General features: G+C 58.5%; 4 protein-coding genes across 5 annotated transcripts in view; 3 read left to right on the top strand and 1 right to left on the bottom strand.

Moving 5' to 3' along the window:
* Positions 1 to 1,634: 1,634 nt before the first annotated feature.
* FBXO47 (F-box protein 47) lies at positions 1,635 to 11,829 on the top strand (the record flags this gene model as incomplete). Its single annotated transcript, XM_084275361.1, has 10 exons — positions 1,635 to 1,818; positions 2,225 to 2,395; positions 5,169 to 5,245; positions 5,767 to 5,844; positions 6,955 to 7,063; positions 8,398 to 8,574; positions 9,140 to 9,286; positions 9,863 to 10,005; positions 10,376 to 10,535; positions 11,711 to 11,829. The coding sequence occupies 10 exons, from the start codon at positions 1,635 to 1,637 to the stop codon at positions 11,827 to 11,829; spliced, it is 1,365 nt and encodes a 454-aa protein (XP_084131487.1).
* A 6,949-nt stretch (positions 11,830 to 18,778) lies between these two features.
* LASP1 (LIM and SH3 protein 1) lies at positions 18,779 to 45,510 on the bottom strand. 2 transcript variants are annotated; one of them, XM_084275685.1, is made up of 7 exons: positions 45,411 to 45,510; positions 40,606 to 40,700; positions 29,671 to 29,755; positions 22,955 to 23,062; positions 21,512 to 21,668; positions 21,269 to 21,366; positions 18,779 to 20,590 (listed from the first exon to the last, which is right to left on the bottom strand). In XM_084275685.1, the coding sequence occupies exons 1-7, from the start codon at positions 45,477 to 45,479 to the stop codon at positions 20,417 to 20,419; spliced, it is 786 nt and encodes a 261-aa protein (XP_084131811.1). In that variant the 5' UTR covers positions 45,480 to 45,510; the 3' UTR covers positions 18,779 to 20,416. The 2 variants fall into 2 exon arrangements, with proteins under 2 accessions (XP_084131811.1, XP_084131812.1); XM_084275686.1 differs by having other exon boundaries at positions 18,779 to 20,530.
* Positions 45,511 to 48,634: 3,124 nt separating this feature from the next.
* RPL23 (ribosomal protein L23) lies at positions 48,635 to 52,163 on the top strand. The gene is made up of 5 exons (XM_084275690.1): positions 48,635 to 48,688; positions 48,929 to 49,012; positions 50,290 to 50,418; positions 51,192 to 51,305; positions 52,042 to 52,163. Exons 1-5 carry the CDS (start codon positions 48,676 to 48,678, stop codon positions 52,122 to 52,124), a joined length of 423 nt encoding a protein of 140 aa, XP_084131816.1. The 5' UTR covers positions 48,635 to 48,675; the 3' UTR covers positions 52,125 to 52,163.
* A 7,168-nt stretch (positions 52,164 to 59,331) lies between these two features.
* The window catches only part of CWC25 (CWC25 spliceosome associated protein homolog), a gene marked incomplete at its 5' end in the record, with an annotated part of 6,976 nt that continues 5,109 nt past the window's right edge, over positions 59,332 to 61,198 (top strand). The window contains 3 exons of the mRNA XM_084275681.1: positions 59,332 to 59,366; positions 60,053 to 60,289; positions 61,028 to 61,097. Coding sequence (XP_084131807.1) covers positions 59,332 to 59,366; positions 60,053 to 60,289; positions 61,028 to 61,097 — 342 coding nt within the window. The remainder of the gene's footprint in view (positions 59,367 to 60,052; positions 60,290 to 61,027; positions 61,098 to 61,198) is intronic.

Below are 61,198 nucleotides of genomic sequence, written 5' to 3'. Positions count from 1 at the left end.
ACTTTATTTCTAAAGTATGAATCAGAAATAGTTATCAGGTTTAGCCTGTCTTTGAACCAAGTTTAGTGGTGCCCTGTTTTCACGCAGGAGTGGAGCTGCTGAGTGCATTCTAGACAGGGATTTAAGGGTGTCCTGAATTCACAACTGTGTGTATGAAATTTCCACTGACTACAGACTTCGTTTCCTTTGCTTTTCTATATAACCCTATGTTTGTCTATAGGTGGTTTCTCGATTGTTCTTCAAGCTGTGACAGTAACTCCCTGTCTCATGCCTGAACCATGTAAAAGCCTAATAAACCACTAATTTTAGGAGCAGTTAGGCTTGCTCACGAGCCTCGTGAAAGTTTACACTCCAAGCTTCTTTGGCTAGCTAGAATTAGCCCATACCTAAAGTAAAATTGCTTCCGCTGAAGTATCACTTCCTTAGATGTACAATGCAAACTCTATCCAGCACGCAGGCCCCAGCCAGCCAAACCCCTGTGTAAGGCTCCTAATGAAACGCCCCACATTCCCTCAGTTGTCAGTACAAACAGAGCTGCCATTGTGGCTGTGGTGATTTTCCTCAGTGGCCCATTAGAGAGGTCTGGCTCGCTGGCTTTCGTAATAAATACGAAGGATGTTTGGGGCTTGTTTTCTGTAATTTTCGTAAATTTTTAATCTTTGAAACAATGAGCTCTATTCTCTGAGTGTGTTTCCCACTGATGGTAACTGGGATGTTGCGCTGCAGCTTGGAAGGCTTCCAGTTGTGTTACAACCAGTGCTGCCAGCTCTTGTAATTATACAGCAGCACTCATTCTCTTTGGCAGTTTCCCTGAAGCCTCAGCTGCTGGAATCATGAAACAGGGTGAAAAAAAAATCTCAGTTTAAGAAAAATATTTAAGAGGTAACGAGTCACTAACTCTCCCTGTTGCCTGACAACGTGAAGTGTACCTATTCTGGAGACTCAGAAACCAGAAGGCAAATCAAAAGAATGTATTTATTCATCTTTTAAAACTCATTACTTCTCAGATCCTCATCAATTGGGCAAAGCCTGGGCCACTGGGGTTGTTTTTTTTTTAAGACAGAGCTACTGAATTATCTATTTATATATCCCACATATGGCCACTATATTAAATTTAGCTTAAATGCCGCAGGAAAATACTTCTAATTTTTTTTTTAGTCATATGGAAGTGTGTTTAAGTAGTCTATCCCTCTAATTTCAATAGCATCCCCATCATTTTTTGTAATCTATTGCATATTTAGCATCAGAAGGTAGGAGAACATTAATTACTGGGTCTCATACCATCACATATACTTCCTTGAGTTTCCATTTGGATCTTCCTAACGTTCTGCTGTCCTACTCATACGGTGTCTCCCTGTGCTTTTTTCTTCTCCTCCTCTGTGATCAGCTGAACATACTGTTCTCCAGGATGTGGAATTAGGAAATTACTCTGTAAATTGCATGTCATTGCACTGAATCAAATCAAAAATGCATCCTATGTATACGACAAGGTTTTCTCACTCCATTGCTGTATCTGCAGCAGAGTGATTTCCTCTTAGCCTAGTTTTGAGTATACTCTTTTCCTCCCTCAGAAAACAGGACTTGGCTATTATTTTTTTTTTCCTCCAGGTTAAATTGATGGGAACAGCAGAACAATGCCATCCACTGCAGGGCCTGGCTACACCTTGATTCCCAACCACAAATACAGGCGCAGTAACCGTCGCTGCAGGCAGCAGCGCGGCAACACCCTGCACACCGATTCCCAATCCCTGTCAACGCTCGGGGATTTCAAAACCCTCCCATTAGAGATCTTTCAGATGGTCCTGCATTACCTCTCAGGTGAGGATGAATAAGGAAGGTGTAACTTCCAATACCTGAAAATTGCCACAAAATGTTTTCATTCAGAAAAAGCCATTGTTACCTAAAAAGGCTTCAGCTTTCAGCTGAAGTGATTTGATGTGACGACTTCTCTGAATCCTCAGCTTTTATGTATGAAATGACCAAAACTGAAACGATAATTGCAAACTGTCTGAAGCATTCTTTGCCTCTTATGTGTAAAAACTACTCCTTAGATCTCTCCATTTCTAATTACCACAGTCTGTTGGCAAAGGAGATAAAGAGTAATTAAATTTTGTTGTATTTGTCAATCTCATTTCTTGACCTATTTTTGAAGCAAGATAAAAGTTATTGACTAGTGATCAGCCCTTTTTCATGCAAGTATACTCACTGGGGTTTGCTTTTTCAGTGAAGGACATCAGCATGCTGAGCATGGTGTCGAAAACCATCAGCAACCGCCTTATTAATTACATCTCAACCCCATCAGGAAACCGAAGGCTCTTACTGCAGGACTTTCATAACCCTGAGCTACCTGGCGAGAGAGAAGGAGCCTCTCTTTTAGAGCACTACAAATCTCTAGGTGATCCTTTCATGCAAATGGTAACAATTAAGAAGAGAACCATGCTCAGTTAAAAGGTTTCTTCTGTTCTATCCATCGATCAGTGCGATGCTGAGGATACGGCCCAGATCATTTGCGCAGTGAAGTTCCTCCCCGTGCCAAATAGCCCACTCAGATCCCATTCACTGGCAGGGGGAGGAGGGAGGAATTACCTGAAACGATTCCAAACCCACTTAGTTATGGAAAAAATAATGTACATTCTGCCTCTTGTATGTTTGGGAGGGAGGGGTTTCTTATTACATGGCAAGCAGCACTTGGGCAGAGGATCAGTTCTCAGTAGTAGGTGTTTCCAAATTTAGGTTGTTTGGACACCACTGCTGGAAACTGGAGCAGAAACCAAGAGTCTCAGGCCCCGTGCTGGCTGGAGGAGCTTGGCTGTTGGGGCTGCCTTCATGTGTCACTGCGGAGCAGCTCACATTCCTCAGTCTGGGAAACGCAGCCGCAGGGCTTAAACCCAGCCTAGTTCTAAAGTGACCAACCACTGTTGCCATCAGAAAGCCTGCTCCCTAGTCTCCTTGAGATGCAGTGCAGATCACATTCTGCTGCTTAGAAGAGAAGTGTGCTCCTCACAAAAAATGGTATCACACTTGTCAGTGACTCGAATTCTCCCTGGCAGCTTTGTACCAGGCTGAAACAGGCATGAAGAACGTTTCCCTCTCACTCTGAGCTTAAGGGCAACGTGGAAACGTCTGTGCTTTTCCTGTCCTGACACACTGTGTGCTAACTAAACCCTTTCTGGGTGAAAAGATTCCCTTGTTCTTTCTCTCAGCAGCTCAGCACTCTTTTGGTGTACCAAAATAGCAACCTAATTGAAATAACACAGGTTTGACGGTGATGAGGAAAGCCTTAATTCAAAATTGTTTGCTTCTTAACTTTGCCACTAATTTTTAAACCCCTTTAATTCTAACTCATTAGGAAGTGTTCTATCAGAGAAGCCAATTAAATTAAAGCACAGCCTGATCCATATCTCTTTCTTGTCACCTTGCTGATAAAGAAAACAGTGTTTGTTTGACAGAGAAGTCGAATGATGCCATGGTTAGATGCAGAACTGTAAGGGTAGTTTGAATTTAGGGCGTTAAATAAAGGTATACACAAGGTAAAGGAATTAAAGTAGGGGCAAGATTAAAATAGGACTAAAGAGCTCCTATTGCAAGCAACCCATGTAGGTTTTGAGGTAGCTTAAAATAGTATTAGTGATTTATTTTTTAAAATGAAGCCTGAACCCCCACAATTCTTTAAAATTAATTAAAAATTAATGAAAACGGCTTTGGGCTTTGTAGTAGCCAGATACAAAATAGCAACTTGTTATTCCAAGGTAGGTGTGAGCCCATGGCTGTAGTAGACCCAGTAGTAAAACTGTGACACATGCAAAACATAAAGATGGTTGTCAAGATGTGTGTCATCCTGGGAAGGCTCAAGAGAACGTTTTTGTTAAGAGGCCAGTTGCAAAAATCAATATTTACTTTACAGCAGGAAGGACGGGGCTGGATGGGAAAAAATTCATCCCTGTTCAGAGAGCCTGACCAGGGTCTACGTACCACATCAATCTCACTTAAACTCAGAGGGCTCTGGCTCCACTCAAGGCCGGGGTAGAAGCTTCCAGTACTTGTAACAGGGTCAGGATTTCAATCGTTGTTTAAAATGGGCTTGAGTTACACACGATCACAGCACAGCCCTTCTGCAGAGAGGGGGGATTTTGCTGTACCAAACCTTCTGCTCAGCCCTAACACTGTTTTCCCCCAACGCTGATGGCTGTATTCTGATCTCCAGCTACCCTGCCTCAACAGTTCCAGCTGTTCTTTGGGGAGTTCTCTCCAAAGTCTAATCTGGTCAGTAGAAAATGGACTTGACTGAGCTTTGGACCGTGTCCTGGGTTGATGAATAAATTACAGCTGTCACACAGGAATGCTAACACACTTCTAAATAAGGAAAGAGTCAACTCAGAACCACAGTAAATGCATGAGCTACTTTCTGACATTGGGGAAGTTATGCATTTTTCTGGGAGACTGACAACACAGGAAAAAATGTCTCCTCCTTTCCCCCCTGAAAAAGCACATGCTTTTCTCTTTTAATTGAATAATTAACAAGCAAGATAGATATTTTTCAATCCAGTGAAAGGTTTTGAAGGGGAAGCTGGCAACCCATTTTCTACCAGTGTAGAAAAAAAATGCTGCTCAAACAGCTGTTCCATGCTATAATGAACTCCAGACACTGACATCCTAAACACATACCATTTCAGTCCTGTATGGGAAAATTATTTTACCTCTTAGCTATGTTTTACATTAAGGCAGTTGAGAATATTTTTCTTTTTAGGGCATGTGGCTATCTTGAAAAAATTCTGGAAGCTCAGCTTTCCATGATGTAAGGGGAAAACCAGCGTTCCCCAGGGTGTTGTTAAGAGAGGTGCGACGAGTAATGTTTATTTCCAGTATTTTTAACAGCTGTAATCCTAGAACAAATATAGTCATTTTAATAGGGCTCCAACTGTGACTAGCAGGGGCTTTAAAACAGCACAATAAACAAGTTACAGCATAGGAAGCCTACATACTCCTGGGACACATTTCTTTAGTAAAAGGTGTCCCTTCTCCAGAGCACAGTTTCTGTGCTGCTCTTTCTGCCTCACAGGAGCAGCTTGCCCTCAGCAACACACACATCCTTGAGATACAAAGCCTTAAGCTAATTCAGTATGTGCCACATCCATGTTCTCACAGTCCTGTGTTCCTTTTGTTCACAGGCTTGCTGCTTAAGAGATGCACCTTTCTACTGCCTACAAAGGACAGGCTGAAGTATGTACACAAGGTTCTCTCAGAAGTAAGTTGCCATCCCTATCACAGGTGTGTGGAACTGCCCCTTGTGTTTACGACACCATTTCAAGAAGGCAGATGGTTATCAGCATAATTAATGTATTGGTTTGAAATTGGGCTCTTTTTATTAATAACCATAATCAATAGGCCTAACCTGGCCTATGGAACACTGGGCTGCTCTACTAAGATTTTACATGCCAAAACCAGTGGTTGCCAACATTTCTGCAGCTTGTGGACAGCTGGAAGGTTTGCAGTGGAAGAGCACAGCTCCTCAGAGAAATTCCCATCCCTGGGAAGCAGGGCTGCTCATCCCACCTCCCTTCTGCACACCTCTTTGCCCACAGTTGTGAACGTAACACTCAGCCCTAACACAGGTACTGTAACTTGTTTCCTTACACAATAAGGGCAGGGAATCCTTCTGAGCCTCTCTAATCAGTACTGATGTACCCACATAGTGCAGGGAGTTTTCAATCACAGGAACAAGCTTACAGCCAGTTAAGAGAAATCACCAGTGTTTTTCACTTGCAGGTTTCCTGCTTCAAACTTATTGGGTGTCCAAGTCCTCTGCATTGCTCAGGCTTACAGTGCTATGGGGTGTTTTTACAGGTATGGCACCTTTACAGAGAGAAGGCAAGTATCACAAATATAAAAATATAAGAGACAATAAGGTATTTTTTCAGGATGAATCTGTGGGTTTGTAAGGTTTTTCTAGGATGGATTTTAGCCTTGGGGGGCAGCAGGGAAGGAATTTATTCACACACTTCTCATTTTCCTTTCTGGCTCTGAAAGTTGCTGATTGGACTCTTGAGAATTCCTTGGTCTGGATTTCACTACCAACCAGTCTGCATTTTGATTAGCAATTATTATCTAAGAAGAGAATGGGAGAATATGGGTGAAGGGGAGTATTTTATTAGAACTTCAAATTCACAAATCCAGAGCAGAGATGGTTTAGTTTAAAAGTAAAGGGCTACGCACATCATTCACCAGGATGTTTGTCAGCTTGTGGTAGCTAAAATCAACTTAAAAACAAATAAAAATCAGTGTCAGATAACTGAGTTCAGCAATCCACAGCTTATTTACTGTAATGACTGCTGTGACTGCCAGCATGCAGTGAGATGTTCAGGGCAGGACCTTTTTAACGCTCCCTGAGATGTTTGATTGGGAAGTGTTAGAATTGACATAATGCAGCCTTAAAAAAAAATACAGAAACAAATTCTCCCTGAGAATAACTGGCACTTTGAGCACTTTTTAAATTCATTTAAGTCCTAGAAACTTATGCATCCAGGTGCTGTATACATACACAGCATGAAGTCTTTGATAACACAAAAAGAGGAAGTTATTCTCTTGCCATGGTTCAGAGTTACAGGTAACTCTGTGCCAGCACATTGGCCTCTGTAGTGAACACCTTTGGGTGCCTTTCCACCTGAGGTTCAAAAATAAGAGCTCAGCCCTGAATGTGGAACACCCTCAGCAGCTTTTGATTCTGGGCTGTGTTAAGCTCAAGTACAACCTCTGCCATAATGTGCAGCCCCTCTGTGGGGGATAATAGTTTCCCTGTGCTCATCAGGGAGATGCTGTGCTGGCGTCACACCCCAGGTATGACACCTCCCCTCTCTGTTCTGACAGGCTACGTAACTAATGGGAGAAATGGCATTGTGACCTAAGTGTGTGGCTCAAATCTGTTCCTGTTCACCCCCTTTCTTTTGTAATCCTCAGATCCTGACAGCGGGCTGGGACGAACTGGAGTGTCACCGGGTCTTCAACTTCCTCTGTGAGTGGAGCAATTTACCCCGCAAAGTACAGACAGTTGTCAGCAGCAAACCTGGTAATCATCAAAGCAGACAAAAGTCCTACCAAATCAAAATGCACTCTCACAGAGAAGCCAGGAAATCGAGCTTGATTACCCCAAACAAAGTGCATCTAGAATTGAGGCTGTTTGGGCTCAGCTAAGCCTTGCAGCACCAACCCTGCCCTGTATGTTCTGTTACCTCTGGTATTATGGAGGAAGTGGCCATTCTAAAGCAAGAACTTGGCCTTCACAGAGATAGATTCAGCTGTTTTTCTTCACCAAAAGCAAAGCACTTCTGTCTCTGTAGCAAAGAGTTGTCTTGAGAGGCATTTAGGGTTTTTTGAATCATTCCAATTATCAAGCCAATGCATACATTGTGTTTTTATATTAACTAACATGGACTTGACTCTTCTGTTGTACACCAACACCAGTGGAATCAGTGGGAAAGGAACCAACGCAGAAATCCAGTGCTGGGGTACAAAGTTAGGTGAGATGCTTCTGAAACTCTCCTGGAGAGAGTCCAGAGGAGGCTACAGAGGTGAAGGGCCTGGAGCATCTCCACTGTGAGGAAAGGCTGAGGGAGCTGGGGCTGTTCAGCCTGGAGAAGAGAAGACTAAGGGGGGACCTTATGAATGTTTATCAATGTCTTCAGTATGGGATGCAGGGGGAAATGGGCAGCCCCTTTTCAATGTCTGTGGGGACAGGACAAGGGGCAATGGCTGCAAGTTGGAGCATAGGAAGTTCCACACCAACATGGGGAAGAACTTTTCCCCAGTAGGGTGAGGGAGCCCTGGGACAGGACAGGCTGCCCAGGGGGTGTGGAGTCTCCTTCTCTGGAGAGATTCCAGCCCCATCTGGACACCGACCTGTGTGCCCTGTCCCAGGGAGCTGCTTTGGCAGGGGGCTGGACTCAATGAGCTCTGGAGGTCCTTTCCAGCCCCTGTGACTATGAAACCCAGCGCTGATGCAGCACAGGCTTCTCAGGGAATTCTCACGCCACCCAGACCGGAACTGGGTATTTCTGCAGATGCTTTATACTCAGCCATAACACTTCCTCCTGTTCCCACTGCCTGATGCCAGAAACCAAACCCCAGAAAAAACCAGAAGCCCTTGAAGCCATGCATGAGCTGCTGCAGAACAGCACCAGAGGGTGCACCCCTAGATTCCACTGTGAATTAGCACAACAAAACCATCCAGACTCGGGAAGTAACAGCTGAGAGCTTCATTAAATCCCCCCAGATGTTTTTGGGCAGCTTTAAGGAAATCCTCCTTTTTCTTCCAAGGAAAACTAATTAAAAAAAAAAAAGTAGTGCTGGTGTGTATCAGACAAGGCTTGCTGGGTTTCTAACACCTCTCTGCTCCTGCCCCAGGGAGCGCGCGGAAGCTGGAGCTGCGGATACGGCTGTTCTGCCGCCGCGTCCTGTTGAACCACTGGGCCCACCGCAGCGACTCCGCGTTCTGGCTGACCCGCATCTTAAAGCCCTGGCCCATGGTCAATCAAGCTCGCCTGCTCTACATCATCTTCGGGCCAGTGTCCTCTCTGGATGGTGAGTAGTTCAGGTTCAAAGCCTGTTCCCTGACGATGAGATTCCCTGGCAGGGTCCAGCTTTTCTGAAACCCAGGCTTTGTGCAAAGAAAATGTCTTGCCTCAAAAAACAACCCCCAGCATTCTGCTTAGCCAGAGCTCACTAGCATATACCAAATAATTGATATGTGTGTGTGTGTGTCTGTGTCTGTGTGTGTGTAGATACATCCATATAGACATAATAATTACCTCTGAGGTGAAGAAGTTGCACCTCTGTTCCTCTATTCTCCCCTGCTCTGGGCAGAGTTCACTCGAATGCACCTCCTGGTGCTTTCCCTGGAGAAAAGCTGCTTTCTCACTCAGTTATCAGACCTGGGTTTCTTTAAATCACCCTTTGCTTCATTGCTGCAACTACCAGTGTCCCTATGAAAGTGTCAGATAGGAAATATCCCACTGCTACGACAACAGAGTGGTGTTACCTGAACTCCCCTCCTCTGACTCTGCCCTAAGGCCCAGTTTAGAAGGAATTTTTAATTTAAGAAATTACTTTGCCACTTAACAGCAGCTGTGATTAATATATTGCTCAGGACATGTGGTTTGGCAGAAAATGATAGAAGGACCAACAGATGAGACCAGTCTGAAAGGTCTAGCAGATGCAATTAAACTGCTGTACGATACAGAAGCTAGAGAATGGACAGCAGATGATGTTATCAGTCTTGTGGATGAGCTGTCAGGTGTGTTTTTTTGCCTTTATCATTAATCCATAGGATTATATGCTCGTGCCTTCCCAATCTGGCAACAAGCCTGTCTCAGACACAGCACTGCCTTGGGAAACCAGCTGCAGTTTCCCTCACAGGAGCTGTGGGGTGACTGGAAAAGTCATTGCACTCAGAGACTGGGGATGAGAGAGACCCAGTACTGCTTCCAAACTCAGGCTGCCATTCCCCATTGTGAAAGATTTTAAGACCTTTAAAATTCAAGTCTTGTCTAGACATTATTAAGGAAACATTGTCCAGACTGTGTAAACTGAAAACATAACCTTTGTTCAAGCCAAAATTCTGCTGAACAACATTAACAGCTGCCCTGAAAGTTAGTTTGGGGTGAGGTGATACCACAGAAGGTGTCATGACGAGCTCTATCACTGGTAGGAAATGCTTACACAGCTTCATTGCTGCAACTGCATCCCAGAGGGTATTCCCATGCAAACTCCAGTTGGCTATTCATAAATTCCCATCTTCCCCAGCAGTTGTTGTGGCACTCTGTTCTTCCTGTTCAGTGATCACTAAAATCCTCTCTGTTTTACTACAAAGTGGTTCCCCGGGAGTGGCTCTTGGAGAACAACGCTCGGCTGCTTATTCTGAGTGGAAACAACATTTGCTTCACTTTCATGGCCAGTAAAGCTGTGAACGGGAGAGCTGTGGAGTTGGCCAGGCTCATGGTCTTCCTGGCTTTGGTGAGTGCTGCTGAGCAGAGCCTTTTGGCCTTTTCTCTCTTTATTTCCCCCCAGATTTGCTTTCTCAACCTTGAAAACTCTTTCCCCATCCAGCAAGAGGCTTGGTACCCTTCCACCATCCAGTCCCTGGCCAGCACCAAGCCTCTCCATGAGGAGGAGGAGGAAGAGGACCACTAGCAAAAGGTTGCAAAGCTCCTCCAACAGCATGCCAACAACAGCCTCTAATAATGAACCCTCATTTTCCAGACCTTGGCTGCAACTGTCATTCACTCTTCTAGTCATTCACTAGAACCAATAACTAATTCTAAGATTTAATCGTGCCTTTTATAGCCTCATAAGGGTGTGCTTTAATATCTCCTCTCTGTGTCAGGTCTGTGAGAAGGATCTGTACTGCATGGACTGGGCAGTCAAAATGATGCAGAAGGTCTGCAAAGTTTTCGGCACGGCAGGGGAGAGGAGCAACTTCCTGCAGTGCGTGGAGAATGCCTTTGCCCACATGGTCATGGACATGCTGCAGACAGTGCTGTCCGGTAAGCCTGTGGGTCGGGAGCCAGGGGGAGCTGCTGACTGAGGGGACACAGCCAGGGGGGTGTCACAGCGATATGGGAGTAATTTTGCTAACAGAAAATAATCAAGTGTCATAATTAGGAATCACAGAACCACAAGGTTAGAAAAGACCTTTAAGATCCTCAAGTCCAACCATTCCCATCCTGTGCTAAACCAGACCCCTGAGCACCTCATCTCCCCTCTGTTAAACACCCCCAGGGGGTGACTGAGCCCCTCCCTGGGCAGCCTGTGCCACAGCCCCACAACTCTGCCAGGGAAGAACTTGTCCCTCCCATCTGCTCTGCCCCTGCCCTGGGGCAGCTTGAGCCCATTGCCCCTTGTCCCATCTCCTGTCCCCTGGCTGAAGAGACCATCGCCCACCTCTCTGCACCCTCCTGGCAGGGCAGGGGAGGTGGGGAAAAGGTCTCCCCTCAGCCTCCTCTTCTCCAGGCTCAACACCCCCAGCTCCCTCAGCTGCTTCTCAGAGGATTTGCCCTCCAGCCCCTTCCCCAGCCTGGTTGCCCTTCTCTGGACTGGCTCCAGGACCCCAATGTCCTTCTGATGGTGAGGAGCCCAGAACTGGACCCAGCACTCGAGGTGCAGCCTCCCCAGTGCCCAGCACAGGGGCACAATCCCCTCCCCAGACCCACTGGCCACACTATTCCTGACACAAGCCAGGATGCCCTTGGCACTGGTCTTTCTTGACTGAGAGATCTCTAGTGCTGGGGCTGTGAAACCACAAGTCCTTTAAAACTCATCCCACTGGATCATCAGCCCTGAGCTCCTTTTGCTCTGTGTCTAAGGACAGCAGCTGCCAGCCAGGCTGCTCAGCTCAACAAGCTGCAGTTGCTCCCTGTCCACAGCCTGTCAGCCTCCATAAAGCCTCGGGACTGATTCCAGTGGCGAGCTGTAAGGACAGACAGCCTGCTCAGCTAGGAGAGGTTTTTGTCTGAACCCACAGTTGTTCCTGTCCATCTCTGGACAAGCTGGAGAAGGAATTTTGGAGAGAGTCCCCCGTGTTGTTTCACAGCTGTCAGGCCATCAGGTGCAGTAGCTGATGCCTCATAAATCAGAGTGGAGCTGAAGGAGGAAGGTTGATCTTCAAAGAAGTCATTTAGTTCCACTAATCACTTTTAAATGGTTTTCTTTGCCCTGGCAGGGGACCGTGATGAAGAGGACAGCAGCTTTCTGAATTTGTTTCACCTTGTTAATGCACAAGCAAACTTCCACAAAGAAATCCTGTACATGACCATGAGAAACAACAGCAACACCATCTGATACTCCGAGTTCTACAGGCTCTTCACCTACTCCTGCTGGATCCCTTTAGTTATTTATTCTACATCTGCAGCATCCAGTTACTTCTTACATTCCCGTTCCAGCAAGAGCTGGAGTGGCAGCAGGAGCTGCTGGTGACCCATGGCAAGCCAGCAGAATGAGCTCACAGGACGTTACTGAGGGAACTCTGAGGGTTAGCAGCCCAGCTCCTCACACTTTACTCCTCTGAGGCTGCACTCAGACACGCTGAGGACCCAGGCTGGGGCTGTGGTTTGGGAACACGCGCTGCGTTCCTCTCCCACTGCGGATGTTTGCACGCACAGACTGTGGTGGGTTTCACACACAGACTGAAGAATGTTCTCTTAGGTCAGAGCCAAAACCATTTTGATCCTTTCATTTTCTTTTCCCTTGGGAACAAGGCAGACAGCTACATGCTTCCAGCTCACCAGGGTCCCTCCCTCACTCTTTCACTCTGCTCTATAGATTCTACACTCAATTCCAGCAGAAAGAGGCAATTTCTGAAAGCAATTCCACTGCTTTGACCAAGCAAGGCAACTCCCCACCCCATCCCACAGCTGCCTTGTAACACCCCAGTAGAAGAAACTCCAGATCCTCTCCCTACCCAGTGTGAGGACTGAGTTGTCAAAGTGTGCTTGCCTTTGTGGGATGTAGCTAAGTTGGAGATACACCTCAGATGCACCCAGGCTGAGCTCACCCTTTCGTTACAGTGTGTAAGAGTTCACTGCTGACAAAAGGTTTGGATGTTCCATATTGCCTTCAAACCAAAAGCATGTAATAAAAAGCACTTACTTCACTCTGCCTTGTTCCCAGCACAGCTCTTTTCCTCCTGGTAGCAACTACTCACCTTCTCCACCTCAGACACTTCCCAACTGCTCCTCCAGGCCAGGATTTAGGCTGCAGAGACCTGCTTTTAGCTCCGAGAGCCGACCAATCGATCTCAGCTGCCCACACCTGATTTCAGCAGCTGCCAGCAGCTCGGGGAGGGGGCTTTGCTCTGCTGGGGAGGTTGCAGCTTGCCCTGCTCCCAGTTTAACTGCAGGGGCGGGATGGAGGGTATGGGAGTGCTGGGGAGCTGTGCGGAGTGCCGGTAGGTGGCAGAGGGGAAGCCTTCCCTGCGAGGAGCTGGAGAGGTGCCCCCCAGCACCGCTGCTCGGGGGGGGGGGGATTTTCCCCAGCGCGCTGCGGTGCCACAACCGTGGACGTGTGATTCCCGGAGCGAGGAGAACACACCGCGCTCTGATAGCCAGCCGGTGCCTCCAAAGGGATGGGGAGTGAACTCCAAGCGCCAGGGAGCAACGTGCAGCCAGAGGGAGACGCAGCCAAGAAGCCACCGAGCCGGAATCCCACATCCCAGAGCCTCATCCCGGGCTTGTGACACACAGGAGCCGCTACCAAGAGATCCCCCCGAGAGACGGAACCCAGAGTCACGGCGTCTCCAACCACCCCCTCTTCTCAGCCCATCCTCTTCTCAGCCCATCCTGCGCCGGGCTCAGCCCCGGGAGCGGGGCCGCGCTGGCAGCACATCCCACCCCAGCCCGTCCCAGGGGATGCCGTGGTGCCAGCGCAGCCCCACGGGCAAGGCAAGGTCCTTGATTCACTGGCAGCAGAGGTGAAATGTCAGCTCGCCAGCGCTGCCAGCACCCCCTCTGGGAGTTCAGGTTCTAGTGGGAAATATTGATGGCATTACTAATTATTATTATTAACTGTGCCTTTGCTTACACACACACACTAGCTCAGTGTTAGTTTCTGCAGGGCTCGTACCTACACCAGCATTCCCACCAGTCAAGGACCTTCCTCCCCCAAAGGATCAAAGCTCAAACCCACCGAAATGGCACTTCCTGAACCAGTTTTGTTTGGGCTGGGAACTGACAGCAGCCTCCCAGCATCCTTTCCCAGTATCACCTGGGAACTGACAGCAGCCCCCCAGCCTCCTTTCCCAGTATCACTGAGCACTTCCCGCAGTGAAACACTGCCGAGCTCATGATGGGCAGACTGGGAGCCCCTGGGCTCCCAACTGGGAGCATCGTGCACCAGAGGATATGTGAGAAAACGGTGCTTTTTCTTCTGCTGCCAAATTCTGCTGCCATGGGGGGAGTAAAACCCCCCTCCCGAGGTGAGAAGGGAAGTTCCCCCTGTGCCCAAACAGGGCTGCGCCCCAACTGCAACCCGAGCTGCGGAGCACCGTGTCCCATCTGCCACCCCTGTCCCGCTGTCCATCTGTCTGTCTGTCTGCAGACACCTCTCCTGCCTGCTGGGCTGGGTCTCTTCACCTTCCAGCGCAGAGCTGCTGATGGGGGCGTGGAGGAAGGATTGTTCCGCATCGCTGAGGGGCTCCTAAGGCTCTCAGGGGGGGAAGAGGAGCGCTGGGAGGAAGAGAAGATCCTTGTTCCTGGTTTCACACTCAGCTGAGTTTCCATTCCACACGTTCCTCCTTCCTCACTCCCTCTTACTCACTGCAGATGTTGCCATCAGACACACACTCAGCAAGCTGAGGTTATTCACAAGGTGACTTCTGCTTGGAGAAATTCCTCCCAGAATGATTCAAGCTTCTGAGTTTCGACTATATTTGGTGGTGGGGAGACGCTTGTTCATATCCCCAGAGCCTGGGAAGCTCCTGCTGAAGCTGGAGCTCTGGGAACACGCTTGGGAGCAAAGTCACCAACTTTCTGTCTCTCTGGGGAACTTCTACTAACAGGAAATGATGGTGTCAAGTACTCAGCTGGCAACTCTGGCCACATCCAGCATTCCCAGACTCCGAAATCCCCCGGGTTTATGTAAACACACTCTTCCAAAGAGTTTATCAACCCATTTCCTGGGCAACCTTGTGTAGCTCCAGGCCTGGAGGTTGGTGTCCCTGCCTGTGGCAGGGGGTTGGAGCTCTGTGATCCTTGGGGGTCCCTTCCAACCCAGACCAGTCTGGGATTCTCTGAATTCCAGCTCCCTGGGGCCTGTTCCCTCACACCCGCTCGTGTCACGGTGCCACAATGAACTGATGGGCCATGAGCACTTTCTCCTGTTACAGATATTCCAGGTGTTTAGTGCTTAAAATTCCAAGGAGAGCCCAGATGTGTGGGAATTCTGTCTTCTAGGAGGATGAACCTTTCAGTCTGAAACCAGCGTTGTGTGTGACTGACAGTGAATGCACAGGGATCACAGAGTCACAGGGGTGGGAAGGGACCTCCAGAGCTCATTGGATCCAACCCCCTGCCAAAGCAGCTCCCTGGGACAGGGCACACAGAGGGGGCTGGAATCTCTCCAGAGGAGACTCCACACCCCCTGGGCAGCCTGTCCCAGGGCTCCCTCACCCTCACTGGGGAAAAGTTCTTCCCCAGGTTGGTGGGGAACTTCCTGTGCTCCAACCTGCAGCCATTGCGCCTTGTCCTGTCCCCACAGACACTGAAAAGGGGCTGCCCATTTCCCCCTGCATCCCATCCTTCAGATATTGATAAACATTCATAAGGTCCCCCCTTAGTCTTCTTCTCTCCAGGCTGAACAGCCCCAGGTCCCTCAGCCTTTCCTCACAGGGGAGATGCTCCAGGCCCTTCATCATCTTCATAGCCTCCTCTTCATAAAAGGGGAGGAAAAATCCTCCTGCTGCCCCAAATACCTTCCCAGCTCTCTCCAAGCTGGGGGAAATTAAGCTCAGAAATGTTCTTTCCATCCCACAGAAATTTCCATCCCATTAAACCCGTTCCAGTTTCTACATGGAGACGAACTGAGACCTTGGGGAGCTTCAGGGTGAGGATGAGCTCAGGCACCCTCCAAGCTCAGGAGCTCCTGGCTTGCCCCCCACAGCTCCTGGGGACACGGGGTGGGGGGGTCTTGGCAGGGTTTGCCAACACCTCATCCTGCTGGGAGCTCAGGGGGTGCCCCCCTTCTCTCCACGTGTGCCCCCCAGCTCTGCCCTCGGTGCATGGGGAAGCGTTTCGGCAGAGTCCCCACCAGCAGACACTCTCCCTCTCCTGGGCTGTTCCTCTTTTATTTCATCCCCTTCAAGGGTTTTCATTAAAAACAGAAGTGCTGGCTAAAATGAACCCCCAGGGACCCACCTCAGAGGTGCATGTCCCCAGGGGCAAAGCCACACGAGCAGGGGCAGGACCATCCTCATCCCCCCCAGCCTGTCACCAGGAACAACCCACATCTCGGGAGCAGGATGTCACCCTGCCACCCTCTCCCCTGCCACCCCATTTCCCTCCCTTCTCCCCACTCCAGCCCTGGCAGCTCCTGGCTCTGTGCTGGGCAGCCGGTTGCTTGCAGAGGGTTAATGCTTTTCCAGAAGGTTCCGAGGGACACGGACCAGGCTGTGGCTGTGGGAGAGAAAGGAGACGCTTGTCTCGGCTGGGGCGAGTGCTGAGGGAGACCCAGGGATGCTGGGAACAGCAGCGTGTGTGAGCAGAGGGGTGGCACCACCCCCCCTTCTCCCGGTGCAGGGCTGGGGGGGGGGGACACGACACCCACCCCCACCCCCCTTTTGCCTCCTTTAAAATGATGCAACCAGGATCCCGCCTTGCTTCCCCCCCCCAACCCTGATCTGGTTTCTTTCCCTCCCCCACGGGAACAGAAGCTGCACGTTGGTGTTGTGGGGAAGCAGCTTTTCCAGGAGGGAGAAGGATGAGAAATAAACCCAGCAGGGACACACCGGCACAGCATCCCCCACCCGAGCTGGCCTGGCTCCCAGCCCCAACCCTGGTGCCTCCTCCCAGCCCTGAGCAGGACCCAGCTGCTGGGCTAAAACCAGCATTAAAACCCAAACTGTCCCCCCACACCCTCCCTTCCCAGAAATTAAACCCTGGTGGGATGAGGAGCAGCCGGCTCACCTGGACGATGCTTCGGCTGGGATGCTGATGCTGAGCCGCATCTTCCCCGGCAGCGCTTCACAGCATGTAGATGATGTAGGAGAGAATCACCAGGCCGATGATGGCAAAAAACATCAGGATGAAAATATCCAGCATGGTGAGGGAGGGAGGGAGGAGCCGATGGGGCTCCCGGGCTCCCCGCGGCGCCGAAAAAAGGAGGGGGGTGTGTGTGCTGTGGTGGGCAGAGGTGTCACCGCTTCGCTCCCCAGCCCCTGCGGCTCAGCTGCTGCGTCCTCCCCTCCCAGCCACAGCCCGGCTCCGGCTCAGGGTGGAGAGATGATGCCGGAGCTGATGGAGCCGATTTCCAGCAGGCAGATGGAAAATAAAGGGATAAACACAGATGGGGAGAGGGAGCTCTGGGGGAGAGATGTGCCCACAGGAGGGTTGCTTGGCCCCTGCTTCCTCCTGCCCAGCGGATCAGGGTGCTTGTGGTGATGTGATCCCAGTTTGCAGCTGGGAAAGGGCCCATCGTAGAATCCCAGACTGGTCTGGGTTGGGAGAGACCCCAAGGGTCACAGAGCTCCAACCCCCTGCCACAGGCAGGAACACCAACCTCCAGGCCTGGAGCTACACAAGGCTGCCCAGGGCCCCATCCAGCCTGGCCTTGGACACCCCCAGGGACGGGGCACCCACCCCCTCTCTGGGCAGCCCCTTCCAGCCCCTCACAACTCTCTCTGCACAGAACTTCCCCCCAGTCTCTCCTCTCCCCATTCCCTCCTCCAGCTTCACTCCATCCCCTTGTCCTGCCAGTCTCTGCTCTTTAACAAGCCCATTCCCCTCCTGTTCCTCTGCTCCCTTCAGGGACTGGAAGGCTGCAGTGAGGTCCCCCCACAGCCTTCTCTTCTCCAGGCTGCCCCAGCCCAGCTCCCTCAGCCTCTCTCCATAGGGGAGCTGCTCCAGCCCTCTGAGCTTCCCCGTGGCTCCTCTGACCCCTCTCCAACAGCCCCACATCTTCCTTGTGTTGGGACTCTGGCCACAGGACTCCAGCTGGGGAGGGCAGAGCAGAGAGGGACAATCCCCTCCCTGTCCCTGCTGCCACCCCTCTGCTGATGGAGCCCAGGATCCCATCGCCCTTCCCAGCTGCAGGAGCCACTGCTGGCTCCTGTTCAGTTCCTCACCCACCATGACCCCCAGGTCCTGCTCAGCAGGGCCATGCCAAGCGAAGCAGCACAATCAACAGGTAAAAATTATACTTTTATTTTGAACTCGAGTGAACCAGGAGGAGAATCGGCCCGGGAGGAGGTTGTTCCACTGGAGGGTTCTGTTCAAAAGGCCAAATCACGGGTCGAATCGGCGGGTGCTGCACCCGACACGGGAAGGAAAACACAAGGACAAACCCCAACCAAGCGACGGATCCAGAAGAAAACACGTTCTAAGCTCAGCACTGAGACACACCCAGGGAAGCTGGGATGGACAAGGTCTATTTTACACGTGATGAGAAGCAACTTTTGCTTTTCTTTTTCCTCTTTTTTTTCCCCTTCTTTTTTTTTTTTTAACTATTTTCTTTCTTTCTTTGTTTTAAATACAGGTTTAGGTGCTTTTCAGCTATGAAAAAAAGGCAAAAAAGTGCATAAGTCGAGAGAGAAAAGGCAGAAATCAAGCAGTAAGAGGTTTGTTTCCCATGGCAGGGGCTACAGGGCAGGGGGGTGGGAGTGGAGAATCGGGATGATGGTTTCAAGGTAGCGGTAAAAAAGGTCTTTGTACCAAAAGGGCATCGCCTGTGGCATTTGGTCCATTAAAAAACAGTTTATTCACATTGATGCTCCCCCCCATTCCCAGACAAGAAGGTGATTATGAGGAGGATTAGCAGGGAGATGTGGATTCTGCCCCCTCACCCCAGCCCAGCTGCCCCCTCTCCCCCTGCTCCTTGTGCTCACTTGGTTTAGCACCAACTGGGATTCTCATCCCAAAAGCCCATCCCGGCTGCTTCTGGGGTCCTGTTCCCACCCAGTGCCTGGAGACCCCATCACGCTTCCCCCTTCAGAAGGAGCCAGGAGTGAAACATTCCCCTCTCCTGGGCTCATGTCTCCCCAGGGGGTCTCAGCCCTGCCAGGAACCCCCCTCCCCACCACAACAGCTCCAGCACCCCCTCAACTTCAGTCACCCCCACCCAGCACTGTCCCCAAACCAGCCCTGCCACCCCATGTGCTGGGAGAAAGGGGGCTGTGAGCACGAGGCGGTGGGACCTTGTCCCCCTTGGTGAGACTGTGCCCAGGGATGTGTCCCCGAGGAGAGCCAGGGAATATCTCTGCTCAGCTGCTTTGGTCCCTAGATTCCTTCTTTTCCTTTGGGAATAGCAAAGGTGGCAGGTTCCCCTCGGAAGCATCCTGCCCCCGCAGTGCAGGGAGTGTGGGAGGGAAAAGCATCACCAGCTTCTCCCACCCAGAGAAGAGCACCCACTCTGCCCTCCCCACACAGCTTCCAGTTACACCCAGTCCCAGCCAGTTCCAGGCCCTTCAGAGCCCAGGAGGGGAAGGGATGGGACGTGCTTTGAGATTTTGGTCCATGTGGCCCCAAAAGCCACCACTGCTGGGGACCAACCAGAGCTGCAGGGTGGCTCAGGGTGCTGAACCTCTGGAGACCCAGCTGCCGGAGGGGACGGTCACCCAGGAGGGTTGGCAGAGTGGGGGGAACTCCTCACATGTGGTTCAGAAGAGGCACAGGGATGGGGGCTGATCCTGCTGGCTCCCCAGACTGTCTGCCCAGCAGGTGGAGGGCTCTGGAGGGTCCCCAAAGCCCCACAGCAGCAAGAGGAAAGCAGGGAGATGCTGGGCAAATCCACGGAGCAACCGCTGCTGAGAGAGGAAGAGCCCGTCCTGCATGCAGGGCCCAGGGGACTCCCAGACCCCAGCCCAAAAAGAGAAAATGGGAATGGCAGAGAGGGTGTGAGGGGGTCAGGAGCCCTCAAGCAGGAGCAGCAGGAGTCTCCAGGCAAAGCGGCACCACGGCTGCTCCTTCTCCTGCCCCGGCACAGCCCCGGCTCAGCCCTGGTGGGATGGGGGAGGCAGAACAGGGCAGCCAGAGCCCGGGGCTGGAGCTGCTCCCAGGGCTGTGCAGAGCAGCCACCCCGAAGCCCAGGGAGAAGGGAAAGCTTTTCTTTAAGGATTTGGGCTGCAGATGGTTTTCCCATCTCTGAGGAGCGATGGGAGCGAAGGCTCAATGGAAACGCGGCAGCGGAGCCGGGAGAAGCCACAGGATGAGCCAGAGCAGCGCAGGGTGGAGGCTGCTGGTTCATCCCTCCAGCACCCCTCACCTCCTCCCCGCAGGCAACGCTGCCCTCTGCCCATCCCCACCAGAAGTGGGGGGGGTTGGTCCTAACAGATGGTCTCCTCCTCCTCCCTTTGCTGGGGTCTGGCTGCTTCCCCCAGCCAGGAACCGCCAGAGCACCCAGGAGAGCTGGGGAGGAGGGAGACCGGAGAGGGAAAGCTGTGGTGGTTTGGTCTCTCGAGACCCCAGCACCCCTTGCAGACATCCCCACGGTCCCCACAGAGCTGGAACAAAGCTAAACTGGCAAGAGAAACTGGAGGCAGCTGCAGAAACACGGAGTAACTGAGATGTCAGGACGTGGCTCCGGCAGAGCGCACGGTGTAAGGGATGCTGGGGCTGAGAGAGACGCACACACACTCACAGGGGGATGGGGGGAAACCAGCCTGGGCTGGGGGGAGGGGGGGAAGGACTGGGCTGTCAGCCACGTGCCCCATCCCCTCCCTGCCTCAGATGGCCTCCACGTAGTTGGCAGGGAGCATGCCCGTGTCGCCCGTGCGCTCCACCGTGCCGTACATCCACCCGTCGTCGATCTGCTGCACGTTGATGATGGTGTCGCCGTCCTGGAAGGAGACCTCGTCCTCATCAGCTGCATTGTAATCGTAGACAGCACGGAAACGCTTCTGGGGGGGAGGGAAAAGAGGGGTCAGAGGGCATGGACACCCCCACCCCACCGTGCCCTGCCCTGATGGGGGTGGTCCTGGGGCCAGGAGCCGTGCTGGATCCAGGAGGTTTTCCCCCGGCACAGGGATGCTGGTGCATGGTAGAGCTCAGGCCCCCAGTGCTACACCCCTTTGGAACTCTTCCCCTCTGCAGGGGTGGGGAGCAAACAGGGTGAACCCCGACCCCATGGGGGTGGGAAGTGGGGAGCAAGCAGGGCAAATCCTGACCCCATGGGGATGAGAATTGGGGAGCAAGCAGGGTGAATCCTGACCCCATGGGGGTGGGAAGTGGGGAGCAAGCAGGGTGAATCCTGACCCCATGGGGGTGGGAAGTGGGGAGCAAGCAGGGTGAATCCTGACCCCATGGGGGTGGGAAGTGGGGAGCAAGCAGGGTGAATCCTGACCCCATGGGGATGAGAATTGGGGAGCAAGCAGGGTGAACCCTGACCCCATGGGGGTGGTAACTGGGGAGCAAGCAGGGTGAGCCCCGACCCCATGGGGATGGGAACTGGGGAGCAAGCAGGGTGAATCCTGACCCCATGGGGGTGGGAAGTGGGGAGCAAGCAGGGCGAACCCTGACCCATGGGGGTGGGAACTGTGGAGGGTGGGGGGTGCTGGTGCTGGGGTGGGTGCACTCACCCCCCCTCCGGAAGGAGCACTGCGCTGCGTCGAGGCCGGTGCCGCTGGCTCCTTGTAGCCGTAGGACTGGGACGACGGCGGCTGCTGCTGCTGGTAGCCTGGGTTGGGGAGTGGGGGAGGGAGGAAAAGAGCGGGGGGATCTGTTAGCAGGTGCTGGCACATGGGGGGACACAGCAAAGAGCCAGCTGGTGCCCCAGCAAACCCCAGGCTGTGCAGGGGGACCTGCAGCACCCGCAGCCTTACTGGGGTTGCTGGGCTGGGCGTGGTGCGGCGGCTGGTGCTGCTGCTCGGCGGGTCGGCGGTAGTTGGTGCTCTCCTGGGAGTTCCTGCGCTCCGGCTCAGCCCCCTCGCTGGGGCTCGGGCCCATCCTGCTCCTCTCAAATTCTTCGTGGTATTTTATCTGGGGCAGAGGAAGGAGAGGTCAGGGTGCAGCCCTGGGGCGTCTCTGCGGCTCTTCCGACGTCCTTCACCTCGTCCCAGCTCACTGTGTTGTGCTGCAAGGACTCAGCACCAGCCTCCACCCCCCAGCTCCCCCAGCACTCCCACGGATGCTCCCCCCCAGCTCCCCGGGGATGTGTGCTCAGCCCCTGGCTTCTGGCAGAGAGGAGAGGGTTTAAGTGTCCTTTGGGTGAGAGATGCTGGTTTTTCTGGCGTGGGTGAGAGTCCAAACCAGCCTCCCCGGCTCCAGGGCTGCAGCAGTGTGGGGAAATCCAGGAAAAAAGCCCCTTTAGGAAGTGCCTGGGACACACACCGAGCTGGGTTTGCAGCTCCCCAGCCCACGGCTGGGCCCATGGAGGAACCACCCCAACATCTGACCCCACATCTCTCTGAAGCGTGGGGGCCTCAGGGCTCTTCTTGAAAGGGAACTTGAGGCAGATGCCACCCCAAAACCCCAGAGGCATCAAGGCAGAGCCCCCTTCATAGAATCAGGGAATCCCAGACTGGTCTGGGTTGGGAGGGACCCCAAGGATCACAGAGCTCCAACCCCCTGCCACAGGCAGGGACACCAACCTCCAGGCCTGGAGCTACACAAGGTTGCCCAGGGCCCCATCCAGCCTGGCCTTGAACACCCCCAGGGACGGGGCACCCACCCCCTCTCTGGGCAGCCCCTTCCGGCCTCTCACCACTCTCTCTGTACAGAACTTCCCCCTAATATCTCCTCTCCCCCTTCCCTCCTTCAGCTTTAATCCATTCCACCTTGTCCTGCCATTGTCTTCCCAGGAAGGGGAACACCCTGAGGGGAGCATCCCACGCCCCCAGCCTCAGGACAGCGGTTCCCAGCAGTTCCCAGTGGTTCCCAGCTGTTCCCAGTGGTTCCCAGCATCCCAAGGCTCAGGCTTTGCACAGGAGGGTTTTGGGGTCTGAGCCTGCTGAGCCCCCCTGCAGCAGCCCGGGGAGCGGAGCGCTGCGGCTGCGCCGGGCTGTCCGGACAGAGCCCGTCTGTGTGTCCGTGTGCTCACTAAGTGGGTCACTGCGAGCCCAGGCTGGGAGCCAGATGTCTGCAGAGACGCTGCTGGGAACAGGCTCCCATGGCTGGGAGAGGGTGAAGGGACAGGGTGGGGGGGACACAGGCCGGTCTCCTATCTCTGTTGGGGTATTTAATGCCCCCCAAGCCCCCCCCAGACTCTCTCTCTCATTAAAGGAGGGTTACAGCAGCATCACGGGTGGGGACGAGCAGCTACTCACGTTGCTGATCTGATCCTGAGTCTTCTTGATCCTCTGCAGCTCCGGGGTGTCGGCCACCACGCTGAAGCCTTTGCCCTTGTTCTTCTCAAACTCCTCCTTGTAGCGGATCTGGGAAGCAGAGGGAAACAAACCCCCACGGGTCTAAATGCTGGGGAAGCTGGAGCTCACCACAGCCACAGCCCACCATGGAGAGAGCCCACCACAGCCACAGCCCACCACAGCCACAGCCCACCATGGAGAGAGCCCACCACAGCCACAGCCCACCACAGCCACAGCCCACCATGGAGAGAGCCCACCACAGCCACAGCCCACCACAGCCACAGCCCACCATGGAGAGAGCCCACCACAGCCAGAGCCCACACAGCCACAGCCCACCACAGCTGGAGCCCACCACAGCCAGAGCCCACCATGGAGACCAGATCTGAGACCCACAAACAACTTCCTGAGCACCAGTTTCTCTTTCAGGATAGCTGGGATTGACTCTGAATTCCCTGTGGGCTTCCAGCACACCCCAGCCACGATCCACGGAGCCACTGACCCCTGGCGAGCTGCCTGCTGGGGACCCCTGAGGGTGTCCATGAGCTACACCTGCACAGAAGCGTTTCCACCCCAGGGGATGTTTATCCAGCCCTGGGAAGGAAAACACCCAGGAGCCTGTAGGAAACCCAGGCGGGGAGGGCGGAGGCTGGCAAAGCACCAGCATCCTCCTCTCTGTTTGCCAGGCACTGACATCAGCACTGCATCACACCCAGGAGCTCAGTGTCCTGGGCTGGGTTTGGGGGTTTTTTTCCCCCCTTTTTTTATTAGATACAGAGCTTTAAGCCTGGGGTTTCCAGCTAACACCACACCCAGCTACAGCCTGGGGTGCTCCTCAGTGCCCAGGGGTGCCGGTCCCACTCCCAGCCAGCTCTGCACTGGGCTGCTGCTCCCACACAGCTCACCCAGAAGCAGAAGCAACTTCTGCAAAGGGCCAAAAACCCAACCACTGCCTCCAACTGGGAAGGAAACAGCACCCAGCTGCCCAGCCCAGCCCAACACAGCAGCTGTGCTGCATTTCAGCAGCCAGAAGACACACCAGTTTCCAGGAAGGGGGCAGGGGGAAGATGTGCAGAGACACCCCCGACCTTCCCCATCCTCTCCCTGAGGATCCAGCCCTGTACCAACCACCCATTTGGGAAGGAAGGAGCCTCAGGGGCTCTGCCTTGCTGCAGCCCACAGGCGCCCAGCCAAAGCTCACCCAGCCCAGGGATTCACCTGGGAGAACAGCCAGTGTGTTGACCCATCTGGCTTCCCATGTCCTGTGTCCCATCCCATCCCATCCCATCTCCTCTGCCCAGGCACTGTGCTCACGTCCCAGGCCAAGGGAAAGCAGCTCAGAGGAGGAGAACCAGCAGCGGGGTGGGGGGAGGTGGAATAAAGCCGATGCCTGCCCGACACGCTCCTAACGGAGCCCTTGAGGGCTGGCACCCAGCACAGCCAGCTGGGCCTGGAAACACCTTTGGGGAAAGGCTGCCAAGCCTTTTACAGCATCTTCTGGAGAAGCCAAGATGCTTCTGCTGCCATCTGGGCTGTCCCCCTGCCTCGCCTGGCTCCGGCACGGGCCCTGGCACAGCAGGCAGGGGCAGGCAGCACCGGGGCCGTGCCGACGTGCCCGGGTCTGAGCCGGCACACGGCACATCCCAGAGCAGGGCCTGGCCTGGCTCTGGTCCAGAGCGATGCAGGAAACAAAGAGTTTTCCAGGGGAAAACTGAGATGCTGCCGTTTCTGCAGGGTGCCCATGGCTCCGAGGGTTTGTCTGGAGGGAAACACCAGGCCCCAGCTCGGCCCTGGCCCTGGCTGGCACACCGGAGAGCCTGGCACACCGGAGAGCCTGGCACCAGCTGCACAGCTCACAGCCAGGCCCCAGCGCTGGGTGCTCTGCAAACAGCATCTCCTCTCCTCACCCTCTGAGCCAGGAGGGGGGTGAGCACTGAAACCACGCTGGAGCCCCTTCCCCTTTGGGGCATGGAAACCCTTGGAGAGGTGGGATGGGCTGTAATCATAGCAAAGGCTTAACGAGCCAGGCCCAGGGGTGCTGTGATGCCAGCAGGGGAACATGGCTTGAAGGTCAGGGATTAGGAAGGAAGGGCCTGGAGGTGTTCCCCATCAGCACGAGGCAGCAAAGGTTGACTGAGCAGGACATGAAATGTGTGACACGCACCCCGAGGGGGATCAGGAGGGGGTGAGTCAGCCCTGGGAGCTGCTCTGCAAAGCACCAGCCCCGCTCCGCTCCACTGAGGCCATGGGCAGGCAGCAGGATGGTGTTTGGCCTCCATCTGCTCAGCCTTTGATGAAGGATCTTCTCCTGGGGTCTCTGCAGCCCACACGTGGGGTGCTCACCACACTGCTGCCCTTGGGGATGCTGCTTGGAAGGAGGAGGGTTCTCCCACAGCCTCCCACTCACCCGGCCTCAGGAGGAGCACAGGCAGTGAGATGGGAGAAATCCAGGCTGGAAGGATGAAGACACCAAGCCAGAAGCTAATCTCCAGGCTAAGCAGGTCCTTCGAGACCTTCCCTGGGTTTCTCCTCCAAAATCCATCCCCCATCATCTTCCTCATTGTTTTTTTAATCCTTTTGCACAGTACAGGAACTTGGCCCCAAAAAAATCACCGGGCAGGGATGCCTGATGGTCATGGGGAAGATGCTGGTACCTGGAGGGGGGGAGCAGCTCTAACCCAAACCACACATCCAAGGCTGGAGCTCCCACAGCTTCCTGGGCTCCTGCACCCCAGCCACCAGCATCGGGGCGATGCTGGGAGGGAGGAGGCAAGAGCCCAAGGCAGATGCTGTCCCTGCGCTCAGCGTGGGGGAGCTGTGACTGAACAGGACCTGCCTGGCTATGGCAGGGTCCCCCCTGGCTGTGGCCGTCACTGGGGCTGAGCAAGACAGCCGGAAAGGAGGGAGGAAGCGCTCAGATGAGGCACCTTCCAGCTTCTCCCTGCCCTTATATGGGCACCGGGTTGCGCAGGCAGGAGGCTGGCAGGCAGCCCTGGGTGGGGGGAGAGGTGAGCTGCAACCCTCAGCCAGGCAGGGATCCCCCCCACCCCCGGCACAGGGATCCCCCACCCGGCATAGGGACCCCTCACCCGGCATAGGGACCCCTCTCCCAACACAGGGATCCCCCACCCGGCACAGGGACCCCCCTCTCCCTGCACAAACCCTGTCTCCAGCCACATTCCCTCATCCCCTTGGCAATCCCAGCAGCCCTGGGTGATACAGGGATGGAGAGGCAGGGTTCAGAACGGCCCGCCGAGCTTTCACAGGGCACAGGAGCACCAGCAGCTCAGCGCTGTGCCAAGGGCTGTGGAGATCCTCCACTTGTGCCCCCTCCTCCCACCACGGCTGCTGGGGGGAAGTTCTGTACAGAGAGAGTGGTGAGGGGCTGGAAGGGGCTGCCCAGAGAGGGGGTGGGTGCCCCGTCCCTGGGGGTGTTCAAGGCCAGGTTGGATGGGGCCCTGGGCAGCCTTGTGTAGCTCCAGGCCTGGAGGTTGGTGTCCCTGCCTGTGGCAGGGGGTTGGAGCTCTGGGACCCTTGGGGTCCCTCCCAACCCAGCCCAGTCTGGGATTCTGTCATCATGGAGCTCGAGCACATCACCCCCTCCCCGTGCCTGCAGCCCCCACGGCGCTGGCAGCAGCCACCTGAGGTGACACAGACACACAGCTGCCAGGGAGGGGGGATGCCAGGAGACAGGTACCTGCCCCCCACACCCCCCAGGAGCCCCCACCCTGTGGCAGGAAGGGCCGAGCCCACAAACACCCATTTTAGGGCCTTAAAAGAGGAGCCACAGGACGGGAACCGGCAATTTCCTGGCCGCGCGTGGGCCGGCTGCCGGCACAGGACCTGTCGCTGTGGGGACTCATTTAGCCACCCCAGACACCGTTAATCAGCACCTCTGGGTGACCGGAACAGGAGACACCCACTCCACAGACACAAATAGCAGCAGGAGGGACGTGGAGCCGCCCCAGCCCCACGTGCTGCTGCCCCATCACCAGCTCCCCACGCACGGCGCAGCTGTGGCCGCCGCTCCGGCTCCTCTCCTCGGGCAGGGAGGATGTTTTGGGTGGGAGGTGATATGGGATCAGGCTCCTCAAGGTCATGGGATCATAGAGTCACAGGGGTTGGAAGGGACCTCCAGAGCTCATGGGGTCCAACCCAAAGCAGCTCCCCAGGACAGGTCACACAGGTCGGTGTCCAGATGGGGCTGGAATCTCTCCAGAGAAGGAGACTCCACACCCCCTGGGCAGCCTGTCCCAGGGCTCCCTCACCCTCACTGGGGAAAAGTTCTTCCCCAGATTGGTGCAGAACTCCCTGTGCTCCAACTTGCAGCCACTGCCCCTTGTCCTGTCCCCACAGACACTGAGAAGAGGCTGCCCATGCCCCCCTGTGTCCCACACTTGAGAGAAACATTATAAACATCATCTGCAAGGGCAGCAGCTCTCCAGCCCTGCGGGGTCTCTGCTGGGGCAAAACTCCCAGGGAACATCACTCCAGGAGGAAGATGTCCCTTGCAGATGATGGAGCCAGCAATTCCCCTTCTCCCACTGCAGCTCCCAGCCACAGCTCATCTGGAGGGACACGAGCTCAGGGAAGCCTCGTGCCCAGGACCAGAGGCTCACTCACAGCACAGTTTGGCTGGCAAATGCAGCTCCAAGGCAAAGATCTGGCTGCTTGTGTGACCCTGGTGTTGCTCCAAAGGGATTTTCCTACTCAACCCACAGGCAGAGCCCAGCCTGTGCCGGCAGCAGGAGCTGGGACTCAGTTTTCAGGGACACCTGAGCTGGCAAACCAGTGCTAAAGGACTCTTACTGGGGCTGCAGGCTCTGCAGAGCGGAGCCAGCCCTTGGCTGTTAACAGCTCCAGTTCATGTGCAAGACCTTCTGCCTGCTCTGGGAGGGCTGGAGTGACCGATTCCTGTTTGCTGGGCAGCTCCTGTCACTAAACCTGAGCTGGATTGTCACTAAACCCGAGCTGATTGTCACTAAACCCGAGCTGTACTGTCACTAAACCCCAGGGCTCCAGGTGTTTTAGCTGGAGTGCTTGGAGAAGCACAAGGCTTGGACACCAGGAGACTCCCTTGTAGGCAGAGCAAAGGCCCAGAGGGGTAGGGTCTCACCTGGAGTGTGTTTAGGCTCTACCCACCCCAGGGCTCCTGCTTCAGCCTGGCAGCTTCCATCTGGTTCAGCTACACCAGGTCCCCTCCATCCCCACATCCCTCTCTGTGGGGGCTCTGCCAGCACCCAGCACCCACCCAGCAGCCTCTTCTCCCCACCCTTGGCACCGGAGAGGTGGGGTGCTGGTGCCTGGCAGCCCCCACACACCCCAAAGCAGCGAGCTGAGCCCTGTGCCAGCCCAGCTCCAGCCTGGAGACCATCAGGAGCCGGGCGCAGCCACGGGAGCATCCAGCATCACTCCAGGTGTAGGGACCAGGTCCTGGGGGGTGCAGAGACACCCCCTCCCCTGCCACCTCCTGCCCAAAGTCGGGACCAGGGACAGAACAGCACAGGCAGCGGAGCACACTCCTTCCCCAGGGTCTCTGTTAATAAGCAACTGCTAATGAAGAGCCTGAATTCATTGTGGAAACGGCGCCGGAGCCTCCCGGGCACAGCGCTACCTCCACTGTTACCATGGAAACGCAACCGCGTCCCCACCGCTGCTCCACAGAACACAAAGCCAGCCCCAGGCTGGGCTTTAGCTCTAAGCTTGAGCCGAGCTTGTGCAAGCTGGGGGGGCTGTTGGGCAACCCAGACCTTGCAAAAGGCCCTTTCGAAACTGGCTGATGGGCACCACCAGCTCTGCCTGCTGATAGCTGAGCTCCTTCCTCCTCCTCCTCCTCCCAGGCAACCTGCCCCTGGTGCTCTCAGGCTAACGGGGAGGAAGGTCACCACATCCTTCATGGCTCAGCAGGAAGAGGAGTGTGATCATCCCCAAAAATGACTGTTTGCCCTGAAACCACCACAGCACCCCCCCTGCCAGCTCCCCCTGCACCCCAACCGACGCTGCTGCAGCGAAGTGGAACTCAATCCCCCCTTCCAGCTGCTTCACCCCCCAAAACTGATGCTCACAGGGGGTTTTCCTCAGTGTTTTAGAGGAAGAGAAGGAAAGCAGGGGTTGCTCTTTGGCACACCCAAGGGACTGCATCCCACTGGGAGTTATCAGCACAAGAGCTCAGCCTGCAGCTGTGTGTCAAGGCTGGGGACTCCTGCTGAGCCTTCAGGGTCTAAAATGGGACGTGCCTGGGCAGCACCCTCCCCAAACAGGCTCTGCTCTTCCCACCAGAGCCAGGGATCCTCCTCCCAGCCAGCCCTTATCCCCCAGATCTGTTTGTTTCTCCTTGCTGGAGATTTCAGCCCCCATGAGATTGGGCTTTACCCAAAATACTCGCCCAGAGTCGGCGCCTGGCTGGGTGAAGCTGTTTGCAGCTGGATGTCAACTGGGAATGGGTAAACTGGTGTGAGGGACAGACTGGGAGAGGCAGGCTGCCTGCTAGACCCTTCCTTCCCACTCCAGGAGGTCCCAGCAGCCGGGATGAAGGGAACAGTCAACACAGCAGCGATGGGCGAGACCAACGAGAGGAGGGACCCCCCCACCCCAAACCTGCCTCCCCCTCCTCTGAGGGGGGCCCAGGGAAGTGCTGAAACACGTGAGGACGCGGGGTGAGGAGGGGCCCTGGTGCTCACCTGGCTCTGGAGCTCGCTCTGCTGCTTTAGGCGCAGGTTCTCCGGGGTGTCTGCCACCATGGTGAAGGACTGCTTCGGGTAGTGTCTGCGGAGAGAAGGGCGCTGGGGTCACAGCAGTCCCACCGCCACACTCACCACCCCATCCCACCCATCACCCCAGACACGTCCACGTGCCAGTCTGGGGTACCCAACCCCATCCCTGGCTCTCACAGCCCCTGTTAACTCCAGCTAAACATCCCCAGCAAGTTAAAAGACCAGGGGGAAAGAGGAGGGGGGTTGTTTCCCTGGGGTTAAAGCCACCCCAGGGTGGTGCCTGGGCTTTGAGAGTCCTCCACACATCACCTTCACTCAACAGTCACAGAATCACAGAGCTGTAGAGGTTGGAAGGGACCTCCAGAGATCATCGGGTCCAACCCCCCTGCCAAAGCAGGGTCCCTAGGACAGGTTGCACAGGTATTCTCTCTCCATCTCACCCCAGACCCTCGTTAAGTGTTTGACCTGAAGAGGTCAGTTCCCACATCTCCATCCATGGAGCACAGCTCTGCAGCCAGCCCTGGGAGAGCCAGAGCTCCTGTCCCTTCCTGAGCCACAGAAAAAGGGGCTTTGGGGTGGGGGTCTCAAGAAGCCTCTAAGCTCCATTTTTGGGAAGCAGCTCTAGTGCCTCCAGCCAGGGCTGGTGGAAGCAGGGGGTGGGGTGTGGGTGAGCGGAGCACAAACCGGCCGCGCGTGGGGGATGCTGGTGGCTGCGGAGCGGGACAGCGAGAGGTCAGCAGCCACAGCCCTGCACGGGCAGCACATCCCTCCGCAGAGCAGCACTGCAGGAAGCCTGAGACTAAAAATAGCTGCCTGGGCCTCGCTGAAGAGACACTGTTGCCCCCCCTCACCCCCCCCTGTCATACAGAAACCCAACCATGCAGATGTGGTTTGCAGAAAGGGGAAAGAACCCAGCGAGCAGCAGCGAGCTGCTGGCTGCCCTCACCACCCCCAGCCTGCACAGCATGGGAAGGGAGCTCAACCCCCAGCCAGCTCCCCCCTCCCCCCCCCCCAAATACACCATCTGCCCCCCTGGGGTCTTGTCCTGCTGGGACATCCATCCCCTGCTGCCATGGTCCATCACTGTCACCCTGGCTACTGGCTGCTCCAGGGTCTCAGGAGGGTGGGGAAATAATCCCCCCCCCCCCCCCAGCCTGGCTGTCCCATGAGCAGCTGCAGACCCCCACCAGCCCCCATCCTTCAGTGGGGGGCACCGAGGCTACAGCACCAAATAACCCGACACCCACCCAACATCCACCCCCCAAAAGGAAAAGAAGAAGACTCAGTTTCCAGACAAACACCAGATCAGGACAGAGCTTAATCCCCCTTTAGATTAATCTGATTAGAGGGGATCTGATCCCATGCTGGGGGCAGGAGGGGGGGGGTCCCTGTCCCACTGCCCCCGGGCACTGGGCTATGTCAGGGCTGTGGCATCAAGGCAGATGCTTCACCAGCCTGGGGAGGAATCCCTGAGTTCACATTCCACCAGCCACAAAGTCTGATGCTCTGGGAGGGTCCCAAGCTCTCCAGGAACAGGGGACACAGATGGACCCACCCCCAGCTGCCAGCCCAGGCCCAGGCTCAGCGGGTTAGTTCAGCTCCCTGGACGTTTGGGATGCGCTTCCTGCTCCCCCAGCAGTGGGTGGGAGGGTGGGTGGGTGGCTGGGTGGGGGCTTCACACTGGCACAGAGGATTGACCACTGTCCCCGCTGCAGAGATGCTCTGCTGAGGGGTGTTGTCAAGCAGCAAAGGGGTTTAGAAGCAGCAAAGCAGCATAAGACACCCTGGGACCAAGTCAGCTGCCAGCAGGGATGGAGCCTGGGAGGGGCTCAGGCCCAGGGTGGTCTCTGGGTAGTGGGGATCCCCTCACCCGAGGGGTGCTGCCTGGGGATGCTCTGAACCCCTTTCCAAGGGGCTACCAGCAGGGTAGGAGCCAGCAGCACCCATGGGAGAGGGGCTCTTTTTTGGCCCTGGTGCCATGAGGCTTAATTAACGAGTACTAATGCAGTAAGTGCAGCACCTCCTCTTACAGGGGGAGGACAGCCCCGAGCCTCACCTCCTGTTGCACCCAAGGTACCACCTGCATCCCAGAGCCTTTTCCTGAGTTCCTTGGGAATCCCAGCCTGGCTCAAGGGAAATGAAGCTGCTTTTTAAATGGGGACAGAGAACAAACCCCTGTGCCCTCCCGGATCGCTGATGCCCCAGTTGTGGCTCTAGGAAGGCAACAGGGCCACACAGACCCTCTGTGGGGGTGGGAGCCAGAGTGACATCCCCCCTCCTCTGAGAACAGCCAAGCCCCATCGTGCTGCCTGGGGTCTCCACAGCTGCTTTTCCAGACATCCCCAATTTTAACTGCCCTGTCCCCCAAAGGACAGGGGGATGGAGGGCTGCCTGCACCCCCAGGCTGGCAGGAAAGCCAGACACAGGGCTCCTCAACAGGCAAACAGGATTTAAGTGGCATGCAGAGCATGGCCAGAGCAGCATTTACAGCTCAGTCATGGCCCAAGGAGCTCCGGTAGTATCTGCTGCCAGCCAACATCATCACGTCACCATGGCAACCGCATCCCATGCCCTGGGCATGCTAATAACGCTTGGGAGAAGACGGGTCCCCTCCAGCTGTAGGGAGGAAGGAAGCCCCAGTCACTGGAAGCAGAAATTCACCCCCGTGGAGCTCAGGCAGGGAGAAGCCCTGGTTGTAGGGGGGAAAAAACACCCCAAAAAGCAGCAAATGGCCCCGTTTCCCACATTCCTGGGGATGCTGCACCCACAGCTGGCCCTGTGGGCCGGCAAAGGAGGGGCAGAGATATCCATGGACCATGTGGAAGGAGCCAGACCGAGCTTTCCACTCCTCCCAGTTTGAAGGGAACATCCCATTGAGGCCGTTCCCAGCTCAGCCCCCAGCCCCGTTGTCAGGAGACAACAGCACGGGGGCCGTGGGAGGAAACACACACACACACACACACGTTGAGTGTTTTCCCCTAGGATGAGGCATCATCCTCTCCCCAGCTCCCAGATCTGCCCAGTAAGGCGAAGGAAGCCACACCAGTCCTGGGGGGGATCCAACATCCCTGGTGCAGGAGGGGTGACGGTGACAGCCGCCCGCACCCGCTGAAGCCATCGCTTCCCCCCCCTGCTGGGATAAACACCCGGATCCCCGCCACACACCCCCACCCCAGAGAGGGGAAAGCCAGCTCTATGCATGAGAACCAGCCACAGCAATCGTCAGCAATAAATTAAACCTTAATGAGGGAGCAGTGAGAGCGTTGCCTGGGCTTGGGAGCGCGGGCGGCCGCCTGCGCGTGGGAACGGGGCACATCCCTCTGTGGAGGCAGAGCAGAACCCCCCCCCCTCATCCCAGTTGGATGGGGAAGGAGAGGAGCTGGGGGGGTCCTCATGGCACCCCCCATCACCATCTGTGGGTCTGGGCTGGGGAAGCAGGGAAGGGGGAGGGTGGTTGTTGCTCATCCTTCCCTGGCTCTGTCAGAAGCAGCCAGAGCCACCCAATCTGCCATCCGCTGGAGCTGTTCCACATCTGGCACCAGCTGAGGCTCCAGCACCCACCACCCCACCCTCCCTGGCACCCACCAGGACCCCAGCCTCTCCAGCACCCACCACCACCTCAGCCCCCATGCTGCACCGAGCCCGGAGCCTGTGGAGCAGGAGGCTGTGCCAGCAGCTGCCCCTGGGATCACACTGCAGGAGCTCACACAGCATCACACTCGTGTTCACTCCTGTAACACACACCCCCTGATGCCCTTCACAGAGACACTTGTGCCCTAGGTTACAGCACAGCCTGGGGACCAGAGTCACAGTGTGGGGACCAGAGTGACCTTACACCCCTGGGAAACCCTCCAGGCTCCTCAGGCTTCAGGCACAAGGGAAGATGACCAGGGGAAGCTGCTCCAAACCAGCCCTTCCCCGAGGAGCTGCAGGGAAATCCTCAGCCCCAGGCACCCACAGATGTGACACTTGTTGTAAAGGCTGCTGAGCCATCACCACCCCAGCAGAACCCATCACCTCTCCAGAACAGGGGAGAAGGGAGACCCCCCCCATGAGCTGCCTGTGCAGAGGTGCTCCTGGCTGCTGCTATGACAGGATCCCCATGCTCTGCCCCAGCTTTGGCAGGAGCATCGTGGTGTTTTCCTGCACCGATGGGGATGCAGGAAGGGACACAAGGTTTGGGGACCGCCCGGTGCTCCGTGGCTCTGGCCACGCTGCAGCAGCCATGAGGCAGGAGGGGTGCTGAGCCCAGGCAGGGTGAGTGCACCCCAACCCCTCAGCATCCCCACAGCTGCTCCCCCAGCCAGGCAGACAGGGATTATTTCAGTGACCGATGGAGAGGAGCCGGCTGGTCCCGGGGCCACCAGACGGGCAGGGGATTGGCCTCGCGCTTCGGGGTCTCTCCTTGCTGGCATCCCTCCTCCACCCGATTAGAGGTTGATGAATGGCACACACAGCATCCCTCCCTTCCCCCCTGCCCCCCCCCCCCCCCGCGGGGGGCTGCTGTCAGATTAAGCCAAGCCACAGCGAGTATGTGGGGCAGGGGCACACGTGATGGAGCGAGGGCGCGGGGCGGCGGCACAGCATCCTCACTCAGCATCCTGGCTCGGGGCTGGCAGAGGAGCATCCCCCACCTGAACGTGCCTCTCCACAGGACCTGGGGTGATGGCATCCAGAGGAAACCCCCCCTGGGCTTTCACACACAGCAGGAGGGGCTGCAGAGAAGGAGGAGCACAGCAATGGCAGCCCCCTGCAGCCCCCAGCCCCCCAGACACAGCCCGGTGCTTCCTGCATCCCAGCAACACCTCAAGCAGGGGGACGGCCACCCCCAGCCCAGCACAGAGCTCCTCTGCCCAAAAAGGGGAGTGATGGGGCAGAGCCAGACCCTGTGCACGACCCCCTGTACGACCCCCTGTACCGGGAGTACCCAGCGCAGCCAGTCCAGCCACAGCCAGACGGTGGGTTCTGGTGTGTTGTAAAACCAGGTCACTGAGTCCCCTGCGCCGGGAGCTGCCCGAGGGCATCTCCGAGGCAGAGGAAAGGTCACCCTGCTGCTGCCAGCGAGCTGCAGGGCTCCGGTGGGAGAAGGGTCCGTCTGCCCTGCGCATCCCGGCCCGGCCCTGCGCATCCCGGCAGCCACGGCAGAGAGCGCTCACCCAGCTCTCCTCTCCGGAGCAGCCAGGAGCAGCACCTGGGAGCTCCTTTGGCGGGGTGTCAGAGCAAGCACAGACCCCTCCTCCCACACCCCAGCCACACCAGCACCTCAGCTTCCTCATGACCAGATGAATCCCAGGCAGCGTTTTCCCCTCTGCCAGAGCAGGAGCTTGAGGGATGCACCAGCCACCTCCAGTCCAGGCTGCTGCAGGTCCCCAGGAGCTCACCCCCATCACGCCCCAGAGAGCAGGGTCTGTCCCAGGAAGCTGAGGGAACCAGCAGCACTTGAGCTTCTGCCTCTGGAGCTGGGAACAGGGTTAAACCTCTCCCAGCAGAGCATGTGGTGGGGCATCACTGTACCAACCAGCAGCTCTGCTAAGAGCCCCGTTACCTGCAGGACCTCAGCACACAACAGCTCCTCCAGCCAGGCTCATCCGCACCCCACATCACACACAGGACATCCCAGGGCTGCAATGAGCCCCCCCCAGCAGCTCCCAGCATCACTTGTACCCCAGACAGGCTGCTCCCCTTTTTGGCAGGCTCACCCAGCCAGCAGCAGCACAGAGCTTCACGCTGATGCAGTGACACCGTGTCCCTGCCCTGCCCACAAACCACCACGTCCCGGAGGTGACAGTCACCTCCCTGCAGCTGTACTGGGGTTAAACAAAGGCTTGGCCCTGTCCCCAGGCTCCTGGGTTCACATCCTGCTGCTCTGGAGATATCCAGGACCTGCCTGGACACTGACCTGCCCTAGGGACCCTGCTTTGGCAGGAGGGGGGTGTGAACTCCATGAGCTCTGGAGGTCCCTTCCCACCCCTATGACTTTCAGAGCTGCTGGTTCTCAGGGAGAACCTTAAAACCACCAAACCCAGACCTGGCTGGGGCTTATTTTTATACAACAACGAAAGCAGCACCGTGCTGCTCCTGCAGCCAGCTCCCAGCCCCCCCACTGGAAGAGGGCAGGCTGCAGGGAGGCTCCAGTTCCTCCCAGTGCTTTCAGGGAGAAGCTGCCAAAGCCGCTGGCCCAGCTCCCCATGTGCAGCTGCTGCCTCCCCCCAGCATCCGCCCGCAGCCGGGCTCTGTGTAACAGAGCTCTGAGACACCACGTCCCACAAAGCTGGGCTCAAAGAGCCTCCCTCCCCCCCTCATTGCCCACCCAGTGTTACCAGTACCAGGCTGGCACAGGGCTGGAGGTGCTGGGAGCAGCAGGATCCATCAGCACCAGGTCCTGCACGGCTGTCAGCACGGAGCAGAGCTTTGCTGGGGGAGCTCATCTCTCCATGAGCATCATCCCAGCCCATCCCATCCCATCTCATCCCCCTGAGGCTCTGCCAGCAGACAGGGAGGGGGATGCAGCAAAGAGCAGCCTGTTTTCCTGAAGCCTGCCTTCATCCCCAGCAGAAAGGTTTCGAGTGAGCACAGGAAAAGAGGGGCTGCCAAGCCCTGAGGTCACACATGGCTCCTGGAAAGGGCTCTCTGCTCAGCAAGGTGCTGCCCCCTCCCATCGCTGAGCCCCCACAAACAGAGCAGTGCCTGTCCCATCCTCCCCCTTCCCAACACTGTTTCTAGCAGCAGAGCAGCCAGCACCACAGGAGTTGGGTTTTTCCACCCAGCTCCTTGGCCCTGGGTGTGGGTGAGGTCAGGAGAGTCACAGCTCGTGGCTCTCAGCCTGCACAGCCCAAACCCTGCGCTCCCAGCTCGCTCCCGGCCCCAAGGATGCTGCGTGGCAGCTCCCAAAGCCTGGGAAACCCCACCAAACTCTGCCTGCACCCCCAAACCTGCAGTGTGGGGCAAGCTGTGCTGTGCCTGCCAGCCCCATGTCGTGCTGGGGGCTCCAAAGGACCCTCACCCACCGAGGCAGCAGGTCCTGTGCAGGGAGAGCGGCTCTTGGAGAGCACGTTCCCTTCCCAGCTGCTTCCCTCTGCCAAACTCCAACAGCTCCTGGGTGGGGAATGCCAGGAAGGGGAAACAGAGAATGAGGAGGAACCTGCAGAGTCCTGGGGTGGGGGGATTGTCCCTCTCCACCTGCTACAGAGGCTTCACCTGGCTGGAGCACAGCTGGGCATCAAAGGGGCATCCTCCTCTCCACAGCTGGGAGAGGGATGGAGGGGGACACAGGAGGGGAGCAGAGCCCTGTGGAAGGGGGTTGGGTTTCCAGCAGGGATCACATCAGCTGTGAGAGGTCCCCAATATGCACCCAGGACTCGGAGTAACCCCTTCCCCAACACAGATCCCCCTCTCCCTGAGAGGGTTCGGTGACACCCACAGCCCTCAGCCACGGTTACTCTCCCCCACTGAGGGTCCTTCCCCAAGCACAAGTACCCACAAACCCCAGCACCTCAAAACCACAGGGTCTTTTGTGGGGGGTCCCTCCCTTGCCCTCCAGCAGCATATGGAGACTCCAGCTCTCCTTTACACCAAGACATAAAGCACAGTCTGCTCCGAGCACCCCGAGACAGAGGGACCCTTCTCCTCCTCCAGAAACTCGGCACAAATAAAGCCCCAAATAAACACCAGGACTCCAGCCCAGCCACACAGTTGTTCCTCTTTCCCTTCCTGTCTCCCCTTCCACCCCCCCCTCCAAACTTGGAAGATGGCTTTATTAACGCTGTGGCTGCTACCAGATGGAGCAGAGAGGGGGATGCCAAGAACGGAGCACGAAGCCCGGAGCTGCTCACTAACTTTTTCCAAGGGAGGAATCAGCCTGGTGGTATCAAGTCCTGGCTCCACATGGAAAAGTGGGGATCTATTTTGATATTTTGGTACTATTGTATCAGGAATAGTGTGGCCAGTAGTAGGTCTGGGGAGGGGATTGTGCCCCTGTGCTGGGCACTGGGGAGGCTGCACCTCGAGTGCTGGGTCCAGTTCTGGGCTCCTCACCATCAGAAGGACATTGGGGTCCTGGAGCCAGTCCAGAGAAGGGCAACCAGGCTGGGGAAGGGGCTGGAGGGCAAATCCTCTGAGGAGCAGCTGAGGGAGCTGGGGGTGTTGAGCCTGGAGAAGAGGAGGCTGAGGGGAGACCTTCTCCCCACCTCCACTGCCCTGCCAGGAGGGTGCAGAGAGGTGGGCGATGGTCCCCAACCACATCTCCAAAGATGCTGACCCGCCCCCCGCCCCCCAACAGCTCTGAGCCCCCAGCCAGGATTTCCCAGGCATGGGTTTGCATTCACACACTGAGCCACCAGTGAGGTGATGGAGAGATACTGATCACCAGGGCTGGCTGGCAGGAGAGGACCAGCACCAGGTCCAGTGGGGACCCCACACCCCCATCTCAGCCCCAGCTCAGAGCAGTGATTAAAGCCTACAGAGATCACACAGATTTGGGAGCAGCTGGTCCCCTCAAACACACACACACACAGGTGGTTTCACCTCTCCATCTGCAGAAGGCTCAGACTCCACCTGCATATCGCCCTTCCTCCACCTCCACCACTTCCCAGTCCAAAGTACACACGTAGAGAGGAGGAGCCCAGCCCTGAGCGCAGCTCCCAGCCAACAGCCTGGGGCCAGAGGAGGAAGGGTGAGGAGGGTGGCCATGGTCCCATCTGCCACCGCGCTCCCTGGGCACGGGGAGGGCAGGGCAGGGTTCACCAGCCACCTCCCTGCAAGGCTGCAGGCAGATCTACTGCTGGGGCAATGTCAGCTGGGGAGGAAGCCCAGCCCTCTTCCTCCGGCTCTCTTGAAGAAAGAAACTCAGGAATTTGGCAGAAGGCCACAGCTCAAACAGAGGAGACCCTGTGCTAAGGCATGTTCAGAAAAGCAGCCTCTTCCCTGCCAGGATAAACGTTGCCTTTCCACCCCCTTCTTGGGGGAGAGAAGATGTTGCCTCCCTCAACTCCAGCATCGGGAAAAGCTGCTTGGAAAGGGCAGGCTGACCCTCTGCCAGACACTCACCTTGCCTGGATGTTTCTTACTCCCCAGGATGTAGCAGCTGAGGAGGAACCAAGCTCCTCTGCCTGCAGCATCCCTTCCCCTGAGCATCCCATCCCCCCCCAGCCTGGGCATCCCAACTGGCAAGCAAGGGGCAAGCCAACTGCACTGGCAGTTTTCAGCTGCTCTCCTTCACTTCAGGGCAAGGCCAGGAGAACACAGTGTTTAAGGGGGGTTCTGCCAGGAGAACACAGTGTTTAAGGGGGGTTCTGCCAGGAGAACACAGTGTTTAAGGGGGGGTTTCTGCACAGTCTGAGCTCCCAGGGCTGCCCTGGGGTAGAGGCAAGACAGGCAAGTGCCTCTGCTCCAAGGAGGCAGTGAAAGGGTTAAGGCAGCAAGCCAGCATCAAAGGGAGCTCTTGAGCAGAGGGGGTTGAGAAACTGAGATGGGTCGAGGTTGCACAGACTCCTTGGAATCTCAGGAATTTCCCATTATTATCCCACTTCCCTTCCAGCAGCCGGGAGGGAGAGAGCACAGGAACAGGACCCGGAGCATCCCTACTGCACCCACAGCCCTGAGAAAGCTTTGGTTCAGGACACTATGGACACCTCAGGGGGGTCATAAAAGCTCTCAACCTCACAGATCCCAGGCTGGCTGGACCAGCACAGCAGGGAGAGACACCTGCACAGTCCAAGAGTCCCCCAGCTCAGCCTGCCTCAGACCACAGGCTTCCCCCCACACCAGGAATTCCCAGTTTCACCTCAGAAGCTGGAGCTCCAACAGTGCTGGTGGCCCCCACACAATTAGATAGCCAAGTGCTTCTCTGCTACTTCACCCATTTGCCACCCCACATGCTGGGTGACATCCTGGGACACCAGGAGTTGGAAACACTGTGAGCCTTATCACAGCCCATCCCCATCACAGCCCAACAAGAGGTTTGACTGATTGGGCCACACCACAACCACCACCATCAGCAGTAACTGACCTACAGGAGAGCTCCAGCACCGGGAAGCTCTTGCTGAGACATCACACAGTTGCCATCTCACTGCTTCTCCTTTCAACTCACCTTGGACATCACCAGGGCGATGCCCACCTTACCATGATGCTGTCAGGGTTAAAGCTCCACAGAGCACCCCACAGACAGACCCTGCCACATGGGCACAGCACTGTTGTGCTCTCTGATTTTCTTCCCAAGAGCTGTTGATGTATAAAGAGCCACCACAATGATCATCCTGTGATGCTGCTTTATGGACACTGTATGTAGAGCACAGCGCTTCCTTATGGACCGAGCTGGGGCTCCCACCCACTGTGCTGGGCACCATGAAGGGGGGAAATTGGGGGCCAGTGAACATCCACCAGCAGCTCCAAAGATGCAGGGATGCAAAATGAGGTGCAGGACAGGCAGCTGCCCTCACTCCCCCACCCTACTCTGCTCCCAGCTCCCCCAGCACACCACGATTCCCTCCAGACACATTTACACCCAGCACAGACTGGGGTGAGCACCCTCAGCCACCCCCCACATCCCACACAGCCACTTCACCAGCACAAAGGGGCATCTCTCCTCCTCCTCCTGGACAGCCAGGGGTGGCACAAACACCTCTGTATTTCCCCTCCTTTAAGAGGATACAGATTAAGATCAACTCTGGGCAATCACCTGTCTGTATGTGTGTTGTATCCACCTTTTGTCAGCTCAGGCTGGACTCGGGGAGCAGCCACCAGCTGCCACCTACACCTGGAAACCCTTTGAACCCCAGCCCATCATCCAGCACCTCACAGCAGGGAAAGAGTTTCTGCAGAGGTGTGTGTGTGTGGGGGATCCATCCCCACCCCTCATTTCAGGGCAGGGGGCAGTAAACCCCACCGCAGGCCGCAGACACTCACGCGTTGCAATACGGCTTCTTCTCGTAGCCCTTGTAGTTTTTCATGTTGAGGGTCATCTTGCAGGTCTCGCAGTGGAAACATGCTTTATGCCAGAACTGGAAAGGGAGAAGAGACGGGTTAACACCAACGACTGGCAGAACAGGGCCACGTCCCGCTAGAATCACACGGCTCCAGCTCAGCGGCTCCTGCGGCCTACAGGCGTCGGCCATGGCAGCCACAACCCCCACAAAGCAGGGGCTAAGATCATTGAATGATAGAATGGTCTGGGGTGGGAGGGACCCCAAGGGTCACAGAGCTCCAACCCCCTGCCACAGGCAGGGACACCAACCTCCAGGCCTGGAGCTACACAAGGCTGCCCAGGGCCCCAGCCAACCTGGCCTTGAACACCCCCAGGGATGGGGCACCCACCCCCTCTCTGGGCAGCCTGTTCCAGCCCCTCACCACTCTCTCTGCAAAGAACTTCCCCCTAGTATCTATTGAAGATGTGTATTTAAGATGTCAAAGTCTAACTCTCGCTGGTCTAAGACTTAAAATAAATCCCCCCTCACCCTCCTGATGCATCTTATCATGACAGGGCAGAAGCACCGTCCTTTATGTTGCAGCAGCATCTCGCTCCCTTATCTCCAGGCCTGGAATTCAGTGGGTTCAGCTGAGCATGGCATGGGAGAACCCCCTGCTCCACACACCCCATGAGCAGGGACACTGTCTGCACAGTTGGCTAAGGTTTGCAGGCTCCACTGCTGCTGCTTGAAGGGTTTTTTGCTGATGGTAGCCAAGAGAGAGCCAGAAAAGCAGGAGAGGTGAGGCTGGGAGACACCGAGCCAAGGAGAGGAAGATGAAGATGGAGCTGAAAAGGTTCTCATGGGGAGGAGACAGTCTGAGGGCTCCAAGATCCTCAGCAGGCACCACCATCCTGCACAGAGCCCATCCCTGGCCCCACAAACCCTACAGCCCCAGAGGGTCCTGGATCTCCTCAAGTCCCCCAGCTACTCCCATCGGTGCTGCCTCGATGGCACCGAGGAAGAGGAGCTGCCGACACAGACCAGAGGCTTTGGTGAAGGCAGGTTTGGCATCCTCTCACCCTGTCTGTCACAGCCAGGCTCAAGGCAAAAGCCCCTCCCCGAAACTCAGATCATGACCCCACATTGGGGGTTACAACACCTAAACCACTTCATTAGAGCTCATTAAGAGCTCCCCTTATTAGTGTCACTTGGTGTTTAAAGCCCAAGTGGCTTTTTGGGGCAGCTCAGAGCCCTACGAGGCTGCTGCACCCCACACAGACCACAGCTGATGTCCCACCAGCAACCCAGTGACCAGACCTCCTGCTCCCTCCAGCCACTGGGATGTGATGGGACCGGATCCAGCACCACAGAAAGCAAAGCACCTGCCTAGGAGCCAGGCTCACCCTCACCCCCTCCTCCAGCAAGCCCCAAACCAGGAGGGAGGGTAGAAACAAGCCAGGAGCCACAGGAGCAGCTCATAACACCCAGCAGATGAGAGTCAGCAAGCCTGCAGTGTGACACCCAGACACGTCGGTACCGTGCCAGCAGCACACCCAGGGAGATTTCCACCCTCACGGGCTCGGTGGGAGCCGAGCTGGAGCCCTTGTGCCACCTGCCCACGGGCACCGCACCCCGGTGTGCAAACACCACGCGGCTCCGCCAGCCCAGCTCAGCCTGAAGGGCGATTTCCCTCCTTCCAGTTGCTCAGAGCGACGTTATTTGTTCTTTCACTCCAGTTTTACGAGTTCCTCTGACGCTCGGGGCCAGGGGAGGCTGCTCACCCACTCCTACCCACACCCAGATTGGTTTCCTCCCTCCCAGCTTCCAGGCTCCTCAGGGATGGGCACATCAACCAGCTGAAGCCCTGACTTCTTTGGGCACCTCAAGAGCTACAACAGCCTTTGGTGGAGGTAACGAACAGAGCCCTCCAAGCCTGCCTGCCTCTGGGTGCTGGAATAGCTCTGCCTAAACACCAACAGTGCTGGGATGGACAGACAGACAACATGACTCCAGAGCCTCTTCCCATGAGGAAGACCCCAGCTCCTGGCAGCCCAGGTGTACCTGGCAAGGCCAGCTGTCCCCCCACCACAAGCACAGCAGATACAATGCCCACAGGCAGCCTTTTTCCCCCAGCCAGAGAGCAATTAATGCTTAATTGCTGCCTCCCTCAGCATTGGACATCGCTCAGCCACCCTCATCCCGTGGCTCTAACCAAGGACTAACTGGGGAGTGCCACCCCTAAACTTTGTCCCACCATCATCAGCATTAATGCCACGAGTCCAGGTCAGCCCTGGCAGGGCTGCAGCACGGCCCTGGCACGGGGAGCAGCAGTTACACCAGCTCCCAGCAATGCTCAGCCCTCTGCTCGGCTGCAGAGAAAGAGGACAAGTCTCAAGCAGGTTTTCACAGGAGCATTTAACTCCTGTGCCTTCCAGCTCCCAGTTCAAAGCGGGTCAGACAACCAGAGCTGATCCCAACGGGGCAGCACAGCTCAGCCCACGAGGAACCTGCTGGCTGCAGCCCTGGCAGGCTGCTCCTGGAGACAGAGCCCTTGGAGCAGCTTTGCCACCGGTAGCAGACAGGGCTCACAGCCAGGGGACATGGAGTGTCCCTTTATAGCTCACACCATGGCCACACAGCATCCCTAAGCCATTGCTTTACACCTAGGAGGAAGCACCACTAAGCCATTGCTTTACACCTAGGAGGAAGCACCGCTAAGCCATTGCTTTACACCTAGGAGGAAGCACCGCTAAGCCATTGCTTTACACCTGGGAGTAAGCACCACAGCATCCCTAAGCCATGGCTTTACACCTAGGAGGAAGCATGAGGGATGCTCAATGGTTGGAGACAGGAGGAAAAGAGTCCTCAGGCTGAAGGCAAATCCTGGGCCAGGTTTGCAGCAGCTAATGCTGACAGCCCCCCAGTTTGGATGCACACAAGGGCCCCCAGTTCAAATGCTGTCAGCCCCCCAGTTCAGATGCTGACAGCCCCCCAGCAGCAGCTCGCCCTGGGTTCAGCTGCAGCCACCAGACCCCGCACAGCAGCTCCAGGACATGTCACTTCCCCAGCGGAAGCCATGGGTCACATCACCCTTATCTGGGGAGCTGGTGGCAGGGATGGGGGAAGGGAACACCACCCGTTTCCCCAAATCTGAGGAGGTCATTTTTGCCTTTCACAAGGTGACAGAGCCAGAAGTGGAGAGGAGCCTGACCCACATGGGAGCTGGGGTAGGAGGGGGACACAGGCAGCCCCCCCTGTGCCTGCAGAGCCTGATGAAACCAGGAGCTTCCCCTCCTCTGCTGTGAATCCCAGGAGGGAAACAGCCTTTCCTGGTGTCTCTCCCTGGAGAAGCCCCAGCACATCTGCTCCTCAGCACACCAGCACCGGGCACTGGAAGCTTAAAGGCTGCGAAGGGCAGAGTTCCCCCTCCCAGAAGCCCCTTCCTGCTGCTGCTCAAGTTGTGCAAACATCCCCCGGCGCCCTTTCGACTTTGCTCAGGGTAAAGTGAAAACAAGGGGCCGGCCCCGGGCTCAGCCCTGCTTTACAGGAAGGGGGTGGGTGGCTCTGGGGGTGGCTCTTCCAACCACCATCTCCCCAGCCAGAAACCCCAGGAAAATGAATACGGGGTGGGGGGGTGGGGGGGAATTAACCCCCCAGGGAGGAGGTTTGGGGAGGTGTGGGTGGCGTATCGCAACGCTGGCCACGCAATGAGCTGCAGCAAGAGGAAGCTGGTGAGACCCTGAGGAGTCCAAGATGACGGCTGCAGCCTCCTGCTCGCTCCCAAACAGCCAGGACACCAACACCAACCCTGTCCCCACAGCAGCCCCAACCCCCGCTGCTGCCTGCACAGGGGGTCACCACCCCATCCCCTTCCAACCCCCCATGATTCGGGTACCCCAGAGGTACTGGAAGCTGGCCCAGGCTCCAGAAGACCCTTTGCCCCTCCGAAGGGATGCTGGGCTGATGATAGTTGGGCTTCCAGCCATTCCCAGCTCAAGGAAAGAAGCATCATCCATGAAAAATGCGAGCAACGGGGTCTGCTGGAGCCCAGGAATGCCAGAGCCCAGATCCACACATTCCTGGAGTTACTTTTTTTAGTCCCTAAACGGGTCGTCCCAGAAGCCTGGAAGAGGATGGGAGGGGGGGAGGAAAGAGAGCAGCTCAGCTCTCCAGGAGCCTGGCTCGGAGGCGAATCCCCCGGGAGCAGCGCAGGGGATGGAGGGACACGGCCGCCGCCTTCCTTCCTCCCCCCCCACCCCGAATCAGCTCCCGGGAAAGATGGGGTTTGGATGGGAAAACGCTGAGGGATATAAAACCCCCAAGCCCAGTCTGGGAGCACTCGAGCCGCAGGCTGAGGCAGCAGGAGCTGCGAAGATGGAATTCGGGCAGAGGGGAGAAACAATTGGGGTGGAAAATAAGGGGGGGGGGGGAAGGGAAAGAGAAAGAACAAGCGGCGGGTTAATGGAAACCAGATGAGGCTCCGGCGGCGGGGGTGGGGGGGCAGCGTTAACTGTTGCTTTGCACCGGGCTCGGCTGCCCACGCCGCGTTCCCAGCCCGGGTGAGGGAAATTCAGGGATGGAGAAGGGAAAAAACCCCGGCGAAGAGCCCCCCGCATCGCCCCCTCTCCCCGCATCCAGCCCCCGCGGGGTGAGGGGGGAGCGGTACGCGGGGAGACCCCACGGAGGGGAGGAGGGGAAGAGGAAGGAGATGGGGGGGGGGGGGAGGAAGAAGTACCACCCCACCCAGTGGGACCCCCCACGGGGGGAGCAGCCCCCCCCTTCCCCCCCCGGCGCGGTGCTCACCTTGTCCAGGCAGTTCACCTTCTCGGTGGGGTACACGATCTTCCCGCAGCGGGCGCAGTTGGGGTTCATGGTGGAACCGGGGGCTCCGCTCCCGCACCGGCGCCGCCGCTTCCTCTCTGGGCCGCCGCCCGCGCCGCCGCCACGTTAAATAGTGGGGGGGGGAGGAGGAAGAGGAGGAGGAGGAGGAAGAGGGGGGGGGCGGTGGTAAAGGGGAGGCGGGGCCGCGGGCGGGACCCAATTCCCCCCCCCCTCAACCCCCCCCGCCCCAGCGCAAATCGCGGCGTGGGCGGGCGAGTTCCGCGTGCGCGTGGCGTGGCGCGTGGCCCCATCTTCCCCCCCCCACCCTCCCCATCTCCCCCCACCCCCCCCTCGTTATTCTCTCCCCTCCCCCCCCCCAACCCCTCAGGGATCGTACGCGTGTGCGCAGCCCCCGCACCCCGCGCGGAGCCCGGGACACGCGTGGGGACGGACTAAGCGAGCGCCCGGCAGCAGCAGAGGCGGGCGGGGGTATAGCTCAGTGGTAGAGCATTTGACTGCAGATCAAGAGGTCCCCGGTTCAAATCCGGGTGCCCCCTGCGAGATTCCAGAATCCCTATTTTTTTTCTCTTTTCCTTTCATTTTTCCTCTTTTCCCTTCCCCTTTCCCTCCCCGTTCCTTCCCCTTTCCTTCTCCTTCCCTTCCCCTTCCCTTCTCTTCTCTTCCCCTTTCCATCTCTATTCTTCTTTTTCTCTTCTCCCCCCCTTTTTTCTTTCCTCACCCCACACTTGATTCCACCTTAATTTGAAGGGGGGCAGCCGGAAAAGCATCCTGGCAGCCTGCAAAGGGTGAGAAGTTTCCCCTGGGGGGAACCGTTGGGCTGGGTGTTGAGTCACCCCGAGGTGCAGCAGAGCTGTGAGAATTAACCACTTAATTTCTTTATTAACCAAATGATCTGTGAAGGCGGAGCTGGGACCTGGGGGGCAGGAGGGAGCAGCTCCATCCCCGGGGCTGTGCTTGATGAATCATGGAATCCCAGACTGGGCTGGGTTGGGAGGAACCCCAAGGGTCACAGAGCTCCAACCCCCCTGCCACAGGCAGGGACACCAACCTCCAGGCCTGGGGCTACACAAGGTTGCCCAGGGCCCCAGCCAACCTGGCCTTGAACACCCCCAGGGACGGGGCACCCACCCCCTCTCTGGGCAGCCCCTTCCAGCCCCTCACCACTCTCTCTGGACAGAACTTCCCCCCAGTCTCTCCTCTCCCCCTTCCCTCCTCCAGCTTCACTCCAGCCCCCTTGTCCTGCCATTATCTACCCTTCTATGAGCCCCTTACCGAGTCCAGTTCCCAATTGGGTTTAAATTCTCAGTGCTGTTTGATTGAAACACATGGAGATGGACTGAGCAGAAGCTTCCTGACCTCTGCAAGGCTGGTCCAAGCCTGGGGGGGTAACTTACAGGTGGGTTCATCCTGCTCCCTTCCACTGTGAGGACTCAGGTCGATTCAGGTTATCCCATTCCAGAAGCCTCATTAACAACATGAATTCAATTCCTATCAGGAGATAACGACACCTTAATTCCCCCAGCCTTCTCCCTTCCCTGTCACTAAAGAACAAGGGGTGGCTGGTTGCAGGCAGCTTTAATAAAGCACACCCACATCAAACGAGGCTGTGCCGGGCTCTCTTCCCCCTTATTCATTTCAGGATACAGCTGAAAATTGGCTTCCTTGGCTTTTAAAGCAGCTTATCTGATCCTCTCACAAAGGCACCCACTCCTTCCCTTTCTGCTCACCTCGCCCAACGCTTCCCAGCCCCCTCCCCAACCAGCCTCCCACCCTTTCCTGGCCCATCGTGGGCTTAAAATAAGCTGAGCTTTTCTGCTTATCGAGCTGGTTGGGAAATCGTGGGTGGTTTTTCCTCTCTTGGCTCAGGAGACGCTGCTGGGTGAGGGAGGTTCTTTGTCACCCAGACGTTTCGGGCACCGGTTCATCCTCGTCCCTTCACAGGGAGAAGTCGCTGCTGCTTCCCAAGGGTGGCCAAGGTCCAGGTTCAACCAAGCCAAGGGCAGGGTCCTGCCCCTGGGTTGGGACAAGCCCTGTTACCTGGACAGGTCAGGAGATGATGCGCTGGGAAGCAGCCCTGAGGGAAAGGACTTGGGGGGATGTGTGGGTGAGAAGCTGGACAGGAGAGTAAGGTCCCTTCTGACCTTCTCCTGAAATGGGACTTAGGCAACCCCTGAGCACATAGAAATCATTCCTTGTCGCCCAGCAAAGATCTCTCTGGCTCTGTGGTTAAATTATTGGGATTTATGGAATTGCCACGGCTGAAAAATCCATGTGGAGGCAGCACCACAAGGGCAGTTCCTCCTGATTCCTCCTGATTCATCCCCATTCCTCCCAGTTCCTCCCCATTTCTCCTGATTCCTCCCGATTCATCCCAGTTCCTCCCCATTCCTCCCAGTTCCTCCTTGGGCAGCTGGGGCTGTGGAGGGGATGGTGTCCCTGCCCATGGCCGGGGGTGGCACTGGGGGGGTCTGAGGCCCCGTCTGGGGGTTCATAGCGCAGAGGATTCGTTTCGTGACGTTGTCAGGGCCAATCGAGGGCCCATCATGGGGGTGGGGGGGGTGCAACCGGGGTCACCGAACCCTCCTGCTCGGCCCTTGTCCCCGCAGCGGGTCCGGGGCTACCGGACCCTCCTGGCTCGGCGGTTCGGAGGCCGAAGCCCGGGGGCGGGGGGCTGCCCGGGCGGTGGCGGAGGGCGGGCCCGGCGCGGCGGGGATAAGGCGGCGCGGCGCGGGGCAGCGGCCGGACGGGGGTATAGCTCAGTGGCAGAGCATTTGACTGCAGATCAAGAGGTCCCCGGTTCAAATCCGGGTGCCCCCTCATTTTGTTTCGGCGGGAAGGGGGGGGTTCTCTTTTTCCCGCTCCCCCAACACCACCCCTCTCCCCGGAGGGGTCTCCGCCCCGGTTTGGTCCCGCCGGGAACCGGGACGGGAGTTTATCGCCGGTGTCCGCTGACGGCGGCACAACCCCCCCTTCCCCTCCCCTCCCGGGGCCGGTCCGGGCCCGCCCGCGGCGCAGGAGGAGCGGGGAGCGCAGCGCTGTGGGCGCCGCGCCCGCTCCCCTCCGCCCCCTCCCACGGTACCCCCGCCGGTAACCGGTAACCGGTACCGCTCCCCGCCGCCTCTAGGGGGCGCCGCGGCGACACGCCGCCTCCCCGTGACGCCGGCAGGGGCGGGGTCCGCCCATATCCCGGCTTGCCCCGCGTGCCGCCGCCTCTTCCGCTGCCGCCATGTCGAAGCGAGGTGAGCCGGGCCGCGGCCCTCCGGGATCCGGTGCCATCCGCGCCGGGCTGGGGCGGCCGGGGCTCCGCTCCGGCCCAGCCGGGACGCGGGGAGCGGTGTCCGGCCATGGCCGGGAGCGGCGGCCGCAGCCGGTGGCGGGGAGGCGCGGGCGGGGCGGGTTTCTCCCTTCCCCCCCCCGCCGCGGCCTATCCCGGCCGTGCCGCCCCGGGCCGGGCCCGTAACGCGCTTCTCGCCCCGCAGGACGCGGCGGTTCGTCCGGCGCCAAGTTCCGCATCTCCCTCGGGCTGCCGGTGGGCGCCGTGATCAACTGCGCCGATAACACAGGTGAGGGGCCGGCGGGGACCCCCCGGGGCCTTCCGGGAAGCGCCGGGGGGGCTGCAGCGGGGGAGAGGCCGCTCCTGGGCCCGGCCCGGCCCGTTAACGCCGGTACCCTGACCCGGAGCTTTCGAGGGGAGCCCTGTTGGCCGGTAACGGCGCAGTGGGCACCCCTCGGGGCGTCCCTGGGCCACCCGACGGTGTGCGCCCCGTCCCTGGGCCCAGCCCCGTGTGCCCATCGCGTCCCTCGGCAGAGGCAGCGTCTCGCTCAGGGTCCTCGGGCAGCTCGGTGCTGCTCTGCCGGGCGGCACTCGGGGGGGGGTCAGGGCTGAAGGCTGCGTGTCCTCCTCCCGGGGAACTTGGTGCCTTTTCCTTCTGTGCCCGCACAAGGGCGGGAGGCTTCCCCCGAGTTAGCGGGGTGCTCTCAGCTCGGGAAGGGCGATGGGATCCTGGGCTCCATCGGGAGAGGAGGGGGGACAGGGAGGGGATTGTCCCTCTCTGCTCTGCCCTCCCCAGCTGGAGTCCTGTGGCCAAAGTCCCAACACAAGGAAGATGTGGGGCTGGTGGAGAGGGGTCAGAGGAGCCACGGGGATGCTCAGAGGGCTGGAGCAGCTCCCCTATGGAGAGAGGCTGAGGGAGCTGGGCTGGGTCAGCCTGGAGAAGAGAAGCTGTGGGGGGACCTCACTGCAGCCCCCCAGTCCCTGAAGGGAGCAGAGGAACAGGAGGGGAATGGGCTTGTTAAAGGGCAGAGACTGGCAGGACAAGGGGATGGGGTGAAGCTGGAGGAGAGATTGGGGGGAAGTTCTTTGCAGAGAGAGTGGTGAGGGGCTGGAAGGGGCTGCCCAGAGAGGGGGTGGGTGCCCCGTCCCTGGAGGTGTTCAAGGCCAGGTTGGCTGGGGCCCTGGGCAACCTTGTGTAGCTCCAGGCCTGGAGGTTGGTGTCCCTGCCTGTGGCAGGGGGTTGGAGCTCTGTGACCCTTGGGGTCCCTCCCAACTCAGACCAGTCTGGGATTCTGTGCTCTTTCTGATATTCACCATAACAGTCTCAGAACCCCTTTGAGCTGGAGGCAAGACAACTCTCCATCTCTTAATTGGGTGTTGGTCTCATTGTTCCTTCCCCTGTCTTCACTTTGTCTTCAAGTGCTGCCCCCCTGTTGGAGCTGCTCCAGCAAAACCCCTCAAACAGCCATATCCCCCCCCGACTCACTCACATCCACACCAACACCTTCTCTTCCCCTTGTACCCCGGGCTCAACCCACCCACTGCTGTCGGGTGTCATCCCTACAGGCGCCAAGAACCTGTACATCATCTCAGTGAAGGGCATCAAGGGGCGGCTGAACAGGCTGCCGGCGGCTGGCGTGGGGGACATGGTGATGGCCACAGTCAAGAAGGGCAAACCAGAGCTGAGGAAGAAGGGTGAGTGTGGGGAGGGGGGAGAGGGACCCCCAGGGGGAGGGGGACCTCAGGGAAAGGGGGACCCCAGGGGAGGTCCCTCCCCTGGGGTCCCCCTTCCCCTGAGGTCCCCCTACCCCCCCTAGGTTTCCACAGACAACCTGACTGCCTGGCTCTTCCCTCAGAGGGGATGGGGAGGGTGTGGGGGGGTTTTGGGGGGTGTCACCCCCACCCTTCTGAAAAGCACTTGCTGGGTCTGTGTGTGGTGGCCCCGTGAGTTGTCGTGGAAGGGCAGAGCAGAGGCCCCAGCGCTCTTGGGTGAAGGGGCAGCTCGTGCTGTTGGCTTCAATCAGCGCTGGGACACGGTGCTTCGGGGGGGGTTTTGAGTGCCTTGGTGTGTGTGTGGGGGGTGCTTTGGAGGGGGGGGTTTGGGTGCTTTGGGGGGAGGTTTGGGGGCTTCTGGGGGGGTTTAGGTGCCTTGTGGGGGGGAGGGTATGTTTGGGGGCTGGGGGGGAGGTTTGGGTGCTCAGGAAGGGAAGGGGAAAGGGTTATTCCCAACTACTGGCTGTGAGTTTGGAAATAAAGGTGGAAAAGGGGAGAAACACCCCAAATCCTCCACGTGTGGACCCAGCTCTGAGCAGGTCAAGTGTCCTGTTAACTATAGATTAGCTTCTCTCCGCTCAGCACTGGGAACCTGGGATGCCCAACCCCTGTGTGGAGTTAAACACCACAGCAGGGAGGGTCTCTGGGGTGTCACACCATGGCTGTGTCACCGTCGTGCTCCTGTCTCCCCACAGTTCACCCGGCCGTGGTGATTCGGCAGCGGAAATCCTACCGGAGGAAGGACGGGGTGTTCCTGTACTTCGAGGACAACGCAGGGGTGATAGTCAATAACAAGGGGGAAATGAAAGGTATGGACCAGGATTCGTGGGCAGGAGGGGAATGGAGAGAGGGGAGTGTGGCCAGTGGGTCTGGGGAGGGGATTGTGAGCCTGTGCTGGGCACTGGGGAGGCTGCAGCTCGAGTGCTGGGTCCAGTTCTGGGCTCCTCACCATCAGAAGGACATTGGGGTCCTGGAGCCAGTCCAGAGAAGGGCAACCAGGCTGGGGAAGGGACTGGAGGGCAAATCCTCTGAGGAGCAGCTGAGGGAGCTGGGGGTGTTGAGTCTGGAGAAGAGGAGGCTGAGAGGAGACCTTCTCCCCACCTCCCCTGCCCTGCCAGGAGGGTGCAGAGAGGTGGGTGATGGTCTCTGCAGCCAGGGGACAGGAGATGGGACAAGGGGCAATGGGCTCAAGCTGCACCAGGGCAGGGGCAGAGCAGATGGGAGGGACAAGTTCTTCCCTGGCAGAGTTGTGGGGCTGTGGCACAGGCTGCCCAGGGAGGGGCTGAGTCTCCACCCCTGGGGGTGTTTAACAGAGGGGAGATGAGGTGCTCAGGGCTCTGGGTCAGCACAGGATGGGAATGGTTGGACTGGGTGATCTCAAAGGGCTTTTTCCCCCTGGTGACTCTGGTACCTCAGCACCTTGCGCTCCCCTGGGCAGAAACACCCAGATTCTCCCCAGATTTGAGGAGACCCCGTGGGGCTGAGCTGCTGTGAAACGCTGCCCTGCCCCATCTCTGCCACCCCCTCCTCTTCCTCTCTCCTCAGGCTCAGCAATCACAGGCCCCGTGGCCAAGGAGTGTGCAGACCTGTGGCCCAGGATCGCGTCCAACGCCGGCAGCATCGCGTAGGCACCGTCTGCAGCTCCAATAAAACCCCCTTGTACAAACCACCTGTGTCTGTCGTGCAGAGGAGCCCTCCTCCTCCTCCCCCTCTATGATAAAGGGGGGGGAAAGTTCTGGAAAACCTTTTTATGAGACTTGGGAAATGGGAATTTCACTATCCCAGGAGTCTTGGTTGGGGTGTTTTTTAAATCGGGTTCCTGTTTTAATGGGAAATCCCCAAAAGGGGTTCAGTGGGATGAGTTAAATCTCTGGAATGCTGGTGGAAGTGAAGTGATCCCATTTATGTGTGTGCCCAGAGTTGCTGGGAGGAGTCTCTGGAAGCCTGTCCCTGGGGAAGCTTTGTCCAGGGGCTCTCAAAAACACAGGTTTGGGGTTTTTTTTTCCTGGAATAGGGAATTAACTGCTATGGGATATGGGTCTGATCCTGACTGGGGGCTGCCAGGAATGGGGGTACAGTGAGCTGTGGTGGTGGTGCTGGGTGGGCAGGGGGCTGGAAAGATACGAGACCATGATGAAGACGTGGAGGACACACTGAGGGGTCTGCTGGTGGCTGAGGGGGTGTCAGGACCCTCTCTGGGGTCCCTCTATCCGAAGTCGGGGCAGGAATGGATGTGAACAGGGCAGGGTGTCCCCTGGGTGAGGGGTGGGGGTGCTGCCTTGTCCCTCAGCTCACAGCTGAAAATGGGTGACTTTGCCTTGGATATAGGGTGGTCCTGATGCCCTGTGACCCCCCAGACTGTGTGCTGGGGTGCAGGGTGGGTCCTGGCTCGCAGGCTGCAGAGATGATGTGCTGCTGGCAAAGCTTCCAGGGTGTGGTGGGGGAAGGAGTGGAGCTGTAAGGGGGTTTGAAGCACAAACACACCTCCAGAGCAGCCAGGTCCTTGCAGGGGGTTGTGTGGGGTTTTCAAGAGCTGTTTGTGAACCCTTGTTGGGGCTGCAGCCTCTGAGCTGCCTCTCACGTTCCCCTGGAGAACCAGGAGCTGGGTGCTGGCACCAGCTGGGCAGGGGAGATCTGGCAAAGGGCTCCAGGGCCTGAGGGCAGCTCTGTCCTCCCCAGGCCCTTCCAGGGAGCCCCTGTGAGCAGCCAGGACTCCTTCCCAGCACAAGGGCCCAGTGGGTGCTCCAGCTCTCACCTCAAGGCCCCAAACCCATGGCCGAGGTCTGTGTCCTGAGGGGTGTCTGTCCTTCCAGGCCGTGCCTGGTGAATCACGTAATTCTAGACTGGTCTGGGTTGGGAGGGACCCCAAGGGTCACAGAGCAGGTCACAGGAGGGGACCCTCCCCCTCTGCTCTGCCCTGGTCAGGCCCAACCTGGAGTGTTGTGTCCAGTGCTGGGCTCCCTGGGATAAAACAGACAGGAATCTCCTGGAGAGATTAAGCCTGGAATGCAGGGGGAATTAGCCAGCCCCTTTTCAGTGTCTGGGGGACAGGACTGCAAGTTGGAGCACAGGGAGTTCCACACCAACATGGGGAAGGACTTTTCCCCAGTGAGGGTGGCAGAGCCCTGGGACAGGCTGCCCAGGGGGTGTGGAGTCTCCTTCTCTGGAGAGATTCCAGCCCCATCTGGACACCGACCTGTGTGACCTGTCCTGGGGAGCTGCTTTGGCAGGTGGATTGGACCTGATGGGCTCTGGAGGTCCCTTCCCACCCCTGTGACTCTGTGATTCCAACCCCCTGCCACAGGCAGGGACACCAACCTCCAGGCCTGGAGCTACACAAGGTTGCCCAGGGCCCCATCCAACCTGGCCCTGAACACCCCCAGGGATGGGGCACCCACCCCCTCTCTGGGCAGCCCCTTCCAGCTCCTCAGAACTTCCCCCCATTATCTCCTCTCCCCCTTCCTTCCTCCAGCTTCACTCCAGCCCCTTGTCCTGCCAGTCTCTGCCCTTGAACAAGCTGATTCCCCTCCTGTTCCTCTGCTCCCTTCAGGGACTGGGGGGCTGCAGTGAGGTCCCCCCACAGCTTCTCTTCTGCGTGGGGCAGAGCTGCTGCAGAGACCTGTGGGTGGGTGAGAAGCCCCCTCCCCAAATAAAGATGCTCCCCAGGGCTGTTTGAACAGCTCCTGCTGGAGTTTGGCTTCCAGAGGCTCTTCCCGAGGGAGCTGGGACGAAAGGCCTCAGCTGGGGGTTTGGGCACTGGGCAGTGGGAGGGGAGGTGGGACAGGGACAGGGAGCCAGGGCCAGGAATGCAGCGGGGCCTGGGCAGGGCTCAGGAGCAGCAGGGTGCAGCCTGAGCACACAGGGGGTGTAGCTCAGGGGTAGAGCATTTGACTGCAGATCAAGAGGTCCCTGGTTCAACTCCAGGTGCCCCCTTTGGCTCCTTCTTTTCCACCCCAGGAAAAAGCAGGAGGAGCCTCCCATCCCATCCCATCCCATCCCATCCCATCCCCATCCCCATCCCCATCCCATCCCTCTCTTTTGCTCCCTCTGGCCTTGCCTTGGGCCCTGAGGCAGCTCTCTCCAGCCTGGGCTCTCCCAGCCCCAGCCTGGGCCTTCCAGGAGCTGAGGTGAGGACGGGCTCCCTGCCAGTGCCAGGACCCAGCGGTGTGGTGAGTGTCTGGGCTGGAGCAGCTCCTCTGTCTGGAGGAAGCTGCTGGGGCTGCTGGTGTGGAGCAGCCCTGGCTGGGGTTGGTGTCTCCAGAGCCTGTGCCCAGTTTCTCTGGTGCATCAGTGATGCCAAAGTGGGCACCATCCTGCTGAGCCCCCCAGCCCCTGGGCACGGTGGGCAGGGTTTTCCCTGTTCCTCAGAGAGGTGCTGGCACAGGGGGTGTAGCTCAGGGGCAGAGCATTTGACTGCAGATCAAGAGGTCCCTGGTTCAACTCCAGGTGCCCCCTTCGGCTCCTTCTTTTCCACCTCAGGAGAAAGCAGGACTCCCATCCCATCCCATCCCATCCCATCCCATCCCATCCCATCCCATCCCATCCCATCCCATCCCATCCCCTCTCTCTCTTTTGGTCCCTCTGGCCTTGCCCTGGGCCCTGAGGCAGCTCTCTCCAGCCTGGGCTCTCCCAGCCTGGGCCTTCCAGGAGCCAAGGTGAGGACGGGCTCCCTGCCAGTGCCGGGACCCAGCGGGGTGTTGAGTGTCTGGGCTGGAGCAGCTCCTCTGTCTGGAGGAAGCTGCTGGGGCTGCTGGTGTGGAGCAGCCCTGGCTGGGGGTTGGTGTCTCCAGAGCCTGGGCCCAGTGTCTCTGGTGCATCAGTGATGCCAAAGTGGGCACCATCCTGCTGAGCCCCCCAGCCCCTGGGCACGTCTGGGCAGGGTTTTCCCTGCTCCTCAGAGAGGTGCTGGCACAGGGGGTGTAGCTCAGGGGTAGAGCATTTGACTGCAGATCAAGAGGTCCCCGGTTCAAATCCGGGCGCCCCCTCCTCCCTTTTCCTTCCCCCCACCCAGGAAAACTCCCTGGGGCTCCACGACCAAGTTTTCCCTCTCAGAGCCGGAGGCCACCCGCTCCTTGTGTCCCCAGGCCATGGGGTGCTGGGCTCAGGGTGTCCCCAGGTGTCCCCAGGCCATGGGGTACTGGGCTCCTGGTGTTCCTAGGCCATGGTGTCCCCTGGTGTTCCCAGGCCATGGGGTACCAGTCTCAGGGTGTCCCCAGGGCTGTGGGGTACCAGGCTCAGGGTGTCCCTGAGTGTCCCCGGCCATGGGGTGCTGGGCTCCTTGTGTCTCAGGCCATGAGGTGCCAGGCAGAGGGGCAGCAGCTGGGTCCCAAGGGAGGAGGGGCTGGGCAGAGGGGTGTCTGTGAGGAGGGGGCTGGGCAGAGGGGTGTCTGTGAGGAGGGGGCTGGGCAGGGGGGTGTCTGTGAGGAGGGGGCTGGGCAGGGGCAGCAGAAGCCGCTTCTTGTCCCGGGCTTCACCCCCAGACCGGCGCTGCCACAGTCACCCTGGGGCCATGGGGGGCCGGGCAGGGGGTGCAGGTGCAGGTCTGGGCAGAGGTTTGACCACACCATCCCACCGAGCCCCCCAGCCTCTGTGCACAGCTGGGCAGGGTTTTCCCTGCTCCTCACGTAGGCCCAGCACAGGGGGTGTAGCTCAGGGGTAGAGCATTTGACTGCAGATCAAGAGGTCCCTGGTTCAACTCCAGGTGCCCCCTTTGGCTCCTTCTTTTCCACCCAAGGAGAAAGCAGGAGGAGCCCCCCATCCCATCCCCATCCCCATCCCCATCCCCATCCCATCCCCATCCCCATCCCTCTCTTTTGGTCCCACTGTCCTTGCCCTGGGCCCTGAGGCAGCTCTCTCCAGCCTGGGCTCTCCCAGCCTGGGCCTTCCAGGAGCCAAGGTGAGGACGGGCTCCCTGCCAGTACCGGGACCCGGCGGTGTGGTGAGTGTCTGGGCTGGAGCAGCTCCTCTGTCTGGAGGAAGCTGCTGGGGCTGCTGGTGTGGAGCAGCCCTGGCTGGGGTTGGTGTCTCCAGAGCCTGTGCCCAGTGTCTCTGGTGCATCAGTGATGCCAAAGTGGGCACCATCCTGCTGAGCCCCCCAGCCCCTGGGCATGGCTGGGCAGGGTTTTCCCTGCTCCTTACACACATCCTGCACAGGGGGTGTAGCTCAGGGGCAGAGCATTTGACTGCAGATCAAGAGGTCCCTGGTTCAACTCCAGGTGCCCCCTTTGGCTCCTTCTTTTCCACCCCAGGAAAAAGAAGGACGAGCATCCCATCCCCATCCCCATCCCCATCCCCATCCCCATCCCCATCCCCATCCCCATCCCCATCCCCATCCCCATCCCCATCCCCATCCCTCTCTTTTGGTCCCTCTGGCCTTGCCCTGGGCCCTGAGGCAGCTCTCTCCAGCCTGGGCTCTCCCAGCCTGGGCCTTCCAGGAGCCGAGGTGAGGACGGGCTCCCTGCCAGCGCCGGGACCCAGCGGTGTGGTGAGTGTCTGGGCTGGAGCAGCTCCTCTGTCTGGAGGAAGCTGCTGGGGCTGCTGGTGTGGAGCAGCCCTGGCTGGGGTCGGTGTCTCCAGAGCCTGTGCCCAGTGTCTCTGGTGCATCAGTGATGCCAAAGTGGGCACCATCCCACTGAGCCCCTCAGCCCCTGGGCATGGCTGGGCAGGGTTTTCCCTGCTCCTCAGAGAGGTGCTGGCACAGGGGGTGTAGCTCAGGGGCAGAGCATTTGACTGCAGATCAAGAGGTCCCTGGTTCAACTCCAGGTGCCCCCTCTTTTCTCCCCCAGCCTTCTGCCCAAATCCCCCATCCCACCCCCAGCTGGGGAGCTGCTCCTCTGGGCCAGGTCCTGAGCTCTGTTCCCTGCCCAGCCCAGGGGCTGGGGAGCTGCAGGGCTTGGGGGTGGCAGCTCCTCAGTGTCTGCATGTCCCTCTCGTCCCCATCCCCACAGGAAGGGTCTCCCTCCTCCCCTCCCGGCTCCTGGGCCCCGTGGGGCTGAGCAGCGGCAGCACCGGGCCAGGGGCCGGGCAGACCCGGCTCCCCTGGGACAGCAGCCGCTGCCCGGAGCTCTGGGGAAGGTGCTGGCGCAGGGTGCAGCTCCGGGCAGAGCGTTCGGCTGCAGGTCAGGAGCTCCCTGGGTCAACTCCAGGGGTCCCTTTGGCTCCCATTTTCCCTCCCCTTTCTTCTTGCAGGAGCCCAGGCAGGAGCGGGAGCCCTTCCCAGCCCCAGGGGGGTCTTGGCTACGGGCCGCCCCTGAGCGCAGACCGAGCTTGGGGCTTCTCCCTCTTCTCCTCCTCCCGCCCAGGGCAGCGGGTGCAGCTCTGCCGGTCTTGCTGCTCCTGCCCGGGGAGCCGCCGGTCGCTGCGGGGGCTGGGCTGGGGTCTCTCTGCGGGCCGGGGTCTCTGCTGAAGCCTTGGCGGGGCCGGGGGGGGTGTGATGGGCAATGGGTGTGGGGAAGGACTCAGGGCCCGGCAGCTCCGGGGCTCGAACCGGCGGCCTCGGGCCCCGCAGCCGGGCGCTCTGGCGCTGAGCTGCGGCCGGGGCGCGGGGCCGGGCCGGCGGGGGGCTGCGGCGGGCGGGGATGGCTCGGGGGCAGCGCGCCGGCCCGAGGAGCGCCAGGTCGCCGGTTCTAACCCCGCCGCGGCCAGCGCGGCCGCCCCTGGATCCCCCCCAGGGGGGCCAGCGGGACCCCCGGGCCGGGCCGCGCCGGGCGCTGCCGTTGGGCTCAACCCGCCCGGGGCGGGGGCGGGGACGCTTCGCCCCGGTACCGCTCAGGGGGCGGCAGTTCCGGCCGTGGGAGGTGACGCGTGTGGCGGGCGCGGCGCGGCCGCATGACGCACATCCCGGCCCGGTAGTAGCAGCGGAGGCGGCAGCAGCGTTGGGCCCGGAGACCGAGCGAGCGGCACCATGGGGGGCGGGGACCTGGTGAGGCCGCGGCGGACGGACCGGGACGGGCCGGGAGCGTTCCCGGGGCCGCGGGAAGGGGAGGGCGGGGTCTGGGGTCGCTCCCCGCCGCTGGCCGCGCGTCCCTCGGTGCTGGGGGGTCCCGGGGGGGGCCCCGGGGGTTCTCGGGGGTATCGGGGGAGGGGGGGGGGGCCGGGAGCCACCGCATCGCGGGCCCGGCCCGATCCGGCTGCGCTGGGAGTGGGGCCGCGCGTCCCTCGGTGCTGGGGGGGTCCTGAGGGTCTCAGGGGGGTCCTGAGAGGGTCTTGGGGGGTCTGGGAGCCATCGTATCACGGGCCCCGCCCGGCCCGGCCCGGCTGTGTGGGGGGCCGCGCGTCCCTCGGTGCTGTGGGGTCCCGGGGGCGTCTTAGGGGGTCCTGGGAGGGTCCGGGGGGGCCAGGAGCCCATCGCGTTGCGCCCCGCGGGCCTGGTGGCCGCGATGTGAGTGGGGCCGCATGTCCCTCGGTGCTGGGGGGGGTCCCAGGGGGGTCCCGGGTGGGGGGGGGGGTACCGGGAGCCATAGCGCCCCGCAGGCCTGGCGGCCGTGCTGTAAATGGGGCCACGCATCCCTCGGTGCTGGGGGGTCCCGGGGGGGGTTCTCAGGGGGGTCCTGGGGGGTTTTGGGGGGTCCGGGAGCCCATCGCATCGCGCCCCGCGGACCCAACCTGGTCCACACTATGAGCGGGTCTGTGCGCCCGCCCTGCCCCCCGGCCGCCCGGTAACGGCTGCCCCCGGCCCCGTGTCCCCCTGTCCCGCAGAACCTGAAGAAGAGCTGGCACCCCCAGACCCTGCGCAACGTGGAGAAGGTCTGGAAGGCCGAGCAGAAGCATGAGGCCGAGCGCAGGAAGATCGAGGAGCTGCAGCGGGAGCTGCAGGAGGAGCGGGCGCGGGAGGAGATGCAGCGATACGCGGAGGACATGGGCACCGTCAGGTCAGGGCTGCGGACCGGACCCTGCTGACCTCTGAGGGACCCCCCCGGGCCCTTTTGAGGCACTGCGGGACCCCCCGAGCCTTTCTGAGGCACTGCGGGGCCCCCCCAAGCCTTTCTGAGGCCCTGCAGACCCCCCCCGAGCCTTTCTGAGGCCCTGTGGGACCCCCCTCGAGCCTTTCTGAGGTGCTGTGGACCCCCCGAGCCTTTCTGAGGTGCTGTGGGCCCCCCCCCGAGCCTTTCTGAGGCGCTGTGGGCCCCCCCGAGCCTTTCTGAGGGGCTGCGGGCCCCCCCCGAGCCTTTCTGAGGCCCTGCAGGCCCCCCCCGAGCCTTTCTGAGGCGCTGTGGGCCCCCCCAGGCCCCTTTGAGGTGCTGCGGGGCTCCCCCTGGGTCCTTGTGAAGCGTTGCAGGGCTCCTGTACCCACCCCCAGGCCCTGTGTTTAATGCTGAGGTTGCTGCGGGGCTCCCTCTGCCCTCAGAGCCGTGAGTTGCAGGGCTCCCCCCGGGCTCTTCTGAGGCGCTGTGGGGCTGCCCCTGGGTCGTTCTGAGGTGCTGCGGGGCTCCCTCTGCCCCCAGAGCCGTGAGCTGAATGTCCCTGGTGCCTGAACGCTTCCCCTCCATTAGCCAGCACCTTCAAATGCAGCTGTGGAGCTGGGAGAAGGAAGCTGAGCTGCTCTTGTTTGCAACAGGAAAAGAGAAGAGAAGCTGGAGTGGATGTACCAGGGCCCTGGAGGGATGGTGAACAGAGAGGAGTACCTGATGGGTCGCCCTGTGGACAAATACGTCTTTGAGAAGGCAGAGGACAAGGATGCAGGCTGTTCCAGTGAGACTGGGCTTCTCCCTGGCTCCATCTTTGCCAAGTCTGGGGCCAATTCTGTGCTGGACATGGCCAACAAAATCCGGGAGGACCCCCTCTTCATGATCAGGTACTCAGCCTGGGGCTGTAGGACCCCCTCCTCATGATCAGGTGCTCAGGCTGGGGCTGCAGGACCCCCTCCTCATGGTCAGGTACTCAGCCTGGGGCTGCAGGACCCCCTCCTCATGATCAGGTGCTCAGGCTGGGGCTGCAGGACCCCCTCCTCATGGTCAGGTGCTCAGGCTGGGGCTGCAGGACCCCCTCCTCATGGTCAGGTGCTCATGGTCAGGGAAGTTCTGAATAACCCTGTTAAAATGAAGAAGATCAAAGAACTGGTGGGTGTCTGAACCCCAGGAGAGGCTCCTAGGTCAGAGTTCTGCCTGGGCTGAGGAGCTGAGCCCCATCTCCTGACCCTTTCCTGATCAGGTGCTCAGCCTGGGGCTGCAGGGGCTTGGGAGAGGCAAAGCATCAGTGTCAGCAGCTCTCAGAGAGCAGGATTGTTCCTATAAAGCCTCCTTAAAGCTCAACCCAGCCTTTCCTGCCTGTGTGCCAGGAAATCTGCTCTGCTCTGTCTCCCTCTCAGGGCTGTGGGGTGACCAGTGGTAACAGAACAGGGTTGGTTTGCTCCCAGCTCGTTCCCTGAAGGGGAGGGGAGGAGGCCAGGCTCCTCCTCAGCTCTGCCTGTTCTGCTCAGTGCTCAGCACTGCTCTGTGTGTGCTCAGAGCTCCCTCCAGACCGGGATCTGCCATGGAAACACGTCCTGCTGGCTGGTGGGAGGTGCTGACTCTTCTCTTCTCCCCTGCTGTAGGAAGAGGGAGGAGGAAAAGAAGAGAGAAGTTCTGAATAACCCTGTTAAAATGAAGAAGATCAAAGAACTGGTAGGTGTCTGAACCCCAGGAGGGGCTCCTAGGCCAGAGTTCTGCCTGGGCTGGGGAGCTGAGTCCCATTTCTTGACTCTTTCACCAAAAACCAGACCAAA

The sequence above is a fragment of the Gallinula chloropus genome, assembly GCF_964237585.1.
Source record: "Gallinula chloropus genome assembly, chromosome: 26".
Taxonomy (NCBI): domain Eukaryota; kingdom Metazoa; phylum Chordata; class Aves; order Gruiformes; family Rallidae; genus Gallinula; species Gallinula chloropus.
This window is presented reverse-complemented; position numbering and strand designations above follow the sequence as displayed.

Coding starts and splice junctions, on each gene's coding strand:
- LASP1 (XM_084275685.1), bottom strand. CDS start 45,479: ATGAACCCCAACTGCGCCCGCTGCGGGAAGATCGTGTACCCCACCGAG. Junction 23,063..29,670: donor AGAGCGAGCTCCAGAGCCAG/GTGAGCACCAGG, acceptor TCTGCTTCCCAG/ATCCGCTACAAGGAGGAGTT. Junction 21,367..21,511: donor CGCCCAGCCCAGCAACCCCA/GTAAGGCTGCGG, acceptor TCCCCAACCCAG/GCTACCAGCAGCAGCAGCCG.
- RPL23 (XM_084275690.1), top strand. Junction 49,013..50,289: donor CAACTGCGCCGATAACACAG/GTGAGGGGCCGG, acceptor TCATCCCTACAG/GCGCCAAGAACCTGTACATC. Junction 51,306..52,041: donor TAACAAGGGGGAAATGAAAG/GTATGGACCAGG, acceptor CTCTCTCCTCAG/GCTCAGCAATCACAGGCCCC.